Source organism: Lactuca serriola, chromosome 9 (assembly GCF_051521515.1).
Source record: "Lactuca serriola cultivar US96UC23 chromosome 9, Lser_US96UC23_V15, whole genome shotgun sequence".
Lineage (NCBI taxonomy): Eukaryota > Viridiplantae > Streptophyta > Magnoliopsida > Asterales > Asteraceae > Lactuca > Lactuca serriola.
The window spans coordinates 4,247,843-4,319,931 of record NC_136416.1 but is presented as its reverse complement, the minus strand read 5'-3'; the positions used below and the strand labels follow the sequence as shown (position 1 = coordinate 4,319,931).

Below are 72,089 nucleotides of genomic sequence, written 5' to 3'. Positions count from 1 at the left end.
ATCAATGTTGGTTGAAGTTGTTGCGTGTGTCTTGTGAATTTTTATGGAGATTGAAGGGGGAAATCTAGACGAAAGTGGATTATTATATATACTTTATTAGGCGAAAATGGACTAAGATCTAACCATGTGTGTAACAATCAATAACAGGTGTCAGAAGCTGCTATGATGAGGGAAAGCGTACTGCCGAAACACTGACCATGGATTATCACAGAGGTGCTGGCGTCGAGGTTTGTTTTTTTTTTTTTTTTTATCTGTATCATTCATGATTCATATCTTTTCGTCACAGAATTCAATCTATATCAATTTACATACATATTATAGGTTAGGATTGCGAGAATATTCAACACATATGGTCCTCGAATGTGCATTGACGATGGCCGAGTTGTGAGTAACTTCGTTGCTCAGGTGAGTTATCATTTACAAATCATATATCGGACTTGATTTGATTTATATAAATAATAACACGTGAAGTGACGTGATGCAGGCGCTTAGGAAAGAACCGATGACTGTTTATGGAGATGGAAAGCAAACAAGAAGTTTTCAATTCGTTTCCGATTTGGTTAGTAGTATCTTTTCGTTCTTTATGAAATTACTATTACATAAAAAGCTTGATCACCACTACTAATGACAGATTACTGTAAAATTACCTTTTCCCCTTCTGTCGGTAGTCATGGCAAAACCAGACCCCTTACCAATTAAAAGACTTAAGTAGTTAAAAAAAAAAAAAAAAAAAAGTCACCTTTTGTAATTTGGACGTACGCTTGTCTGCAAGGTGGCATGTGGGTTGTTTTCGAAGGTGTGGTGGCCTTGTGCCTCGTGCCATTGCCATGGAGTCATACATATGAATTATTGTACTTGCAGATCCAGTTAGTGTCGGATATCTTTTCCTGTAATTCTGGGTATTGTGTGACCACCCAGCACCACCCCTGTTTAGTCTTTATACATATTGACGAATTAATTTATTGTTATTGTTTTTAGGTGGAGGGTCTAATGCGTTTGATGGAAGGTGAACATGTAGGCCCGTTTAATCTTGGAAATCCCGGTGAATTCACCATGCTTGAACTTGCTCAGGTAAAATTAATTACCGTTTGCAAAAATGAATTCATTATTCTATTAAAGATAGACAAAATTACATAAATGGTCCTCATGGTTGACAAAATCGACCAATTATGGTCCTTATGACGAATTCTTTACACAGATGGTCCCTGTGGTTTTAAAATCTTGCAAAGACAGTCCTTTTGACTAACGGCGTTAACTTTTTCAGTTGAGTCCTATGTGAAATGACATATTTGCCCTTCATGCATAAGGACGCTTTATGTAATATGTTTCTACCACAGGGACCATTTATGTAATTTTCTCTATTATTTATTACTTTTTTATTTATTTTAATTATATATTTAAGGATTTAGATTTGTTTAAATTTATTGTTTAATATATATATATATATATATATATATATATATATATATATATATATATATATATATACATGCTAACATTTTTTAACGTTTTGCTCAAATTATTTTTTCTAATCTTTTTGACATTTTCTTCAAGTAAATTTATTAATGTTTTTTATGTTGACGTTTTATTCGAGTATTATTTATCTATTTTTTTGACAATATGTTCGAATACATTTTTCAACATATAGTATGTTTATATTTGTTAAAGGATTTCACGGCTATTGTAATTATAATTCGTAACTTAATTCACTTTTAATTATGTTTTCATTTTTTTTCTTTTATCAGGTTATATAATTATTATTTTTTAATTCAAATATTTAACTATATAAGGTTGTATAATTATTATTTTTGTAAACTAAATTATTAACATTTTTTTACAAAAAAGTGTAAAATGTTTGTTAAACGTGAATATGATTAATATAGATTAGGTAGACATAGGTTAAGCTGAGACCGCCTCACAACGTTGCCGAGAACGACCAAGTCATTTCACATTGGATTTAAATGTAATTGTTTTGATTGAATTTTTTTTTTGTTTTTAGCAGTGTTGTTAAAAATCACAACGCAAGGGCCTCTAATCGGTCAGGTAGCGCTTAGGGATTAAACTGAGATTAATCGGGACCTAATTGTGATTTTTTATAACACTGCTAAAAACAAAAAAAAAAGAAAAAAAAAACTCGAAATAATTACATTTAAATCCAATGTGAAATGACCTAGACATTCTTGGCAACATTTTGAGGCGGTTTCAGCGTAGCCTATGTCTACCTAATCTATATTAATCATATTCACGTTTAACAAACATTTTACACTTTTTTTATAAAAAATGTTAATAAATTATCTTACAAAAATAATAATTATATAACCTTATATAGTTAAATATTTGAATTAAAAAATAATAATTATATAACCTGATAAAAGAAAAAAAATGAAAACATAATTAAAAGTGAATTAAGTTACGAATTATAATTACAATAGTCGTGAAATCCTTTAACAAATATAAACATACTATATGTTGAAAAATGTATTCAAACATAACGTCAAAAAAATAAATAAATAAATAAATAATATTCGAATAAAACGTCAACATAAAAAACATTAATAAATTTATTTGAAGAAAATGTCAAAAAGATTAGAAAAAATAATTTGAGCAAAACGTTAAAAAATATTAGCATGTATATATATATATATATATATATATATATATATATATATATATACATATATATATATATATATATATATATATATATATATACATATTAAACAATAAATTTAAACAAATCTAAATCCTTAAATATATAATTAAAATAAATAAAAAAATAATAAATAATAGAGAAAATTACATAAATGGTCCCTGTGGTAGAAACATATTACATAAAGCGTCCTTATGCATGAAGGGCAAATATGTCATTTCACATAGGACTTAACTGAAAAAGTTAACGCCGTTAGTCAAAAGGATTGTCTTTGCAAGATTTTGAAACCACAAGGACCATCTGTGTAAAGAATTCGTCATAAGGACCATAATTGGTCGATTTTGTCAACCATGAGGACCATTTATGTAATTTTGTCTTAAAGATATGTTGATGAATATGTTTTGTTTAAACTTTAAACTTGGAATATGGGATGACATGGCATGACAGGTGGTCCAGGAGACGATCGACCCTGATGCAAAAATAGAGTTCAGGCCAAACACGGAGGACGACCCACACAAGAGGAAGCCAGACATCACGAAGGCGAAAGATCTTTTGGGATGGGAGCCAAAAGTGGCACTTCGGAAAGGATTGCCGATGATGGTGTCGGATTTTAGGCAGCGGATATTTGGTGACCATAATAAGGACCAGGCTGCTACTGCTTAAGGCTTAACTCTCAAGGAAGGTATAGACAGACAGACAGACACAGAGAGAAACTTTAATTGGTTCGCTCACAACAGTAGGATAGGTGAGGAACGAGCTCTCGTGAGTGCCCAATATTTGTATTCTTCAGATTTACGTGTATTTTATGTTTTATGGTTTTTCCATTTACTAATATTTTATCTAGACAACAGGGACAGCTTCCACGTTTCATTTATATATTTTCATACATAAAATTGTATTGTTTAGAATTTAACTTTGTATGAAATCTGTTATTGTGTTTTCTTAATAAATATAAATATTAACAGCTTTAAATTATTATATAACAATTCATTATAGGGAAATTAACTAAACTAATTGATAGTTCGATACAAAAAAAAAAAGATTATATTGACAAAACTAACCATTTTCTTTTAATTTTTGGCAAAATTACCAACTTGTCCGGAACTAGGCATTCTGGAGTTTAGTCTGGAATGTCTTTATATTCTTATGTTTTTTTTTTTTTTTGGTAATTTCAATTAATGGTCATTTCTATTATTGATCATTTATATATAATTTTAATGTGTATGTGTTCATGGTTTTATGGTCATTTCTAACTTTATAATCTTTATGATTATAAGATAAACCAACTTATATTTTCCACATTAAACTAAAATCTACTAAAAAAATAAATATTCACAATCTTTCATATATGTTTGTTTTGGTCAAAAATTAACAACCTAATTTTGTAACTAAAGTAACAAGTATGGTGATGTTAATTCTATGATGTTGAAAATTAGAATGCTAAAGGTTTAAAAATAAGTCAAAGATCTTGGTAGTGTCCAAGATCCCGAGAAAAGAAAATGACATTAAGAAAACTATCAAATATAATTGATTCGTTTTGAAGTATAAACACACGTATTTCAAGTAATTGGGACGAAAATAATGTTTAGATAATTTTCAAATGAGTTATATGTGAAAAAGTTTATTAAGTACTCAAAAGAATATCAAGATACCACACGATATCATGATATTTCAATGTGTAAATGTAATGACAATCAAATAAGTGTGCAAAAAGTGTTAAGATCGGTTAAACAATTATAAACAAGTAAAATCAAGATAAGAACACTATGATATACGAGCAAATCCTTTAATCCTTCTGGATCTTCGACATAAAACCTTGAGAGGTGATAAACTCACATGCCTTCAAGTTTATATTAAATCAATAAAAATAGTTACAAGTGCTAGCTGGGCTTAGAGAGAAATTATTTGTGATCAAGTGTCGAAAGAATCAGAGAAAGATGAAAAGTATGTATGTTCGTGTGCATGCAATCAACTAATCTTTTATACATAATGATAATAACTAAAATTCCGAGAATCTTGGGATTCTCCTTGATCTTCATTTGACCCGACTTTCCCGATGGTGTTTAACGTTCCTTTGGTATTGACCACGTGGTATTGACTTATGTTCTTTTTCGTTAGGTATTAAGTATGTGCATAATATTTCACAAGAGAAACGATGACAATCTAAGATACTAATCCAGAATTTTGGGCTTGCCCAAGATGTTAGTTCCAATTTAAGATATAAGAATAGTAAGTTGAAAATTCTACACATAACAATGTTCAAATAATAAAGTGTGCAAATGGAACTCTACTTTTGATGTGTACCCCATTTTATTAGTGTGAATTACCTTCGATATGTGTTCAACAACCCTCAATGCTCATTGATTGACCAATAATTAACCTCTATAGGAACCAAAATAAGAAAACTTCACAATCTCCTTTATTGCCTAACTATTGTGGTACGTCTACAACCTTCATAGGAGTGGTGTGAAACTCTCGAGGGGATTACATCAAAGGATTTGGAACCTAAGTACTTGACAGCCACCAGAAGTTAGTGGATATGAGGTCTAATATCCATCTCTCAGGTATTCCTTTCATGAGTTAATTACATCATTTTATGCGATGCCACGGCGTGGTAGCCATTTTGGGCCAAACCTTAATTTTCGGGATTGTTGCCCTATTTAAGGGCACTAACTTCTAGTATTGCCTCATTTAGCAGCCTCCATTCTTTTAAGAATGAACCCTCACCCAAACCCTAGCCTTTTGTGTGTGTTTTGAGTGTGTGAAGTCACTTTTGTGAAGGTTGAAGGAAGAATGAGTTCATCTTGGTGGTTGCATACTTGATTCCAGCTTGGATCTTACATCTTAACTTCATTTCTAATCCTGTGGAAGAATAAAGTCTTCACCTTCTCATCATATCATGCTAGATCTAGGTTTTTACCCACTTTTCTCTATGTTGGGTTGAGTTGAGTGCTTGAATTTCCATAAAGTTGGCAACTTTATGGATTATTGAGGTCCTTTGGTGGACATATGTTCCGGATCTGAAGTCTGTTGGTGTAATGAGCTCCAAACATAGGATCTTAGTGTTATTTCTCCATTTTGACCTAGTTTTAGTGCTAGATTTGCATTGGACGTGCATGTTTGAAAAGCATCGATTTTTATGTTGTGATATACCTTAGGAAGCTTTCTGAAAAGTTGGAATGAACTGGCTTAACGGATTGAGAACTTAATCTATTAGGTTGTGAGAGCCCAATTTCCACGTCATGGCAGTCTGCTCACCACAACATGGCGACTGGGGTTTGCTTAACTGTTTTGACGGGAAGCAACCACGACGTGGCTATGGATGGTCACAACGTGACGACCAGCTAGAATTGACTTTGACTTTTGACTTGGTTGAGTTTTGGTCAATTGCCTATCTTATAAGGTAGACAAGAGGTTTACCACGTCTTCTTTTTCAAAGGTTACTTACTATACTATGTAGGATGCTAGTTGTTTTTGTGATACTTGCATGGAAGACCATGGGGGTAGCCCATGGCACTTAGATATAAGACCTTAGGGGTAGCCCGTGACATTTCAAGTAAAGACCATGGAGGTAGCCTATGTCACTTAGATATAAGATCATGGTGGTAGCCCATGACATTTCAGGTAAGGACCATGGGGGTGGCTAATAACACTTAAATATAAAATCTTGGGGGTAGCCCATGTCATTTCAAATAAGGACCACCGGGGTAGCTCATAGCACTTAGATGTAAGACCATGGGGGTAGCGCATGACGAATGTATGTACGATATATAGTATTTTGAGGAATTCACTAAGCTTTGTGCTTACGGTTTATGTTTTAAATGTTTTCAGGTACTTCTAATTCTAAAGAGAATGATACGGCTTGACTGCGCTGCATTCCCCATAAGGCTTTTTCAACATTAATTATTACTATCTTACTATGATGTTTGAGAGATACATTTTACTATGATTGATTTTTAAACAAATTATTGTATGAATTTGATGGTTGAAAATGGACATTTTTACTAGTATTTTTGGGATGTTACATGAGGTCACATAGCTATAAACCAAGTTGCAAATTCGGAAAAAATATAGTTGTCACACCTTTAACACTCGTATATAGTAGTGGGCGTGAATGTCCATAAATCCAAATCCCCCAAGAACCAGTGGGCTTCCAATATATTAATGGGGATGTATAGTTGCATAGAATGTTGCAAATAACAAATCTTACATTTACATTTTCTTATAAGTGACTAATACTTAAGTAATGTAATTGAAACACAAATATACACTATTGGGTGTTGTTGTATGTACCCTTAATTCTTGAAATTTCTCCGTGTACATTTTTTTTTGTCTTTTTGTTGTCTTTAACCCATTTTGATTTGATATGTTTTGTTATTTTTGTTATGTTTTGTTTTGTTTTTTTGTTGTTTTCTATTGGTTATTATTATTATTATTATTTAAAAATAACTGATTTGATTTGATGTTTTTTTAACTTTAATTTTTTTCGTTCGGACTATCATTGTGATATTTTTTTTTTCGTTCGGTGTATCCTTGTGTTAAAATTTACAAACAATTATATGTATGTTTGTGTGTGAGTTTTATTTAACGGCTATGAAAATCACAACAAAATAATAACACTAGATAGTCCAAACAAAAAAAATAACATATGGATACTCTGAATGGTAAAAATAACACATAAATAATTCAAACGAAAAAATACAGTAATAATAATATGTATTTATTAAAAATATTAAAAACAAAAAATAACATAAAAACAAAACAAAAACAAAAAAACAGAAAACAGAAAACAAAAAACAAAAAAACAAAAAAACAAAAAACAAAAAATGCAAAAGGATGGTACTAAAGAGAATTAAGGGGTCTTTAAAAAAACTCTTTTATTTGATGTTTTTATGTTTTTCATGTTTCTTGTTTTGTTTTTATTATTATTATTATTATAATAATAGATTTAATTAATTATGTCATTTTTTTAATTAGTTGTGTTTTAGAATTTTTTTTATATATATAACTGTTTTTCGTTCCGAGTATTCATGTGTTATTTTTTTCGTTATAACTATCAATATGTTATTTTTTTGTCCGGACTATGAATGTGTTATTTTTCGTTCGTATTTTTTTTATACAGTCCTTGTATTGTTTTTTCGTTCAGACAAATTATGTGTTATTAACCATGTATGTTGTTGGATGAGAATTTTTGTATAGTGGTAGACTAAATATATACAATCAATCAAATAGACTACAAAATAATTGTGATATAGATGGTGTTATTGTACCAATTATTAAAAAAAAGGATCATTTTATATTATTTATTTATGAATCCTTTTTTAATATTTTTCATTATTAATTGTTAATTTTATTATATTAACGGATGAAAAGGTAATAAAACATAATCTAAAGTCTAACCCATTAGATCATTTACGTGCATCATATATTAGTGAACTAGTTGTGAGACTCGTATAATATACGGGTTGATTAAAACAAAATGTTAAGTACGAACGATTAAATAGAAATTTTATTTGAATTTGAATTTGAAATAAGTGAAAATTATGAGAAAAAAACATGCAAAGAATAAATTAATTAAAATTATGTGTTTAGTGTGTATTAAACGGGTTAATTATAACAAAATATTAAACATAAAAGTTTTAACTGTAAATTTATTTGGAATTGAATTTGAAATTTAAAATTTAAAATTTGATAGTCATTATGGTAGGTTTAATTTATGGAAAGTAATTAATGATATATTGAAAATGAAAATTAAAATAATGACAAGTGGAAAATAAATATATTTCAAATTATGACATAATAACATGTGGTTAATCTTATGAGAGAAGAACATGTGGCAAAGTCATTTTTATTTATTAGAGTAGATTTATTTATACGTCAATTTAATAACAGTGAATTTAATAACAAACCAACATTTACGCATGTCATAATCTAAACATCATATGTCAATTTTAATATAGAAACAAAAAATAAACAAAAAGTAAAAATCACACGTCAATTATAATATAAAAACAAAATATAAACAAAAAAAATATAAAATTGAATAAGACATATATAATCCGAACAAAATAGTCATAACGGACAAAAGAAAAGGAATAATAATATTAATATCCATAACAATAATATGTATTTAATAAAAATATTAAAAAGAAAAAATAACTTATATGACACGAAAATCACTACAAATAATAACACAAAGATAACATGAACGAAATAGTCTGAAAAGAACAAAAAAACTAGTTTTCATAATTTTAATAACCATATGTATTTAATAAAACTAGGAAAACAAAATTCACTACAAAGAATAACACGGAGACAATACGAATGAAATTGTCTGAAATAACAAAAAAACTATTTTTTTATAATATTAATAACCATGCGAATTTAATAAAATTATTAAAAAAACAAAGAAAACAAAATATCAAATTGGGGGTGGGGGGGGGGGGTGGGTTTGCACCAATGCAATTAGGGGGTATGCAAAGAGGTGCTACTATACGATCCCCTTCACTCACTTATATAAATAGTCAAATCATAGAAGATACATACATACTATTACACTCAGATTGATGAAGGTACACAAAACAATTTGGGGCGTTACGTATAGTAATCCTCATATGAAGAAAACTTGTAACTCTTTTATGAAAATGAATAGGAATTAGCCTTAATTTAATGGTCTTTCATGAAAAACAGTGAAAATTAATAGCCCTTAACGAAAATTAATGTTTGACATATGGACCAGGTTGTTTTGTTTTTAAAAAAAAAAAAAAAAATCAAAACCATTCAAGAAAATCAAAATTATTTATTAAGCCTAAGATTTTAAAATAAACTTTATTTTGATCTACGACCTAGAAAACCTATAATTTCTAAAAAAGTTAAAGTTTATTTTGATCAATGTATTGTAATCAATGTCATGAGAAATCTTTATTCTTAAAAATATTTTCTTATTATTGTATAAGCAATAAAAATGATATGGTTTCAGAGAGGTGAAAAGTGGATATCAAGGTTATTTTCATATACTGGATGGCTATGGAAGACTGAAGCTTCTTGCAGTTTCAGTTTGTTCCTTAAGATTCTTAATGTTTGATAAGGTCGGAGAAGACAACTTATTACGAGACTTCGCATGGGTTAACTCAGCCCCGTATCTCACGTACATGGATATAACTCCTCCGATATAATATCCCGTAAACAACTCCCGGGCAGGATCTCCGATCATGCATGTCCAAAAATACACAAATGACACGAAAAATCTCGCTTTTAAAGTCTGGAATGCGTCACGTCATAACCACATATGTGTCACATCATGATGATCAATTAGATATCGGTCTTGCCATGTGTCGCACTCTCTAACCACATGTCTCGGTGACTTGCCACCTGTCATGTTGTGATGACCTATTGGTCACGTCGTGATGACTCATTGTTCACGTCGTGATAGTCTATTGTTCACATCGTGGTTGTCAAAGGTTGACCGTTGACTTGACTTCTGTTGACTTTCTCGAAATAGTAACGTACTTTCGCTTCAACTTCAAACGGTCATAGTTTTCTCATACGAACTCCATTTTCGACAATCTTTATATCCACGTAATCGTCTCAACAATCTCTACAACATTACTCAATTATCTTTTGCTACATAACATTTCTCAATTTAAAGTAACTTTATACTCTATTTCTTGTATTCACCTCATATCACTTTATATCTTTTAAAATAATATTTGGTCATGAAAGACATGTATTACAGAATTACTATGGTTGGCTTTCTTTGACTTTTCACTTAACACAGTCGAGTCCAACCCAAGGTATAGGGTGACTAGATTGTGCAAATCACTCGAAATTCTCAGATTTTTAAAATTTCAACTTTTTTTTTTTTTTTTTTTTTTTTTTTTTTTTTTTTTGTTTCAGGTTCAATCTCCACGAAGGTTTAAAAACAACCTCTTAGTATCATCTAAAGTATGTTCCAACCTTTAAGCCACTTGAAAACCAACCAAAAGTAGGGATGCCAAACGGTTCGGTCGTATTGTGTTTGTATCAGGTTGAAATTTGATCGGATTGAAATTGTTTGCCTTAACCAATCTCATTTAATTATCGAGTTGTACCAGGTGTTGCCTCCCTCCTTGAGGTTGAGGGTTCAAGTCCCGTCTGGGACATAGTTAAACTTAGGAGTAATGTGTGAGTATGTTAGATTTGTCATTAAAAATATATGTGCAACCCATTTATTTTGGTGATACTCAAATGGTCAAACCCCTCCAGGGTTTAAGGCACATAAAACCTTTACGCCTTTTCTCGTTTCACTCCCCTTTACTATTCAACAGGTTGCAAAGTGCCCCCTACAGTCTACTCCGGCGTCCTAGCGCCGTTGAAAGAGGTACAACTTCGATCAAACCATGTAGTTTTTTTTTTAATATTTCGTTAGCAGTTTCTACTTTCTAAATATTGTTCCCTTCACACCCATTTTTGCAAATGGGTTTTATTTTTACACCCCTGAAACCTAGTTTGATTCTCTGATTTCAGATCCCCTATATTTCCCACACACAACTTTCCGCAAATTGAATATGAAGTAATGTAACCGTAAATTACCTACGAAATTGAGTTTAATTAGACGGTTAAAACACGATTATGTTTTATGGGTGTTATTGGCGGATTCCATTTTGTTGTTGCAGTCGAACAATGGAAGAAGATGGACACATAAGTTCTTTTTTATCGAGCAATTTAGGTTGATCAATTCTTTTGATCCTGTGGTTTTCTAAGCTATTTGATGTGCATAGCCAAAAAAATTTAACTTGAGGAGAAGTGCACAAATATGTACGTTCCCTACTCATTGCGTCATATTCTTGTAGGAACACATATTATGAAGTACAGTTGGTTTGACAAATATGAGGTGTACTCTGAAACTCTATATCTCATCAATACATACATGATAGTCTATACATATAGAAATCCATACATTTATGTGTCTACATATGTCTTCTACAAAATGTGCTGTTTTAATTATGCGATTATGACCGGTAAACTCTCTTATAACGCCTCTTGTCATCAAAATACCTGAGCATATTTAATATTTTCATCCAATTAAACGATGAAATCATGAAGGCGTATTGTTCCATTCAAAACAACAAAACAGGTAAAATGATCACATAATTTTTATGGGGTGTTTATTTGTTTTATCTAAACAAACCGTCAAATATTCATATTATTTACATCATTTTAAAGCTTTTATAAGTAACCTAATACAAACCATCAATAATCACAGAAATATCTACCATCTTTGTTTACTTTGTCTTTTTGTATAAAAATTGATCATTTATACTGGTTAATATAGTTAATATAGTGTAGAATTGACTTAGTTTACTTTATATCTATAATATAAATATCCGATTAAAAAGTATTCTATTAAGTTATACAATTCAAAAACCATATAAATTGAGGTGAATAATTAATATACTTTCTTTAAGATGAAGAAGCGGCATTAGTCATATACTTATATGAGCTGGATAACAACAATTTCTTAATTTTGAATTTAAGTAATAATTAATACTTAAAATATAATTCTAATTCTAAGAAATAGTATTAATCCATATGAATACACTTGTGTTTTGTTTCAACAATTTCTTAACTGGCTTATGGTCTATTTTTAGTGGGTTGTATCCTCACAAAGTTGGGCCCAATAGAAAACCCATGAACGATCCAACTCACATAATAACACCAACAACACAAAACCCTAAAGAGGTTCCCGTCGCCTTATAGCACCAATCTTCACATTCATAGGTTGCAGCTCGCCGTCTTCGAAGCACGCACAGCCAATCTTCTATCCTTCTCTGTATGTGATCCTCTTCAGACATCTGAATTGTTATTCAATCCTGTGATTTGTTGATTTTATTGTTGTTATTTGTAGAGGGAGATTTAGAAAAAGAAGCGAAGATGAGTCGAGCAGGAGGTGCCGGAGCAAAGGGGGGAAAGAAGAAGTCAGCGACTTTTGTGATTGATTGTGGGAAGCCTGTAGAGGATAAGATTATGGAGATTGCCTCACTCGAGAAGTTCCTTCAAGAAAGAATCAAAGTCGGTGGTAAAGCTGGTAATCTCGGTGATTCAGTTACGATTTCTCGTGAGAAGAACAAGATCTCCGTCACATCAGACAGCAACTTCTCCAAAAGGTACTCCGCATTCCTTAAACCGGTTCAGTTATTTCCATAGTTTGCTCATTGTTCGGTTGATTTGAGTTTCTAGCCAAGTTATCACAATCTTGTTGGTGTTTATGTTCGTTATAATGCTGATGTGTTTGCTTAGTTGTCTGATTTTATGCTTGTACATGATAATGTCTCTTTTGCTGCTCGGACTAACATAATTTTGTAAGATTATAGTAATAATCTCTGATGCGCGTTTGGAATTAGAGTCTCATATTTCATTATTTCAATTGGTTTTGTGTTTTTTCTTCTTCTTTCGGCAGTCTCTTTTCCTCATTGAATGTTATATAACCAAGCATGTTTCTTGTAATCATTTATTGCTTTGAATGAAATCAGAAGTTGTAACTAAAACAGCATATCTAATGTGAGATATCTGTACTAGGATACCAAGTACCTACACACCTATGATGATGTGGATGAATATAATTTCTCCGTAGGGATGGTTGTTAGAATTTGCAATTTCCTCTTTACATGGTATGTTAATAATCTAAAAGAACATTTACTTGCCCATTGTCATTATTGCTAAGAATTAAAGACCAATAATTTTGGTTCAAAAGGTTTCCTGATTGATAGTGGTGGATGAGTTTTTGATTTGTGATGAGTTTGTGTGGAAATAATATTTTATGAATGTTCAGGTACCTGAAATATTTGACGAAGAAATACTTGAAGAAGCACAATGTGAGGGACTGGCTCCGTGTGATTGCTTCCAACAAGGACCGTAACGTATATGAGCTAAGATACTTCAACATTGCTGAGAACGAGGGTGAGGAGGAAGACTGAGATTGCTTTGTTTTATTTTTTTGGGCATGGATTTTGGTTTTGGCTTCTTAGACTTATTATTATTATTATTATCATCTCAGTTTCTATTTTCTTTGGATTTTGAAATATTAATCTGCATTAGAAGCTATGTGCTTTTGCTATTTACACTCTCTGTGTTAATCTGATTTTGTGTTATTTGATCAGTGTTGATTGTTTTTGGACTGGAAAGTCTACTATTGAAAAGCCAATGATGACATTTTGATTTTGTATTTTTTTTTTCCATTTTCAATCACTAAACTTTTTTTAAGCTGTGAAAAGTCATTGAGTTTTTTAATTTTTTTTAAGTGGTTCTTTTATGAACGGCACTAAAATTGTTTAGTAAACGTCTTTTTTTTTTAAACTTAAGCAACGTTTAGTGATTTGATGAGTACAAAAATTCAGTACTTATTAATTAAAATATAATAATATTCCGTTACTAGATGAACAACACATAACCTCCTTCTAAGTTCCTTCCTGCACTCCAATAGATCCATGTACCTGAAAACATACATGAAAATCATGTTTCAGCTCCTATGCACTTACCTAACTACAACTGATTGTTTAAAGTTCACCGATTATCTTTATTCACGAATGGTACAACATTAATCCACGGACATATGCATAGTCACTCAAGTGCGATGATGCTAATATAGTGAATGACTTTAGTGTGATGACCACTAGTTTCCTGAAACTGGATTGAAGGGAGAATGATCACTCTGAGACTTGTAAAGAAGAAAATGATGCATAAGACGATTCCTCCCAATGAAGACAATCAATCTATCCCCTTCAGAGTTACTCTCGATGAAAATGATGTATGCAATTACATCTGTTAGGTCGCTTGCATTGCATGTCTGTCTACATTAGGTAGATGAAGATGCTTAAAATTGTAATTGTGGATGAGTGAAAAGTGGCACCAGCAAAAGCAACTTGAGTAGCGAAATTAAAGCGCAAACCAACAGCGATTGTTGGTCTTAGCACTTTGGATGGTGGTTATTATTTGGTTGACCTCTTTGACCATTGTATCATAGAGATTATTAAACATATTAATTCCCATTTGGTTTACAACAGCACATTTCCACATTTCTTTTACAAAAATTTCAATCTATATTTTTGTATTAATCATTTTACATCGAAACCGAAACTGGAGAAGGGATATTCAGAAATCTTGGGTTATTTAATCAGTTGTAACTATGTTTGACAAGACAGAGACAGAGAATAGATTGGTGATATACCACCAATAACTGTCCTTTCATTTTCAAGACAAAACCAAAAAAAAAAAAAAACTATTAAAGATACATAAAATGTACTACTGATTGTTTATCTTTTGATCAAATAACCCAAATTTTTGGGAGTTCAATGACCAAACAAAAATAAAAAATCGTACATGTAATGACACCCTCCACCTACACGGTGACTGTCACTGGAGCAATTTTCTGTTGTTTCGACGAACTGTATTTCCTGGTAATGAATCTGCAGTTCAAACAAAAACCAAAAAAAAAAAAATGTGTTGGTGTTACTTAACTTATTATATATGACAAAACAAAAACCAAAAAAAGTATATAACCTAAGCGGGTCGGGTCGGTTTAGGTCCTTTATATACTTAACTTATTATATCATATGAGTTCAAAGTCTCCATACCTAAGTAAGTATATTGAAATCCTTACAACCTTCTAAATCATTTAGTTCAACTAATCATACTGACATTTTGCCACCTCTAGAATTAGAATTTAGAAAGCCAAACAAACCCGAATATTGAATAATAGTTAGTTAACACTTAACAAGGCTTGCTTAATTCAGTTGACAGGAACTAACCTGAAAAAGTCCCTCCATAGGAGCTCATACATCAACCAATTCATCCCACCATCACCATTTGAGCCAGAAGAAACCCTTGTAAATTGAACTTTTTTTCTGTTAGTAATGCAGGTTAAAAAACAGCAAGAACATGCAAAGTATACTATAGTCACATACCTGGAACTGGAAGCAGACTTCTTCAACTCATCAAACATGGAACGAGGAGAAACACATCCCATTGCAAGCCATGGGGAGATTTTGCAGGAGAAATTTGCACCATATATGCTGCTGCTGCTATCATTACTTCCATCTTTTGTTTCTTTTGGAGGCTGTGCTTCACATTCCGCTGCAAACTGTTTAAGCCTCTTCATTGCTTCAGTCTCACCTCCAACAACAGGAGCATTTACAACAGGTTTCACCTAACAACAACAGTAGATCATATTATCACATCTTTTCAATTTTTAACAAATACAGTATCAAGTTTTAAATTGTTCATACCTGACTCATAGTAGCGGTAGGATTCATACCCAAATCAACCAGAGATGGAATCTCACCAGCCTCGACATCACCACCAGATGGCAATCCTTTCAGTTGATCAACAGCCTCAATGGTCTTCCTTACCTTTATACCCTTCACTTTATCCCTAAATCCACCATAATTTGTTGGCATTTCTTCCAATTTAAATGGTAAATCTTCGATATGATACAATGTGCTCCCCCAAAAGTACTTAATCTCCACCCCTTCATCTTTCAATGCAGTCTCAATCTTTGATTCACCTTTAACGTCATCATTAGACACTTCCCTATGAGCATACACTGCCTCTGCCCCAATTTCCTTCACCAATTCCGCTAAAATAGTTTCGGGCTTTCCAATTCGGACTATAAGATCCGACCCTCTTGCCTGAAGATTCTTTCTTAAATCAGAAACTGATTCGATCAAGAAAGATGCACGATGAGGTCCAGTTTTATCGAACCCAGATGAGGATTTCCCGAAATCTCTAGGATCAAAACAGTAGACTGGTAGAACGGAAATGGATTCATTGTTGGCGGAAGTCAAAGATTCATTATCATGAACACGGAGATCGTTACGGAACCAGACAATGGAGGCACGGCGGAGACCAGCGGCGTTCGATGGGTCAGAGGGGCGGTGTGGGTTTAAAGCTAACGGGTTTTGAAGAGGGTTTGCAGAGACGGTTGATTTCAATATGGATTTGGTAGGGGGGAGGGGAGTAGAGGTAAGAGAAAGGTTGAAAAGGGAAGAGATTTGAGTAGGAATTTTGACGGTGGCAGGGATTTTGAGATTTTTGGGTGGAGAGATGAAGTGGGTGGGAAGGAGTTTAGGGAGAGAAAGTGTAATGGATGTGAAAGGAAGAATGGGAAGGTGAGATTGATGGTCTGACGGTGTTTGTGCATCTGGGTTTTCTGAATCTTGTTGTTTAGGATCCATTTTTGATTGACTGAAAATGATGAACAGGGAGGTTGAAGATGAAGATGACGAAAGCTTTGTTTTGAAGGATTCTTCAAACTTCAAAGGCTTCTCTTGTCTGAAGTCTGCTATGTTTTTACTTTTCAGTGTGTTCGGTACGAGAGAGGAAGGGGGAGGAGGAGTTAGGTGGCAATATAATATTAAGATGAAAACAATGTAATGAAAAGGGCAATTTAGTCAATTTGCGGAGGCTATCGTACATCAAGGTCATTACCTAACATTTTTGGTCCATAGTCTTCTTTTTGGAGGTTGGTAGGGAGGAAGAGATCTAGTAGTTTTTTTTTGTCAAAGTTTATGTAGAGATGCATTTTGAATGTGTTATATAATGTACTTACATATAACATGGTTATATAAGCACATTTAATACTTTTTAGCATGATATGTGATTGTACTCTTCTCTCTCTCTCTCTCTCTCTCTCTCTCTATATATATATATATATATATATATATATATATATATATATATATATATATATATATATATATATAGAGAGAGAGAGAGAGAGAGAGAGAGAGAGAGAGAGAGATAGGTTCAAATGTTTTCACTATCTATTGTGTGCCCGTATGATTGATTCTGGACCAATCATTTTAGTTATTTTAAGAAAGTAATTAATGCATATTAAATGCTGAAGATGTAATTAATACCTATTATATCTTCAACATGTAATATGCATTAATTACTTTCTTAAAATAACTAAAATGATTGGTCCAGAATCAATCATACAAGCACACAATAGATAGTGAAAACAAAATAACCTAACCATATATATATATATATATATATATATATATATATATATATATATATATATATATATATATATATATATATATATATATATATATATTGAATGAGATATGATTTGAAATTTAACTATTTAAGGAATAATTACAAAATCTGAAATGTGAGATTATATCTTTATAACAAACTTTTAAGCTATTAACAAAAATGATCATTTTTAAAATAAGTCTATTTTGAACTAGAATTTGTTACATCATACATACTTTTCTAACAAAAAAGAGAAAAAAAGGATTTCGAATTTTAGACTAAGCATTTCACATAAACAAGAAAAACAATTACTCCGAACTTTCAAAAACACGTCATAAATCCAAAAAATAAGTCTCTAATTTTGAGAAAATGGTTAATGTATAAGGGGTAAAATGTATTAGTTGTGAAAGTAAATTGACCACTCAATATATATTGAGTGGTCAAAATAAAAAAACAAAAAAAAAACTATCTACTCCAATGGTAATAAGTGGTCAAAGACAAAAAGTATATAATAATAAGTTATAAAAAAGCTCTCATTTGAGATGTTCTAAAGAGTTACTTAAATTTTGGTGCATCACTCAATATATTATTATACTATTTATGAAGCAGTCGTCCTGTATGCACGAATCTTTTCGTGTATCACACTGAAATTAGTAAATTAATAGTATAATTTTCTTAACACCATCATCAGGACAGGACAAAGTCAGAATTTTAGGATAAAGGGCTTGTATATATTGAAGACAAAATTGCAAGAATGGTCTCTGTGGTATGTCAAAACTAGCAATTTTGGTCCAAAATAGGTTTGGCTCACAAGGATGGTCCAATAGTTTCGTTTTGTTGCGAGTTTAATCCAATTTCCTATGAATTTTTTTATAATGACGGATTTGCCCCTTATTATTTTATTTTCTATTTTTCTTTTATTACAACAACTAAAAATAAAACAAAAATAAAATCTCTCTCTCTCTCTCTCTCTCTCTCTCTCAAGAACTTAGGATTCTTGGATGAACCAGATGAAGATATATTCTTCGTTCATCTTCTAGAAACAAAAATTCAAGGTTTAGTTTTAAAAGACACACACAAAACCAATCTCTCTCTACTCTCCCATTGATGTTCAAGCTTTTGAAGAGCATAATTTTGAGCTTTAAAACACTGATGAAAAGGCAGATCCTGAATATAAACATGATGAAGATGATCGAAGATTTTTTGATTTTCTGGATGTTCTTGTCTAAACATGAAGATGAACAAAATTAAAAAACTGATGAATAAACAAATCTTCTGTTTTAAACAAATTGAGACTCAAACTCGATTTCAGGAACTCAGTGAAGAATTTGAAGAACTCAAGAACGATCTTCAAGCAACAAAAATCATGTTCAAATTTTCTAGAAACTGTAAACCATAGAAACATAGAAAACATTAAATCGAAACCCATGGAACTCGAAAACCTTAAATCAAAACACCAAAAGTCGAAACTCTGAACTTGAAAAACTTAAATCATAACACTAAAACATGTGAATATGCAAAGGCATATATTTACAAATCTGGGTTTTTATTGATTTGGGTTCTCTCTGGATATCCAGATATTGTTCATCTACCATTGACGATTTGCAAAGCTTTACAAATATGGTCCATTTGCTCTTAAGCATTGTAAAAATCAAAGTCGAATTTTTTTTCTCTTCTTTAAATCGATATCAAATGTCGACTACAGGACTTGAGACTAAAACCTCAGATTTCATCCAAGAGCTCGAGATTTTCACCATTGTTACAATGCCAAGCTCTAATACCAAAAAAAATTCAAGCAACATGTTTTGAACTGATGCCACCCATTTAGATTCACCCTCAAAACCTATTAAAGAATTGGCATATTTTGGGTAGATACATATAGATTGAGGGAAATATGGAGAGGGATATATAGGGTCGTGGTTTAGATGGAGAGGGATATACAGGTTCGTGGTTTTTTAAACCTAAAGAAAACGAAGGGTTCATTGGATTTGGGAATCATGTCGATGAGCGGGAGTCGCATCTTCGGAGGTTCACCAGAATAAGCTTGGCATGAGATCTGGGTTTTGTTGGAAAAAGCTTGAAATGAGATCTGGTGTTTTTCTAGTTCTTATGGTAGATTCTTGTATCTAATTTGATGTTCTTGATGAATTTTTGGGTAAGAAACGATTAAAGAGCTTTTGTTAAGGAAAAGTAATGTGGAAGGAATGGGCATTAATGACAGAGAGAGAGGGGGGGGGGGGGAGAGTTTATTTTTGTTTTATTTTTAATTGTTGTAAAAAATGAAAAATGGAAAATAAAATAATAAGGGGCAAATCCGTCATTATTAAAAAGTTCATAGGAAATTGGACTAAACTTGCAACAAAACGAAACTATTAGACCATCCTTGCGAGCCAGACCCATTTTGGACCAAAGTTGCTAGTTTTGACATACAATAGGGACCATTCTTGCAATTTTGTCTATATTGAAATTAAATCTTTACTGTGACATCCCCAAAATCTCGGCCAGAAAAGACCGATTTTCATTTATGCTTTTAAAATAATTTCAGAGTAAATCCTTTTGATTTGAAAGAGTTGCGAAATTTGTTCCCAAAAACAAAACATGATAAAATAATATTTACCAAAGCATTTCATAAAGAAATGTATTTTCATTATATAATTAAAACTCGGGATGTCATGTTCCGATATAGACCATAAAGCATAAACGATAACATTACAAGTCGTTCAACAAATATATACATATACAGACTTGTAAACAAAACAACTTGATGACTCGTCCATCTTATGCCCTTGCGCCATTTCCTGTAATACAAATAAACTGAGTGGGTCAGGCTTGGGAGCCTGGTGAGCATATAAGGTTTTCAACCCACAATAAATAATTATATTTAATTTCCACCAACCAACAATAACCCAATTACTCATTCCCGTTATTCTCACTTTACGTCCCTAAGACAAATAACATAAGGGACCTAGTCTAAGAATATTTCATCGGGGCGACAACACATGCTTTGGGGGTTCCTCAGCAATATAAGTCAAATAAGGCAACCATGAGGGGGATGGAGTACAACAAATGAACACCCAAGTTCATTAACACCTACAGGTGGCGAGCCTGCTAGCGTTCCACAGGACTATCTAGAAAAGCCTGTGGTCATCATCTAAACTCCGCTAGACGACTGAATCAAAAACAACATCGAGGCCTCTCATCTGTTTATCACACGTCAACTATCTACCCATGTTCTACCCAACATATTAGTAGATATTAATATATATTTTTATACATAGTTTAAAACCTGTATAGCATTCTCATTCAATACATATTCCACATAACAGATGAGACACACCCACATAACACGTATTTCATAGAGAATAAATCAGATCTATGAGATAGAAGAAAGTGAATATACATTCACACATATAACAACAAAATATACACATAACACGTATTTTATATAAAATACTTCATAATTATGCGTTAGAAGAAAGTAACCACACACTCACTTGATCAGAAGATGATCGGACAACACTACGGCTTGTAGAAGTAGTATTCTTCGGCAGATCTGGAAAATCTTCACAAAAACCGGACTCCTCGCGGGCAGAGCTTCGGCTCGGGAATCTTACTTCTCGGGTTCTTCGGGACCTCGGGACTTGCTTCGGGGCTCGGGAATGATACCGGGGCTTCGGGATAATTCTTGCACGAAAAATGATGCAAAAACGCGAGAGAAAGGGAAGAAATGAGCAAAGAACTCGGCTACCCTCGACACCCTTTTATAGGGGCTGGAACTTCGAATTACGCTGGGCGTAATCTGAAATTACGTTGGGCGTAACGTGGATCAGCTCGCTGACTCCCCCCATTGGATAATATCGGACAATTTAAATTTAAATTAAATATTGAAAATATTTAATAAACTTAAAAAATTCATATCTTCCTCATACGAACTCCGTTTTCGACGTTCTTTATATCCACGCGTATGTGAGACTACGCTCTATAACTTTCGCTTAGACTCCGTCGGCTAATTTTGAATTTATTTTTATTTTTTATTTTTAGTAGGCCCGGACAGGAAAACTTCGTTATAAATTCATAACTTTTTCATCCGACGTCCGTTTTCGCCTATCTTTTCATCGTTTCACTAAAATTAACAAGATCTTCAATTCTCGTTTAGATTGTTTCGGCTAAAAACCGCTCGATCTCAAATCGAGTATTCGGGCTGCATACTGCTAAGTCGAAACTTCGAAAAATCATAACTTCCTCATACGAAATCAGATTTGGGCGTTCTTTTTATGCATGCTCTCGGTTTAACGAACTCTACAACTTTCGTTTAGATCACTAAGGCTAAATATTGCTCTAACGTAAATTTCACTTTTTACGTCATTCAACATTGTCGGTTCTGTCGCGAAACTTCGACAGATCATAACTTCTTCGTTATAACTCGGATTTCGGCATTCTTTATATCTTCGGAATCCTTGTTTCAACCACTACATCTTTATTCAAAGATATCGGGCTTATCTCACACTTTAATTTTGACACTTAGTTTTATCATTTATTAATTATATCTTTATAATTAAGTAATAAGCACACAAATACACATAATTCACATAATACTCAAATATTTCATCATTAATACTTCAAAAAGAGTTACAAGGGTTAACCTAGACTATTACATCGACGAAAATGTCTAGCCTGGAAACGCAGGCGTTACATTTACACTAGGACTAGAAGTATACTTTCATTTTTGAAGTTGGCATGGTCCAAATTCAATTATAATCATCTATTATCATCACCTTGGTGACTTGGATAGCTTTAGATCGAAGTGGTACTCGGTGATCACGAATCAAAGAATCTAAGTTTACCTTTCTTAAATTTGAAATATCATTTTTTTTTTCAAATTGAACGTTAATTGGCTCTTTCATATTACTATTCCTTTTAGATTATGGGCATTTATTAGGAACATCTACCCTAATATTATCACTAACAAGATGTGGTTGTAAGTTGTGAACATTTTGTTTTTCGTTGGAAAAAAAAATCGACGATTCTTTTCTTGCTCATGTTTACCTTATGATTATAAGAATTAAAAACTCAATCATAATATTAACATCAAATACAAATTATTTTGTTCAAATAAGGTTTTTTTACCACAAATTACACAACACTTAAATATATATTAATTAGCTACTAAGAATTTGAAATTACATTTTCTGGAAGTTGATGTTGGTAAAAGACAGTGCCGATGAATGTAATTGCATTCGCTCTTTTACCAATGATTTGTAATTGCCAATTTTGTAGTAGCCAACTTACATTAGGTATGTGTTGCTTATTATGTGCATGTAATTCTTTATTGTCCAATAGAAAGTTAAAGAAATTGGGCTATAGAGGGGGCTAGTGGGCTTAGGATGATATTTTATGTTGAGCTTAAAAGTTAAAACAATTAAATGAGATTTATTACTAATACTATAGGAGAATAATAAACTATATAAGTAAAATAATCCAAATAGGAGAATGTTGGGGGGCAGCACACCTGCTAGTCCCCTTACTCCCTCCGCCCCTGACCATCCTATGATTAGGTTGGTGGGTGTGGGAAGAAGAATGGCTCGACAAGAGTGAGGCGGAGGGTGACCTGGAGCTCGACAACTCGGGTGAACACCGCTGTTAGGTGCATTTTGTGCACCTTTTTGCACACCTTTAGTCCCATTTCATGCATCTTTTTAGCATAGTTGTTCTTCCTTTTTCTTGCATTTCATCATGTTCATGTTAGTCTCTAGAACAACTTTATTTGCACATTTTCATGTCTTTTTCAGGTAAACCGGAGGTTGGAACGCACTTTGAGAAGTGTCGAGAAGCATTGGTGAAGATTTCGGGATGATCGGGCGAAGAACGAAAAAGTTGAAAAAAATCAAGTTGGGAGTCGGAGTCAGAAGGGTACACGGGCCGTGTTGGATTTACACTGCAAAATCAACACGGGCCGTGTTGACCAGAAATGAAAGTTGTTGACCAAGCTGAACACGGGTCATGTTCGGCCCAAGAAAACTAACTTTTGGCAGTTTTTCTATTTTTCATATTACGGAAAATTGGGTCATTTTGGGGGGGGGGGGGACACAACATATCAGAGCACCATTGGAGAGGAGAATTTGAAGGTTTTTGCAACGGTTTGTCCGTTAATCATTTGGAAACATTAATTCTCATTTTTGTAAGTTGTAATTACACTTAATTTCATCTTTTAGACTTGTGATCTTGTTCTAGCCATGTGTGGCTAGAACCCTAACTTCTCCAATTTCATGTTTTGACTTTTTGGTTGTGAATCAAATCATATGACCTGATGTTTGTTTTTAATTTCTATCTAGTGAAATTGATTTTACTTCAATCGAATGTTTGATTCTAATAATGATTCTTATTGGCCATTTGAATTAGGGTTAGGTCATTCAAGTTATTCATTTTGCAAAATCCGTAATTGTTTGGTGAATTGAACCAAGTAACAAGCATTAAATTGATTTCTTATGAATGAATTTAGTGTAAATTTTTTCACACATTCTTACGCTCCCGAGCTTGTGAGGAGTATTGGGTGTTGTTGGGAACATTCACAATACGCTTAATGCAATCTTTTAATCTACTTCTAAGAGCTTGTTTAGATTAGGTTAGTAAGGTTAGGATTAATGAAAGAGCTTGTTTTGATTGATTAATGTGGTGAATGGAAAGTGTTAGAGCTTGTTAACACTTTCAAGTACCAACTTAGATAGAATGAAACAAATGTCTTGTCATCTTTGATTCACATTGCTGGATTGTCATACATGGAGTTGGAGTCCTTACAAAATCTGAACTTAATTCATTATTTTAGTTGTTTACTCGTGTTTTATATTGGTTTGCTACATCATTACACTCAACCCCCCCCCCCCCCCCCCCTTATTTAATCTTTTGTGAACAAATACCTTACGCAAAGAGGTATATACTAATTATCCCGTGTCTCTGTGGATCGACCCTACTTGCCTTGTACTACCTTTCTAGTGCAATAGAGTAGTGTACTTGGAGTCATTTGTACCCCTTTATTTGTTGGGTTTGACACACCAAACAACCGCCCTCTCATCTCGGCATGCCGAGGTTTTTTGTGGAACTTGACGACTCTTCACCGAGTCTCTCTCTTTGCCAACCGAAGAAAATGACGTGGAAGGGGGTGGTGGCCTCGGCAGTCTCGACACCACTCCGAGAAGCCTTATGTGTGCCCGATGCATATCAAATCAAACTTATTTATTTTCATTTTGGAGTTTTGGACCAAACAAGTGTTTTTTAAAATTTTATTTAATAAATAGGTGTAGTTTAAGAATATTTACCAAATAGGTATAGTTTTTAAAATTTTAGTTCTTTCTAAATTTTTTAGCTTTTATTCTATTTTTATTGTTTTCTAAATATATTTTTTTGATTTGTTTAACTTTTTTGCTATTAATGTCTATCAAATTTGTTTACAAACATCATATGTCTCATTTCATTAGAAAAGGATAAAATTTCAATTCAAATTAATGCTTTTGATCTGTTGATAGGAACAACAGGAGCACAATAGGTTTGGGACATAGGCAACTCTTGATATTCTTTATCTTTTCACTAGTGTTATATACTTCTACTACATCAGATTCAGAAAACAAGACTAACAAACATAGGCTATTTACTGCTCCATTAAAGGACACCATAGGAAGTGTTATAGATGGAAACAATTTATGTGAAGTGTTTAACACCATTAACAAAGAGAATGATAGAAAAAAGTGGAGACAACATTGTTTCAATGACTATTGTTGCTTTGTTTACATTAGCCATGGATGTAGCTACTAGTTTGGGTGCCTTGTCTTTCATCTTTGGTGAATTGGCAGGAATATGTAATGGATTGGCTATAGTAGTTATGTTAGCATCAAGTTTGATTTGATACAAGAAGGGAGGAGTAAAATGTTGCTTAATATGAACAATCTCCAAGCTCTCTTCCAATGTTGTGTATAGAAACCATAAAACAAAAGCGTAACAAGCCATAAACATAAATAATAACATGAAGTAATTTTTAATAATGACATAGCTTGTTTATGGTGATATTCATAAGCAAAAGATACTTGCTTACCTAGCAAACGGATACAAATATTCAAGGTATGTCTTGTAAAGAGTATTTCTCATAATCTCAATGTTCATATCACCCAAATCCTCTTAACGAAATGCACTCTCTGAAAAGAGTATTTCTCGAAGCAATTCTCAAGTAACTTATCCATTCTCCATTCAATTTGTATTTGATTAACCTAATTAAGTCAGAAACTGAAGATGAAAGTTCAAAAATCGAACCTGAAATCATGGAAAAATCGAACCGTAATCAAGTAGAAATCAAACCTTGCGGACGGATGTGGAGTCCAGGCGTTTGATTGTGGTCGGAATCAAGAAGGCAGCGTGATGTCAGGGCAGATGGTAGATGACGTGTTCGGGGTTGTTTTATTTTCTTTTGCTTTTGCTTTTAAATTTGATTTGGTATAGATTTCAACTCTAAATGGTAAATATTTTAAAAACAAACCTATTTGGTAAGTATTTGATTTAATATTTGATAACCTAAGTTTGTTTGACAATTTGTTAGATATAAACAGACGTATATTTTTAAGGTAAACTCACTATAATAGTATGATAAAAACCCCGGTAATGAAAGTTCTAAATGAACCGAATGAACACGAATACAAATTTGACCAAATAAATGAACGAACACGACAGAATTGATAAACATTTTATTTGTTTATAACTCTACTTATAACTTTTCTTCCACTTTAGAGAAAAAAATATTGTTGTATTATATAAAAACCATTATCCATTTTCCTAATTAGTTGTTAAACAAATTATATAATTTATCATCCCTAGTTTTTTAATAAAGAAAAAAATTAATTGTGTCCTATTATTTGGTGTGTTTTTGATTCACTTTCCTATTATACTCATTAATTGTTTCCTATTATTTGGTGTGCTTTTGATTCTCTCTTTCCTACTATTCTTTGATTCTTGGTTCGGTTCTGTTTGCGTCCGGACCGATTCTCATCCCTCGGTCGACTAGTTTCACTCGTTATATAGGCAAAAGTTAATTGTTAGACGCCTTCTAGTCGGCCGAGTACAATCTAAAAACTAATCACATACTAGTCGGAAGTTTTACAATACTGAATAATGCATTAGTTTGAAAATAATTATATTTCAAATATTAGAAATGTATATGTAGTTGAAGATGCTCATTATGTGAACGTTAATTTAAAAATATGATGTCTACTATTTTGCCACTTTTGCATTACTATAAATCATTAAGTTTACAAATATCATGTCTACTATTTTGCCACTTTTGCATTACTATAAATCATCAAGTTTGATGGAAAATTGTTTATGTTGCTCGACAGAATTTCTATATTCTTCTATTTCATATAGTAATTATAATAATTCTACAGTTGAATTATCTGATAATTAATAACTATGTATAGTTTGTAAGATCTTTATAAATAAAACAAATTTTTGGTGTGGCATAGAATACAATATCTGTGTTATATTGATAAGTCACTCGGGTCCTCACTTTTATATATATATATATACATATACATATATATATATATATATATATATATATATATATATATATATATATATATATATATATATATATAGTCAAGATCAAATAAGAAGGAAATTTTTGGTAGGAAGGTAAGAAGTTTTTTTTCTACATATTTTTTTTGCGAACAAACAAAATGAATCATTAGATGATTCATTTGTAAGATGATTCACAAGAAAAAATTCTCAAAAAAACATCTCGATGATACATTTATACAATGATTTTGTTGTTATTCACTAAAATTGTCATAAAAGTGAATTTTTTTCTTAATTTACTTAAAAATGAATCATAAAAATGTTTTTTTGGAAATTTTTTCATCTTACAAATGAATCATCTAGTGATTCATTTATTTTGTTCGTCAAAAAATTATGTAGAAAAAAGACTTCTTACCTTCCTACCAAAAAAAAATTCTTACCGGATATATATATATATATATATATATATATATATATATATATATATATATATATATATTAAGCTTTAAAAAATATAAGGTTTTATTGGAAAATTAATATGAATATAAGGGTATTTAATGTAAATTAAAAAGTAACATTTTCATTGCACATTTAATTTAATAGATTAAAAATAGTTAAATTTGACACATATCCACTCAATCAATTCTTCCTGCATTTGGAATACAATTCGTACATTTAGAAATACCCTTTATGAATATCAAATATAATGTTAAATGCACATTTGGTTGGCAGGAAAGGAATCAAATTCGAGGGAAAGAATTCCAATTCCCTCGTATCCATGAGTTTGGTTGGATTTGGAGGGATGGAAAAAATTCCTAAATGAAACAAACTTTCCACCATATGGAGGAAAGTGAATTCCTTCCAAAGTTGGATGGAAAACATTCATTCTCATCAAGGAAAGTGGCAGATTACAGAAATACCTCTTGTACTTAACAAGAAACCCACTACCACTTCTACTTTCACCACCACCACCAATACCGACCACCATCACCGCCGCCACCATCGCTACCAACATCACCGCCATCACCACCATCATCGTTACCGCTGCCGCCACCGACCACTCACCACTACCAACACCGCCATTACCGACCACCACCAACACTGCCACCACCACCCACCACTATCACAACCGTCGCCGCACCACTACCACTACCATCAGTCACCACCACCACCTTCGCCACCACCCACCACCACTACCAACGTCGTCGCCACTATCACCGCCACCACCATTACTACCAACACTATTACCACCACCACACCTATAACCATCACCACCACCACTACCACCACCACCACTACGATCACCCACCACCATTACCACAACCGCCAACGCCACCACCACCGATGTCGCCACTACCATCAACCACGACTACCACAGACGTTGCCACCACCACCTTCGCTACTACCACCGCCACCAGATGCCACTGCCACTACCAACACCATCACCGTTGTCGTCACCGTCACCAGCCGTCATTTCTACCATCACCACCACCGTCGCCACCACAATCAACGCCACCGCCACCATCACCACCACCGTAACCGTCACCCACCATTGTCTCCTCCACCATCATCACCACCCACCAATGTCGTCGTCGCCATCATTGTCACCTCCACCGCCCCCACCACCATTGCCACTACCTCTGAAATTTTCTGTTTTTATAATTTATGTAATGTATATTTACATATAAGTTACAAAAACAAAGTAAAATTAAGCAAAACAGACAAAAAAGAGTAATTCTATCATTTTACATGAACTTTAATTCCATTTCTTGCGAATAAAACAAAATCTAGAATTAATTCCAATTTCGTTTCCTACCAACCAAACAATATATGAAACTGGATTTAAATTCCTGACATATTCATTTTTCAATTCCAATTCAAATTCTTCCCGCAACATTCTGCGAACCAAAGAACACCTAAATTTCACTAATATAATCTATCACGTCAACTTTGAAATTATTTATTTTATTTCACTATTTGTATGATAATAGTCTGTATTTTATATATTTTTTAATATTATACTATAAATTATATTGATACTAACATAATATCATGTATAACAAATTTAGATTTATGTTTCAAGCTTATTTTAAAATTTAATAGTTTTTACTTTTTAATAAGGGAGGAATGACACAAATGCCCTACGGACTTTCTAGGGTTGGCCATTTTAGTGTCTAAACTATTTTGGTGGTTTTATGAGGGAACCAACTCCTGGACAACCTGTCTTTTTAGTCCTTCTAACTTAGAATAACCGGTTTTATATGACACATTAGCAATTTAAGATGATGTGGACGATAAAGTTCATAATTTCATTTTCTAGTTAAAATTGAGATAATAAAGTCGACATCTCGTGTAGAAAGGAACACATAAACATAAATACACCTACTTTCTTCACCACCACCCACTCCCCGTCATAATGTTCAACTGTTTTTATAAAGTTGACAACCCTTGAACGCAACCACTGTCACTCTCATAGGGCTTTCATAAGATTCAACTAAGATATTACAAAATTGATGAGAGCGAGTTCGTTGGCGAGTTTCCCCAACTTAGTTACAATGACAAGTCAATATTTCCGACCCATCGAAGAACCAACATAAGGTTTTGGATTTCATGAAAGTGTTGGGCTACAAAAGTGGCGAAATGAGTTCTTCTATATGTTACAACTTCATCTCGATTGCCATTTTAAAGAATTTCCAAGAATTGTAAACAATGAAGCTTTAATTTGATGTCGGGTCCGGTTTTTTGAAGCTTGTCGTGCTTAATTATGACCCACATCAGAATGAGAGTTAGGTCACACGACTGGATTTAAGATTTGGGTTTTTTTGTTGATGGTGGTTTCTTCTTTGTGAGCTTCGTTTATGAAACAATCGTAGATTCCAAACATGCTTTCACAATATAAATGACTAGTGATTATATGGTTGATTGTGTAGGAATTGAAGCCGACAAAACTATAAGGTTTTCATCTGTCTTGATATAATTTTTTCTCGAGAAGTTTAGTGTATTTGTTCATGGCGATGTTGAGTCCCTTTTGTGTAGCTTCTAGGTGATTAAGTGGAGCGATTTATTTCAATTTCGCTTTTAGTTCAACAGGGATTAAATTGGGTTTAGAGGAAGGCTTATTAATGGCAGATTATATTCTTGATAATGTTTGTTGAATTTCTTGAGTCAAACAATAGAATTTCGTGGGAGATTTTTAAAGGACCTGTGACATTTCATTAAGGAGGTGGCAAAAATGTCACCCGCTTAGCCCTTCTAATCTTCCAAAAGGACTTAATAGACCCGAAAAAAATGATTTTATTCCCTCATAAAGTCACGAAAATAGTTTAGTGACTAAAAAGAACAACGCTAGAAAGTTCGTAGGACATTTGTGTCACTAGGGTGCAGCAAGGCGACCCCTTGGGCCCTCTTCTTTTTTCCCTCATTTTGCACCCGCTTGTGCACAAGATTAGAGACAATTCCAAGCTCCTTCTCCATGCTTGGTATCTGGATGATGGGACTATAATTGGGGATTTAGAGGAGATGGCTAGAGTGTTGAACATTATTCGGTTGAATGGTCCAGGCTTTGGTCTTGAGTTGCACGTCAAGAAAATGGAGATTTTTTGGCCCTCCTGTGATGGTACAAAGCTTCGTGCCGATTTATTCCCAACGAATATAAGGGGCTGTTAACTGAGACGCAAGGTTTATTAGCGGGCTGGCCATGAAGAGAGCGGTCAATGCTGTTGATTTGATGGGTCTTTTTCCATAACTATGTGACCCACAGAGTGAGCTCCTTTTGCTTCGATCAAATATGGGCATCGCAAAACTTTTCTTTGGTTTAAGGACATGCCAGCCGGTGCACATAAAAGAGGAAATTTTTTTCTTTGACAAAGGATTGCGCAGGTCTATCGAGGATATGTTGGTATGTGGAGGCCCCTTCTTTGCAGACATTCAGTGGCATTTGGCTTCCTTCCCTATTCGTTTCGGTGGTTTGGGTTTGTACTCGGCATACGGGGTTTCCTCTTACGTGTTTCTCAAGACAACATCTTACGTGACAGTGACATATGTGATATGAATTCTGATTACCTATGTGCTATGAATCGTCTTCACGATACGATTCCGGGATTTGACTGTAGCGGTTTCACTAATAAAGACCCCCCCTAAATCCCAAAAAGCATTGGCGTGTGCCCTTTTTAGCAAAATTGTCAAAGATATGGAAGTCGACTTCGACATGACTGTTAGACAGAAAGCAAATTTTGAGTGTCTGCGGGAACCTCATGCTCAGAATTTTCTCCTAACTATCCCTATTGATGGCCTTGGCCAGCATATGTCTCCTGTGGAGTACTGAACTATCCTTCGTTACCACCTCATGATTCCTCTACTCCCAATTGACGAGATATGCCCAGTTTGACGCAAGGCATGTTTGGATACCTTTGGGGAACATGTGGTTCATTGTAGAGAGCTCCCTGGTTTCAAGTACCGACATGATGTGGTTAGGGATGTTCTCTTTGATGCTTGTCGGCATGCTGATATTTCTGCGAAGAAAGAAGCGCCAATAAACTTTTTGACGGACCTACAGGATACAAGATCCATACTTAGACCGGCTGACATTTTAGTCTTTGGATAGGTAGGAGGGAAGCACGCGTGTGTGGATCTTACTGGGTCTCTCCTCTCATCGGTTTGAGGAGCGGGGGTTTCACAACAGGGCATGCCGCTTTGAAAGTCGTTGTGTGCAAAGTGACAAAGCACGAGAATGCATGTATAGAAAATCAACATGTGTTTGTACCTTTTGCATTTGATACATTTGGTTTTCTCGCACCAGAGGCGGTGGAGCTACTCAACAGAGTCCAACGGGTCATGAACTCTAATGTCATATCTCCTAGATCCACAGACGTTGCTTTCAAAGAATTAGTTTTGTCATCCAGAAACGGCTAGCGGCCCAGCTTGTTTCCCGTTTACCTTCCCATTGATATATATTGAACTATATTAAGCGCATAATACTAAACGAATAATTTAGATTTTTTTTTTAATTGTCTAATAATATAATTCAAAAGTTGTTTCAATAAAAGTATATGAGTCTAACTTTGCAAAACGCTTTAAGAATTTTTTTGAAAAACTATAAAAAAAATTTAAAAAAATATACCTAGCATGTTCTTTTAGTGTTAAAATAGTAATGGGTTGGAGAAAATTTGGTGTTGCCTTATGTTCTGTATCAATTTGTTGTAAAATAACAGCTTTACGGGTTGAAGATTGTCTTGTATTAAACACGATCTACATAATAAATTATAAATTAATTAAGTTTAAAACAAAATCTATTATTATTATCATATCATGTTAGACTTTTAGTTGAAGAAAGAGGACAGAAAGGCCTCCACAGTGCCATGTCCGTGCTAGTTAGGTTCCACTCTGAACTCTGTGTTTAGAGTAAATTACAATGTTGCTCTTCAGAATTATTATATAGATTTAGCTTTTGAAAAAGGGTTTTTGACATAAAAATCCCAAATTTTACACAAAATATTTGGATATGTCCTAAGTCAGTTTTTTGGTGCGTTAAAGCCCTAACATACCGGAAAATTGATTCGGTTTTGCCCCTTACCCGGCTACAGCCGGTGACACAGCATAGGAGGCGCTGACGAGGAGAATTTTTGCATATGTGGAACCACGTCAGCGCTGACGCTGTTTTGTAAAAATCTCGAAGAAGTAAGAAGCACATTGGGGATATAGAGATTCAAACTCGGGATATAATTGTTTGTTAGCTTACCTAACAAATTATATTTAACATCTAAAAAATATTATTATTATTACTATTATTTTTATCATTATTATAATAATTACTATTATATATATATATATATATATATATATATATATATATATATATATATATATATATATAGAGAGAGAGAGAGAGAGAGAGAGAGAGAGAGAGAGAGACTCATACGAAAATGCAAATATTTTGCGAAAATGCGAGAACCAATTACAATTAAATTATTAAACATTTTCATTAAATTAAAAGGCTACATCCGTAAATTTAAAAGACAACTGCATACCCACTTTCATAGTTGGTTTCTACTATTATAAATCGTTTGAAAACTTCCTCATACATAAAAATTTTAATTGAAAACTTCCTCATACATTTGAATCTTTTCAAAGTAATACTATCTTCGTCCCAAATTGATAGTCCACTTTTGAGTTTTTAAGTCTTTTTTCTTCAACTTTGATCTTAAATATTTTTGTTTTTGATAGATAATATTTGATGCAAAATATATGAATGGATTGTATTTTAAATGTTTTTTCATTGTTATAAGTTTTATCAAGTAATATATAACACAAATAAAAATATTTAAGGTCAAAGTTAAAGAAAAAAGACTTAAAAAGTCAAAAGTGGACTATCAATTTGGGACGGAGGGAGTATAAGAATACTTCGTATCCTTTTCTTTAACTTATATTCTACAAATTTGAATCTTTTTAATAGTATTTATACACAAATATCGCACTTTTGGATTAAGATACTTTCCATAAAATCAACATGTAACATCTCAAAACACGGGCTAAAAATTTCATTTTTAATTAAGTGATTTGCAAAACGTTTGTAATAAAATATCATACGATCAAATCATTTAATAAAACATGTCTCGTGACTGTAAACCAAAACGTAAAACATAATAATGTCAGAGTACAAATCCCAGAATGTCTCATAGCGCGGAAAACAAAGGGCGTGTGTGTGATGCGCCGCTACTGCGCCAACTCCTTCCCCTTGACTGAAGAGGTACCTGAAACAACAACTAAAAACCGTAAGCACGAAGCTTAATGAGTTCCCCCACTGTACCATATACCATACCACATAACTTACACATATTGTCAGGCATATCTGGGTGCCTGACCTATCCCTTCGGTCCTCTCAACCGGTATCGACTAGCATATTTGGGTGCTGGTCTCCCCTTCGGTCCTCTCGACCGGATGCTGGCTAGCATATCTGGGTGCTGGTCTCCCCTTCGGTCCTCTCGGCCGGATGCTAGCTAGCATATCTGGGTGCTGGTCACCCCTTCGGTCCTCTCGACCGGATGCTGGGGACTATTTCACCCCCTACTACTACCACATACCACATATCACATAATCTATCTAGCATGGCTGTGCATAACTGCCCCTTCGGCCCTATTGACCGGTAATTTGGGGACTGTCTCCCCTACTGTCACTAGCACATAGCATCATATCATACTAGCACATAAACATATCACAGGTAGTAGCAACCCTAGATGAATATCACAGAGACAATCATCTAATCATACAACTCCTACTGGTGGGCCGGCATTGTGGCCATAGACCCACCGCTACTGGAAGGTAACTCACCTCGAAAAGTAGCTGCTGAAAGTCTGCTCGCTAAGCGCCTGACTGCTGAACCGGTAATCCTCCAGCTATACATCATAAACATAGATTAGCTACTCATTAAAACCCTTAGGTCAATTGACTGACCCAACCCTGGTCCAAGGTCAAGTCCTTGGTCAAAGTCAACTTCTAGTTGACTGGACTCGCCGAGTCATGGCACAAACTCGCCGAGTCCTTCTCCTACTAACCCGGTCCTACTCGACAAGTCCCTATTCCCACTCACCGAGTCACCCTTAACTCACTACTTGGGACTATAGAATCGACTTGCGATCCGACTCGCCGAGTCCAAGAACAACTCGCTGAGTCCCCACGAGTAGATCTCCTACTCGCTTCCAAATCCTCACCAGAGCATCCTTTATTTGGATTTGGGTTTCTAGGACTATTGCTACATGTTAAATTGCTAATTCCGCGTGCAGATATGAAGGGTTGGACCTTCAACACTTAAACCCCTCTTACTCAGTGACAGTTCATATGACTCGCCGAGTTTGAAGAACAACTCGTCGAGTTCCAGGCAATCTTCATAGGACTCGCCGAGTCTAAGGCCATCTTCATAGAACTCGCCGAGTTCCACTTTGGGACTCGCCGAGTCCCTTTGACCCATTTCCCATATAGACCAAATCTGAGACATGCAACACTTCCAAACCATAGATCTATGTTCCTAGGGCATGCTTATCACGTAAAGTTGCAAACTTTAGGTGCATGCATGGCCCTACAAGCTCAAGAAGGCAATTCCAAGCTCTTTAAGAGGTCATACACTCATTAGGGACCTCGATAACTCCAAGCACAGAGACTTTATACTTCTAATACGTCCATAAGGTCTAGATCTGAAGTCCTTTCGGATCATATAGCACAAACACATGGAGTTTGGTGTTTTAGGGCTTGAAAACCACCAATTAGGGACAAAAAGGGGATCTAATGAACTAGTGATCAAGGTAGGGACTTTTCTACCTGAATGGAAGCCTCTTGTAGGGTAGATGTCGGATCTACTTCCCCTCCTTGCACTCTTCCACCTCCTTCTTCTTGTCTTAAGCTTCAAACTTCCTTCACAAGGCCAAAATCACTCACAAAGACAAAAAAGGGGCTAGGGTTTCGCTCTACAGCTCTCTGGAAGTGTTAGGGACAAGGGAGGCCGAGTTAGAGTGCTAAAATAGGGTGCAAACACCCAGGTTAGGGTTTTTGCCTAAGCAGGGCCTACTCGCCGAGCCCGGGAACTGACTCGCCGAGTCCATAGCTTAGACCCCGCGTCTCATCTCGCTTCTACTCGGCGATTTAGTCCTTCAACTCGCCGAGTCCAAGGAAAAATGCATAATTTAAGAAATATTAATTACAAGGAATACGTACCAGGAACCAGGTGCTACACAACATCCCATGCATATTTCCAAATTTACCTTTCCATGTAAACTATAAAGTTAACTTAATATAACAATTATTTTTAATCCAAAGTACATATGTAAACCTCAGTGATTTAAATTAAGATAAATGCCAATCTGTGTATTTTCCAAAACTGAATCTTTGCTCAAGTAAAAATAAAACCAATATATAAATCTTAAATCAAACATAAAAATCACTACGAATATAATCCTTTAATCGATAATAAAAATCAACACTGATATCATCCATATGAAAAAAGTAACAATCAACAATGTAGACTTCAACCATCTGCTTTTTTTTGGCATCTTCAAACTTTTTTCAATGTGGATGATGGTGGTGATTTTATCACCAAATATATTTTAGTGTAATGGACTTAACAAGTGTTTCAAGAATAATGTTTTAGTTATAATACAAGTTAGGAGGTGTGGGAGTGCACACTTGTATTTACTAAAATATTGTTAGTACCGAACACTATTCTGTCATTCTTGAAAAATGTAAATATAAGGACTAATATGTCTTTTTTTGAAAGACACAAACTATTTTCAGTTATCCGTTGATTGGATAAATCAAAGAAAACGGCGCCAATTGAAACACAGAAAACCGGGAAATGCTTTCTTCTTCATCTTCTTCTAAAATTGATTCTGATTTTGTGCTTAAAATCAGAATTGTTGCGTCAGGAATTATCCTAAGTTTGGATTTCGTGATACCCAAGGCATATAGGGTCGAAATATCAAACAAGGAAAGTGATTACATGATTCCTGTTTTGTTATTCACATTTCCATAACCCTATTTCGATTTTCCTAACAAATGAGAATGCAGTCACTTCATCAACGCAACATCACCAGCGTCGCTTAAAACAAACTTCAGTCATTGAGGTTGTCATTATGTGCTGATATGCTAGAGCTCTCAAATCTGCATGAAGGAAAATCAAGCAAATGAGTTACAATATAAGTATTAAATAATTGAATGAAGTAATAAGTTTCAATCCAGTACATACTAGCAAGATTTACTCCATGAACTTGCAAACTTAATGAAAATAGTGAAACTTGCGAACTGAAGTTAGCATACAAAATAGTTGAGATTTTCTTTACCCACACCAACAACATTTTTTTTAATTTAACTTGATTTATGGTGAAACTAAACACTTGACAACCCCAAACTTTTTCTCATGAAATAGCACTGAACTTTCGGAAATCAGATCAACCCGTGATAGCAACAATTTTTTGCACTTAAACAACAATCCACTATATGGAAAAATGCATCAGGTGAATAACAATCCACATTACATCTATGAGGTTTGTTGTATTGATAAAAAACCAGCTCCTTGAAACAGTTGAACTGACATTTATACCCTTGAAAAAGTGTTTAATATATTCCAGTGAATCTTGTCTTAATATACTTTGCACCACCTGATAGTAGCCTAACAGAAACACAGGACAAACATGATGTACAATTCGACATGTAAATGTTGTTGCCCCTCTGGTTAAATCTGAATTGTTGTTGTTGCAAGTGTTGTTACACCATGCTCTATATAAAAAACAAAATTAGACAAACCTACTTTGGGGCTCTATAGCCTAGACAGATATCATAAAACCCAAAAAACAATACATACGAACTAGTCGTGGATACGTATGAATTCTTAATTGTGAATTTAAATAAGTTTTAAACTAAACCTGTTTAAAACATTTAAATTTCTTATTTTTTATGTATTCCATATAATCTACATATTTATTAAATATTCAACATAATAAGAAATCTTGATTATTATCATGCCCAATTAAGAATTCCATATCTAGTTTCACTAGATAACTTAATTTATTAAATATTCAACTTAATAAGAAATCTTGATTATTATCATGCCCATTTACGAATTTAATATCCAGTTTCACTAGATAACTTGCTTATATGTGGTTTAAAACTCAAACTAAAACCCCAAACTCGCTACCAACTTCTCTAAATCCCTACTCGAGTGGCTTATTCTGGAGCACCTTGATTGGAATGTTAAAGCTCTCCATACCTGCAATGCCATTACTCATAGAATTGATATGTTTCTATATTGGCATAAGCTCACTCAGATTGCCAACCTGCATTTTAAATAAATAAAAAATCAGATGAAAAAATGAAGATATAGATATAGAGATTACAAGAACCAAAAAGCTTCAATTTATAAAAACGAAGTGGTGATAGAAAAACATAACCATAAACTTCTTATAAGGCATAATTTAAATTGAAACCAATAGCTCATGTATGCATACAAACTCAAAATAAGAAATAAGAATCAAGGAAGAGTCATCATGCCATGAGAACCATAAATACCAACCTACCCAATTCTGAAGAGTAATTCGATATAGTTGCAGGAGCGATCCATATGTAAAGAGGGCAGAAGCAGGTAACTAGGGCACCAAATGATTCGAAATAAAGGAGATTTCGATGAAAGAACGTTAATAAGCACTTGCAATAAAAGGAAATTTTGGGGAAAAGATAAGGAGATGATTAACCTTAGTTGATCACCAAGAGGAATAAAGAAGGGTGCACTTTGAAAAAGAAAGAAAGAAACCTGTAAAGTATACATAAAGTATACACCCAGGAGGAAAAACAACATCCGAGCCAACCTTCTCATAGCTCGTACAAAACTAAAAAATTGGAGTATTATGGCGCCCTAACCAAAATACAGGCAAGTTTCTGACATCCCACATCAACAGAATCCCAATTCTTTGCCGAAATCGCATCAAGATTTATACATACACTCTCAGTCGACGAAAAGCAGAGGGCTTGTATCTGATCAGAGGGATCGATTCCTAGCTGAGAGACTAGCAATCGAAAACCCTAAATCGTTGAGAGACGATCAATTGAAGAAGCATTTGATTTCATGGGAGTTAAAGGACACACATCGGGAGTCCGGATGTGTTCTTGAAGGGTAGGGCAAGAAGGCAGTTGTCAGCGGAGAATCGTAGGTGCTTCTTTAAGATATGGATGAGAAACGGTCGACGAGGGTGGTGGATGTGGGACTGGGCCACTGGGGAACCGCCTAAAACCATCTATATGCCTTAATTACAATAATACCCTTCCGTGTAAACTTATTATATTTAATATATTATTAATAAATTTGATCTAATAATAACAACATGTGTACACTTCTTATTTGACAATATGTGTTTTCGCATTTTCGCAACTCATTTGTGTTTTCGAATGAACCTATATATATATATATATATATATATATATATATATATATATATATATATATATATATATATGTGTGTGTGTGTGTGTGTTTGTGTGTGTGTATTAGAAATGCTTTTATATGTTTTTAAAAGGTATTTATTTATTTAAACTCGTATTTATGCCTCTAAAATCATATTATTATGATATTATAAATTTATACATATGTTTTTAATTTATTTTAATATGTATATCTTTATACATATAAAATGTTATATCTTTAAAAATGTATAAAGACGTTATATACGTAGTTATACATATAAAATCATATAAAAATCGAATTTATATATTTTATGAATTTATACATAAATATTTATATGTATAGAAAACATACATAACTATACATATGTTTTAAAAAAGTATTTATACATTTTAAAAAAATGTTTATACATTTTAAAAACATATTTATGCATAAAAATAATATTTTTTTTACGTATAAAGACATATTTATATAAGCGACCTAATAATAATAATAATAATAATAATAATAATACAACATGTTAGATAGTAAAATATAATATTATACACGTAATTACGTTCTTATACCTACTAAATATAAAAATTAATAATAATAATAATAATAATAATAATAATAATAATAATAATGGTTTATGTATAAAATATAGCGTTATATACCTACTAAAATGTTATTTATACATATAAAATATTATTTATACATGAAAAAACCTTTTTTATACATATAAAAGCATATTATTTATATCAATAAAAATGTTTTTTACATATAAAAACATATTATTTATATGTATAAAGAATTATACATGTATATGAGGTTTTATACATTTTTTGTATGTATAAATCATATTTTTATATTTATTTAAACATGTAAAAACATTTTTAATATGCATTAATATGTATATAAGTGTATGTATAAATTCACAAAATAATAATAATAATAATAACAATAATAATAATAATTAGGGAAGGACCCCCGCTTTGGGGGTTACAAAGTGTTCAGTTGTAAAACATACAGTTACAGATACAGGTTACAAACATAATTTCTTGTTTCCACTACTATACATTTCAAGAAAGTAAATAATATACATAAGCAAAAGGATCATTTTAAGATATTAATGTAAGGATAAAACAAATGAAGCATTATGTTATACACTGTTTTCTTTTGTTGGTTATTCAGCAACAACAACAGCGCCAAAAATGACATCTATCCGAACCACATAACTCGGGGAAATCCACAAAACTTCAATCACAGCCTTCAAGCATTCCACAATGACACCATCTTTTCAGATTTCAAGCATGTACAATGTTTGCAGCCTTAATACAGATGGTATTTCACATACGTTAACCAACACACAAATCAATTTAAACTCAAAGAAAAAGTTTATCATTTTAGTAAATTCCATAAAACTTCATGTTAATCTCAACTTTTGCAGGATGTAAGCAAAGTCGAAATTGTAATTAATGAAAAACAAAAGTAATTAATTACCTTATAACATAGTTTGTTTTATTGCTGAAAAGGACTTGGCAATAGGATTGCATACTTTTCTGCAAATAGATTAAACTATCAGAAGGAACTAAACCTCTTAAATTTGGATGAAACCTTTAAACCATCAAACCATTTCCTTCTTACCATGCACATCCTTTAACCTTGCTTTTAGTTCCCTGTAAAATTTAACCACAAAAAAAAAAATTAACTTTCATAGATTAAATTATAAATAAAATTATCGTTCCAAAAGTTATATAAAAGGGTAAAAATGGAAATGAAAATACCAAGAACCGAAAAGCAAATTATGAACCCAACTGAGATTTACACAACTCTTCAATTGCCTAAACGGGTGACATGTAGCAGACCCCCGTTCACCCTGTGATGCACAAACCATTAATTTTTTTTTAGTGTTTTAGAAGGAAAATAAATAAATAAATTCAGCTATATAAGTTTAACAATAATAGAACAACAATTCAACATATTTCTCAAGTAATTCTTCAATAACAGAAGAAAGTAAACTGCATATCATAGTATATTATAAACCATGAAGATTTATGAGTGTGAACAAAAACTTTATTTTTCTAACTTGTATGTAGCACTAAAAACAATTTTTTTTTTATGTTAAGCCTTTATTAATAGATAGCTCTATAAAATTTATTTTTATGAACAAAAGAATACGAAAAGAGAGATGGGGTTCATTTGTAAATCGAACATACATGGCTATCGCTTGCACCTGGCAGCTACAACACATTTCAATTCTGCATTACCCCTGAAAAGAAGTGCTATTCGGTCCTTCAACACGAAACTTTTTTGTAACATAAACAAACCATACCAAAACTAATTAAGATATTTGCAAACAAAAATTACAGAATTGTCCTCGTTGTCTATTAAAAAGAAATCCCCATATACATAACCTGCCAACACAAAATTAAGATACAAATATCACTTCACAATTGAGATGAATAGGTTGGACTATAGACTAATATGGAGTTTTTTTTGTCCCACCATGAAAAAGTAGCATGCATATTTAGGAGCAACAACCTGCTTTTTCTTTATACTTCTTATTCACATCTCGAACTACCTATAAATATAGATACTTTAAATGTTTAGCTCTATATATAAAATCATATAAATGGTGGGTTTTTTTTTAATTTTTAAAAATTGCGAAAAAAAATGAATAAAAAGTTGATGCCGTTACCAGAAGCTATTAATGGACATGTGTAAAACGTGAAGATCACCAGTATTTTAGGTGCCACCAGATTCCCCGACCCAAGAGGATGCAAACACTCATTACCTACAATGGACTTCACATCCAAAAAATTATAAAAGAAAATAAAAATAACAAATCCTTTGCAGATATGAAATCTGAAAAGTAATCATAAGTGCCCCAATTTCCAGACCGTTTTCAGACTTAAAAAAATATCATACATCAGGTTTTGGTTAAACAAACAAAGAACAAAGAAAAAAAAAAGCCTTATTTTATTACCTATATTGCAGGAATATTCCTTCCAGTTTGGAGAGTTGGAATTAAAAAAAATATATACAGGTAGTATGTTGTAAGTTTCAAACATGAACAAAAAACTTTAGGAAATGTATCTTTTTCCTATCCCTTTTTATTAAAAAAGGAGCAAAGAGAACCTGTTTCACCCATTTGAAAAATGAGAAAATAGTTAATCTAAGCCAGTGAAAAATTGGTATGGAATAGGAGATACCGGTGCAATTGAAGAGTTGGTGGACCCGAAAATATTTGTTTCCAAAGTTCCAGTGCAACTGAGTCAACGATCAATCAAAAATGTTTAACCAAAACACACATACGCACACACACACACAGAAAAATTTAAGAAGGAATCATGATATGAAGCAAATACAGAAAGTTTTGGCCAAAAGGGTTTTTTTGTCATAGTTGTTGATTTTTCTGCTGAAAGAGGAGAGGAAGTTGCATCACTTTGACTTCAAAAATCCAATTGTATGTGTCTGTTTCCATTGAGGACCTGTCAATTACTATATATCTTTTGACTTCAAAAATCCAATTGTATCTGTCAGTTTGGAACAAAGTTGTACCTAGGATTCAAACACAAAAACCATTGTTTCATTCTTTGATTAGTTTGTTTGAGTAAATCTCATAAACCAATAGATAATAAGTTTCGGTTAGAGACGACATAAAAAATATGAATTCAGTAAAAACTTTTAACAAACAGTTGGTGGACAAATGTTTCAACACGTAATAAAAGTTAGCATACCATTTCAAATTGTTCCAATACCTGTATCGCCCTATCAACCAACTGCAATCCTAAGCTCGGTGACCTTCAAACGAAGTCATTTACAGTCTGAGATACAAACAACCCAAAAAAAATCGACATAAGAACAAATATGGTGTCATAAGAGCAATAATTGACTCACTTTGAACACCACCAACACTATAGAGGATAAGAATTGCTCTATGAAGAACACAAAGATTTCGGTCCTGATGGAGAAGACAGAAAACGATTTTGATTTTGGGAGAGATAAGAAAGAAGTCCCAATCGACTACAAACCTGCAAAACCCCGCGATGATCGGTGACAACTGCTTTACAGAAGTTATGAATTAGGAGATTGATCGGTGTGTGTGATTGCTGATGTCGCCGATGTTGCTTCTTCGCTCGTGTCTGATATGAACGCTTAAGCGGATGAAATCCGTCTACGTTTCGATTAAGTCGAAGTTAATGAAGGAGTCGGTGGTCCGAGGGGTATGGTGGAATAATGTTATTGGGGAATAGAAACGGTGGATGACACCGTGTTGGGAGTAAGAAGTCGGTGGAAGAAGAGAAGAGCACGTGGAAAGGTTGGAAAGATAAATTAGTAGTTGCAGAGAAATAGAACACACAGTTATGGCAAAAAAGAAAATTTAAAACCCAAAGAAAAAAAGTTTGGTCCTGTTGAAATTTATCACAAGTTTAATATATATATATATATATATATATATATATATATATATATATATATATATATATATATATATATATAGAAGTGGGTTCGTGTAAAAATGAGTGTAAGATGTGAAAAAGGTAAGAACCAATAAGAAAAAACCATGTGTATAAGAGTAGTTGTCGTTTTTATTTCACACGTAATCGTTTGTTTTTTATATTTTTTTTAATTAAAAGGTTATAAATGTAATTTATATATGTAGGTTTTTTTTTTGAGTGTAACCGTCATTGAGAAGTGAGTTGTCGGTTTTTCAAATTGATGTAACCGTTTATGCGTAATTGTTTGATGGTCTACGTTTCTGTTGTTTGAAATTTTATTCTCAGGGTTTTCTTTTAATTTTATCTATAGTAGATTATGTATTTCAACATTATTCAACATAATGTTTGCGTTTAAAGCTTTGTTAGATGCGAAGGTGAACAGGAATAGGCAAAGTTCGAATTCGAAACTCATGAAGAAATTTACAATTGCATCACAACGAATGGTTTCCAGGAAGAAGGATTATTTAAATGAGAATTTGGTGAAAGTTGATTGCATGGTTAATTCTCGTGATAATCCTATAGAAATAGATGATGATGAAGTATCAGAAGGGAAAAATTTTCTATCTGTTGAAGTTAAGAAGGAGAGTAAGTTATGATGTGTTGTTATTAATGTTTTTCAAATTGACTTATTTTATCATTATTTTCGGGTTGATTTTGTTATGACTTCATGTGTAGATGATGAGAGTCTAATTGAGATTTATTCCAGTAATTCTATGAAGAAGACAATTGACATTTCATCTAGTAATTCTTGGAAAAAGAAAAAGCCAAGGAATAATGTTTGTCAGTCTGATTATAGTTCGATGAAAAAGAGAAAACATGGTTTGTTTGGTCGATTAAATTCAAAATCATCTGATTCAGAAGGTTAGTGTTTATAATGTGGTTATTTTTTAAGTTTATTATTAATGTAGATTATAATTTTTTTTTTGTTGGACATAATTTAGATTATGTAAGTGATTCTGATTTTGAAGTTCGGAGCATTACAAGGAGCAGGAAAGTTGGTTAACAGAAGTGTTAGAAAAGTTAGTAAAACATTTGTCTCCGAACAAGGTAAAGTTAAATATAATGTTACTTATTTATTGTGTAATGTATTTATTGATTATGTTTTATTAATGTTTTTATATTATTTTACATCGTTTGTATGTTGATATTTTTGTTGTAGAGTTTTCTAGTGATTCTGATTTTGAGGATGGTTCCAGTAGTAGTGTGAAGAGGGTGGATAAGATAGCTGATAAGAAAGTTAAAAAGAAAATGGAGTTGCATTGTGCTAAAATAAAGTCATTGTATTCTCGTGTTTCTCTTCATTCTATATATGGTGTTGTGAATTCAATGAATCATAAGCAAAAAGAATGTGTGAGGAGTTTGGGGTTTGGATCATTGATAGACATGAAGACTCAAAGTATTCCAGCAAAATTATGTTATTTTGTTGTTGATTCGTTTGATCCTTTAGAGATGGTTATTAAAACTGAGGTTTCTAATATTTTGGTTACAAGGGAAGATGTTAATAGGGTGTTAGGGCTGCCTATGGGGGTTGATCAGTTAAATAGTGTTGATTTAAGAGATAATGAGGAATGGTATGAAATATGGAAAGATCAATTCAAGAAGCCGTTGTCTTTAATTACTCCAAATGATGTTGTGTACAAGATAATAGAACGATGTGAAGCATATATGGTGTTTGTTGCAAACTTTATTATTCTTGTATGTACATGTTTTGGATCATGTAACAAACAAGGTGCATGCAATTTGAAGCTTCTACCGTATTTGTCTGAAAGAGTTATGTTCTGCATATAAAGCTTTTCGTCATAGTAATTATAAATGCGAATATGCTTTTCAGTCATCTGGAAAAAGCAGTAGTTATGATGATAAGTCTAATGAATTTCGAGATGTTGGGCAGTCTATTAACAACAACGTTGGTGGTAATAAATATGGATCGGAAAATTCGTTTGGCAAATCCGGATTTGTTGAAACTAAGTTGCATGTGGATTGCGAGGGTGGTCATAAGGAAAAGTGTGTAGATGAGGGTATTCCTTCTTTTAATTTAGGAATTGAGGATGATATGCATACTCCTCCAAAAGTGAGTCCAGGTATTGTTGTTAATAAATATGGATCGGCAAATTCGTTTGGGAAATCTGGATTTGTTGAAACTAAGTTGCCTATGGATTGCGAGGGTGGTCATAAGGAAAAGTGTGTAGTTGAGGGTATTCCTTCTTTTAATTTAGGAATTGAGGATGATATGTATACTCCTCCAAAAGTGAATCCAGGTATTGATAGTTATGTTAGTAAGAATTATGTTTCTGTTGGAATAAGTTCCGATTCAGTCAAAGGGAATGAACCTAAGTCTCGCGATGAAACTGAAAATGTTAAAATTCTTGAGAAAGATATGATTTCATCGAGACCAAAGAGAAGTTAAACGTTACCTCCAGTGCTTAGGTCTCAATTTGTTGTACGAGCTGTTGAGATTCATAGTAATTTTTAAGCCAATTAGGGTTTTGGCTAGGCCCATTAGGGTTTTGCTTGTGGGGCACCACCCACCACCACCTCAGGTTGTGGTGGTCAACGGCGGCACACTGTGGCGGCCACCACCTTACAGTGGTGGTTACTATTATTTTTATTATTCGTTGTTAATTACAGTTACAAATCTTTAATCCAAAATTACACACACACTAACTAACACACACAGCCATACCATGGTGGCCGGCGGTGGCTCATGGCAGCAGCCACCACCTCACGGTGGTGACGACGACTTTCTTGATCTTTCCGGCCAACAAACTCAATCGTACATCACTGAAATAACACACACTCACTACTATGCTCGGAATAGTATCACAACCACCACCTGGTAGCGCTTGACGACGGCAGAACCCTAAAGAGGTGGCGACAACGACTGTTTCACGATGGCGGCCACCACCTCACGGTGGTGGCGGTGGTTTCTTTTGGATTTCGATCAAGAAACACCCAAGGAAAACAACTTCAACTAAAATTAGCACACACATAGCACCATTACACACCCACAACCACCACTCACGGTGGCTGGTGGCGATAGAAGGAGTTTGGACATCGACAACCACCATGGTTGGCTGCCATGGTGGCCCTCTTGCTCTCCGACCAACATCACACGACAACCACTAAAACATGGACACATTCACGAGCTGAAACTGAAACCAACGACAATGAAACAGTGGCAACGGTGGCGTCGACAACATGATCTGAGGCGCAGAACAGAATAACGGGGAAGAGGAGGGAGGTTGCGACCCTGCATGGCGAACGGCGGCAGCGACATGTCATGTTCTTCTACTTCGCCCATTGCCCTAACGACCAAGGCAACCTTCGTCTTCAACCATCTTGGTGTCGCTCGGAACTCGTCTGGTCGGAATACAAAAGGGGCTCGGGTGGCTTGCGACTTCGATAATGGCTAAGAAGCGGCGGCGGAGACCGGCTGGAGCGGCTGTAGGTGGAGGCCAGTGGTTAGGGGTTATAAGGTGGCGGCTAGATAAAATTTAGGGTTAGGGTTTCTTGATGCTATATATATTCAAACAGGGAAAAGAAGGAACGGGCTGAAGTCCCATGTTTCCTTTTAAACTTAACTCATTTTTATACACTTTGGCCCCTCCTCCATAAAGATTTTCCATTATAAGTCCATAAATTACCCTTTTAAACTCTGCCTTCAATATTCTTTTCAAATTGAGTCTGAAATTTACTGTAAAGCCCCGTTTATTTATTAAATAAATTAATTAATTAATGAATGGCTCGTAGCCCCAAAACAAATAATTATATATGCAGGGTGTAGGTTTCGAGAAGTTAATTGCCACATTTTAGAAGTTTGGGGTTAAAAGTGTAAGATCTGGATTTAATTTTAAAAGGATTTCAGAAGTTAGGGGGCGTTTGGTAATTTATGGACTTAAATTGAAGAAATTTAAGGGCTTAGGGGCTGGTTGGTAATTTTAGGACTTATTATGAAAGGAAATTATGGGAGAAAGGTCTAAAGGGTAAATATTGGATTAAGATTGAAAGAAAAGGGGAAGGAAGGGGCCAAACTTGTTATTATGGAGGTGAGTTTAGGGGATCGGGGTATATAACCCGTCACCCCTCCCGCTTCAAACCCTAAACCTAATCGTTCTTCACCAGCCGCCATCCTTGTGACCCCTTAGCCGGCGCCGCTACACCTCCCGTCGACCGAATGGTGTGCCACCAGAGATGTTTCCCCCCTGACGAGTATCGACGAACCCGAAGCATGCCAAAGACCGATCGAATGCCTTGTAGCCATGGTCGGAGTCGCGAGCCAACGGCCAAGCAGCCTCAACTGTCGCCGCCGGTGGGTGTAATGATCGACGAGGTCGTAATCTCGTTTTCCTCTGATGCCACCGTCGTTGATGAGGTTACCAATCAACCGCCACAGCCATTGTAAATATTCTAAATCGCTGCTATTGTTCTTCTTCTTCTATTCATCTTGTCGTCGGCCGCCTTGTGGGTGGAGGGACTCATGGCGTTTCCTGTTATCACCGGTGAGTGATGGTTTAGTTCAAGGCTCGTGTGCGACGTGGGTGCGCTGTGGGGGAAGCCCTGTCGAGTTGGGTCATGGAGAACCACCATGGCAGTCGGCCATGGTGGCTATCATCGTAATACGCCGCCGTACGCCGCTAGATCGATGGAAGGATCAGTTTTCAAGAAATTATGGGTGTGTGGGTGTTTGATTTTTGTTGTGGTGTGTTGTGTGTGTAGTTGTTTGGCTGGAAAATCTAAGAACCGCCACCACCACCACCGTGAGGTGGTGGCTGCCACCATACACTGCCACGTATGTGTGTTTACATTAGTTAGGGTGTGTGTGTGAGCTTTGGTATTTCATTGTAAATTGTAAAAGAAAATGCAATAATGAGAAAGAAACCATAACCACCACCGTGAGGTGGTGGCTGCCGCCACCGGCCGCCTTGTCGGGTGGCGGTGTGCTTTGATGGTGTTTGGACTTGTTTGGATGATTGGACAAAGGACTAAAACCCTAATGGGCCCAATGAAGCTTAATGGACTCTATTGGACCCAATAAGACTTAATGGGCTTAATAAAACCTTAATAAAACCCTAATAAAATCTTAATGGGCTTAATGACATTCTAGTGGGCCTAGTAGGCCCAATAAAGCCCTAATTGATCTAGAAGCCCAACAAGTTAATAAATGGGTTAGTCTTTGGGTTGGAAAACACTAATGCCAATTAAACTCTAATTTTTTTAGAATTAATCGGGAAGCACACGAGAATTGTTTAATAACTTGAGATATTAAATAATAAACTTTGGCAAAGATTAATCTAAGCGATAATGGACTTAATGGATTAAGTCCTTAATGGGTTAAGTAGGAAACTTAACCCTGATCATCATTTTATGTGAAACCCTAATTTCATTTGGGTTTATGGTTGGGCCTTTCTATTGGGCCTAAATGATTGAGATAATAATGGACCATCCAAGACCAAGCAATTGAACTAGAATAATTTAATGGGCTTAGGGTAAGGCCCATGTAAGGGGTTGGGCCCAATTTGGAAAGTTGGGCTATAGTTTGGGCCTTTATGATTTTGTGATATTGGGCCTTATGGTAAGACCTTGTAAAGGTTTGGGCCCAATTTAGAAAATTGGGCCATATGTTGGGCTTTGTTTCCTAGTTGGCTTTGGGCTTATGGATTGGGCCTTGTTAGGCTTAAATAAGCCAATCCTGGGGTAATGTAGTAATTATCCAAGTATGTATTATGGTTATGTGTTGGGACCCAATTATTAATTGGATGTTATTTTGGTGTTGACAGTTCGGGAATCTGTCAGCTAGCAGCTGGGGCCGAGTTTGCAGGACTTCAGCAAGTGTGGGATTGTGTCTTCGGGACTTCAGCAGTGTGAGGCGAGTTACCTTCCAGTAGCGGTGGGTCTAAGGCCATAATGCCGACCCACTAGTAGGAGACGTATGATAGATGATTGTCTTCGTGATATCATCTAGGTTTGCTACTACCTGATATGTTATATGCTAGCATGATATGTTGTATGTGATAGTAGTCGAGTTCGGTTGTTAGGACCGAAGGGTAGTCAGACACCCCAGATACGTCTGACAGTATGTGATGATATGTTTGCATGCTGGCTTGTTATGTTATATGCGATAGAGGTAGTATGAGGGGACCAGTCCCCGTGTTCGGTTGTTAGGACCGAAGAGTAGTTCAGGCACCCCATATATGTTTGATAGTATGTTTATGTTATGATATATGTGATAGTAGCAGTAGGGGGTGGAATAGTCCCCGAGGGTCGGTTGTTAGGACCGACGGGTAGGTCAGCACCCCAGAATGGCTTGACATGGGTTGGTCAGCACCCCAGAATGGCTTGACACGGGTAGGTCAACACCCCAGAATGGCTTGACACGGGTAGGTCGGGCACCCCAGAATTGCCCGACAGTATGTATGCTATGTGATTGTATGGTATATGGTATGATGGGGGAACTCACTAAGCTTTGTGCTTACGGTTTTCAGTTTTGGTTTCAGGTACTTCGTGTTTAAAGGAAAGGAGCCGGCTCGATCGCAGCGCATCACACTATGGTTTTCCGCATATGAGATCTTTGGGATTACACTCTGATATTATTTTATGATAACATATTTGGTTATTTCTACTTTGGTTTTGACATGACATGATATTACGGATGTTTTATTACATTGTTGGTTTATAATGACGTATTTAAAAATGAAAATTTTGGCCTGTATTTTTGGGATGTTACAAGTTTTTACCAGAGCCTTGGTTTGAGGGATTCGGACATACTCTCGGGTGTGTCTGAACTCAAACTAAGGGCTTGGTATGAAAGTTTTCAAAAGTAAAACCATTTTATAAAAAGGAGTTGAAAAGAATCTGAAAAGAGAAAAGAACCTTGAGAAGAACAAAGTGTGTGATGCGTGCAATCAGTCGAGCTCAAGTAAGTTTTCCCCAAGATACCCATACATGTTATGATATGATATGATATGATTATTAGAACTGAATGCTAGATTAGGGCTAAGGATCTAGGAGGATGCCTTATATGCCTATTGTATGTGCTTGTAGACTTGCATGCTAGTACATATCAGTCAGTGATAGGATAGCCTGTTTAGGTTATGCCTGATTGTATGAGCCTATGAATTGCATGTACAAATTCCTGATTATAGGATAGAATGATTTGATTGGAATATGATGGTTAGAGTTTCCACTGTCTGAATGCTGCTTGCTTTGTGCTTTGTGGGACTTTTAGTAATGTGAGCTAACTATTAAATGAATATGCTAAGTCACATGTGGCACAGACTGGATAATCTTAGAGTGATAGATTTGACCCTATTGCGCAGCTCTTGTCTGAGTCCAACCGTTATAGGGATGAGTCTGTTACTTGAAGGATTATCTGATCTCTGTTGCCTGTGGCTATATTCATGAGGTAGCTAGTTGACATTACTGGGAATCTTTCGGCAGCTGAGGACCGGGTGAGTTCGGGAACCTAGGGAAGCCTAGGATGTATTTCAGTGAGTTAGTAGTGAGACTCAGTTAGACTTGGGTGTACTGGTTGAGGAAGTGACTTGGAGGATCCGGGAGGATTGCTGAGGAAAGTATGGATAGGTGTGGAAGGTAGTATTGGGCTCGTACTACTGAAAGCACAGGATCCATACTCGAATCAGTGAGTCTTGGAGAATCTAAGAAGCGTCAGGGAAGAGTTTGTGACCCAGTTTGGGGACAGAGGATGTACCAGTTGTTGTAGCTTAGCCATTGGCAAGCGAGATAGCGAGCGTGACAGGGTGTCAGACCCTGAAGGATATGATTTCCAAGAGGTTGTAGATGCAAGATCGATTTGGAGCACCCTAGAAAGAGAGGTGCGTGTCAGGTGTGTATAGTAGAGGGTCCAGGGAAAAGACCCATGACTTCTGATCATCGGGCGAAAGGCCGGCAGGGCCTGAGTCAGTGCAGTGCATACGAGAAAGCATACGAGGGAGTTTGTCACTCCAAGGGTTCAGGCTGCTACAGGGTAGCAGGATTGGTAATGTTAGCAGAAGGGGATCAATATTCCTCCAGATGTTGCGGGCATGTCATCTTATTAAATGGATATTAGGAATACGTATCGCTTTGGGATTGCGAGTGAGTTTGGATAAGTCGGATCTCGAGTTAGTTTTCTGCTAGTGTTCGGTTATCAAGGACCGTATATGCCATCTTGCATGCCGGAAGGTCCTTGATGAACCTACAGAGAGACGTATCTTGCGGAGTGGGTTCCACGCGCACCGTTATCATTTCGGATCCTTGTCGGGGTCTATGCAGGAGTATTATTTAGAGAATACTCGATCAGGGCTGGAGTGATAGTTTCCCAATGAAGTCAGCGTTCAGGGGCTCTATCATTGTTCAGGCGTGGTCGGAAATTGTTTATGGATGAACTTTGGAGTTCAAGGCACTACCGTTGCTAGGACGGAACTGGTGACAGGAAGAGGGTAGTGTCAGTCGCGGATATTAGATGCATAAGTGGTTGGTCACTGGATGATCAAGAGAATTGGATTTTCGCGTGAGTTGTGTTCGGTTAGAGTTCAGTCGTACTGCAAGATTGGAAATGAGAACGAGGATTCATCAGCCAGAGTGAAGATTAAGGTCTTCAGTGGTCAGCCTGGGAGATGAATTGAGGTGTCAGAATGGAACAGATTTCAAGAGTACTCTTCAAGATTTCAGAGGATGGGCAATCTTAAGGTTTAATCGGTGATTAAACGCTAGCATTGGTAAGCACATTTTGTCATCAGTGGGATATTAGAAAGCGAGACGGATTGGGAATCTTTCAATTCTCGCAAGCTGTGAAGACCTAGTCGAATCTAAGTGGGGGAGAGACTTTCTATAAGGTTCTCCAAATGTGAGTTCTGGTTGCGCGGGGTGCAATCTCTTAGCCACCTCGTCAACCAGAAGGGTATTCTAGTTGATCCGGCCAAGATAGAGGTCGTGATGCAGTGAGAGATTCTGAGGTCTCCATCTGAGATTCGGAGTCCGCTAGGTCTAGCGAGTTATTATCGGAGATTTATATGGGATTTCTACGAGATTGCGGTTCCTTTGACCCGACTGACCAAGAAGTCGGTGACCTTTCGTTGGGGGCCTGAGCAGCAGGCAGCCTTCGAAACTCTCAGACAACAGTTATGCGAGGCACCGATTCTCACCCTGCAAGAGGGTGTAGAGGATTTCATGGTTTATCGTGACGCTTTGATCGGGCATGGGTACGGTACTGATACAACGGGGTCACATGATAGCAGGTCTTGGGAACCAGATTTGAGTTCCGGTGAGGACTCAAGTTCAGTTGTGTGTTAGGTCGAGTGCATGTTCGACCCCGTATGGAAAGTGTTATAAGACTACGGGGGTAGCCGTAGCATTCACTAGCAGTCAAATAGTTTGGAAAGTGTTATAAGACTACGTGGTAGCCGTAGCATTCACTAGCATTCAGATAGTTGGGAAGTGTTGTAAGACTACGGGGGTAGCCGTAGCATTCACTAGGAGCCAGATAGTTTGGGAAGTGTTGTAAGACTACGGGGGTAGCCGTAGCATTCACTAGCGGTCAGATAATGATAGAGTGTTGTGAGACTGCGGATGTAGCCGTGACATTCACTAGGTTGGTGGATGGCATGAGCGTATTGTTAGAACGCGAAAGGAACAGTAGTACCCACCAGTTCGGGTGTGGCAGTGAGGATATGGAAATCCCCTTATTGGATTTCGGTATTACCCAAATGGATTAGATCTGGTTGAGCTAGTGATAAGGTTGTAGGAACGCCACTACAGTTGTGAGATCAGGGATGTAATGGACTGTGTAAGGGCGTTGGTGATGTAAGGCTACCATTGGTTAGGTAGCGATCACTTTTGTTCTTGGATTGGATGATGACAGGATGCGATGCATGGACCCGATCGGTTAGATCAGAAAGTCATTGGAGTCACAGTGGCCTGATAACTAGTGGCAACTAGTTCCAGAGAAGGATTTCGTTCAGAAGTCGTGTGAGACGACTGAGTAGGAAGTCCTTTGGCTCCGCAGTCAGGTGGAAACCCAGTATTTCAGAGGATTGGCAAGCGAGTTAAGACCCAGGAGGTCTTGGTAGCTTTTGGTAAGCAGCTATGTAGCAGCGTATGCTACTTCAGGCAGTTCAGTGTTCGGGCAGTTTCAGTGTTTGGGCAGTCTTAGCATTTTTGTTTTAGGATTGCGAGTACGGACGAAATAGTAAGTTGACTGGGAAGTGACAAGCCCCTCCCAGTGCGATTAGTAGAGCCTTGACCAAGAATAAGTGAACTGCAGGGATGATAAGGTCTATGAACCTGTTTTATAGTGGGAACCATGAACTATCAGAAGTCGAGTAGACAATTGAGGGACAAACAGACTGGACTCGTCGATAATGATTCAGTATGAGTGGTCTGTCAGGGAATCAGACCACCTCGAGATAGTAGATTCAGACGAAATAGATGTGATCCTGTTACGAGGAATTCGTCCATATAAGGATATTAGGGCTTTACGAGGATTGGTCATGGCTACCCTGGGAAGGCTAGGGTGTGCCCAGGAAGATGACTATGTTACTAGAATGGCTTGGTATGTAAGGATTGGTAAAGAATGATTTCGAGGACGAAATCTAATTTAAGTGGGGGAGAGTTGTAAAGCCCCGTTTATTTATTAAATAAATAAATTAATTAATGAATGGCTCGTAGCCCCAAAACAAATAATTATATATGCAGGGTGTAGGTTTCGAGAAGTTAATTGCCACATTTTAGAAGTTTGGGGTTAAAAGTGTAAGATCTGGATTTAATTTTAAAAGGATTTCAGAAGTTAGGGGGCGTTTGGTAATTTATGGACTTAAATTGAAGAGATTTAAGGGCTTAGGGGCTGGTTGGTAATTTTAGGACTTATTATGAAAGGAAATTATGGGAGCAAGGTCTAAAGGGTAAATATTGGATTAAGATTGAAAGAAAAGGGGAAGGAAGGGGCCAAACTTGTTATTATGGAGGTGAGTTTAGGGGATCGGGGTATATAACCCGTCACCCCTCCCGCTTCAAACCCTAAACCTAATCGTTCTTCACCAGCCGCCATCCTTGTGACCCCTTAGCCGGCGCCACTACACCTCCCGTCGACCGAATGGTGTGCCACCAGAGATGTTTCCCCCCTGACGAGTATCGACGAACCCGAAGCATGCCAAAGACCGATCGAATGCCTTGTAGCCATGGTTGGAGTCGCGAGCCAACTGCCAAGCAGCCTCAACTGTCGCCGCCGGTGGGTGTAATGATCGACGAGGTCGTAATCTCGTTTTCCTCCGATGCCACCGTCGTTGATGAGGTTACCAATCAACCGCCACAGCCATTGTAAATATTCTAAATCGCTGCTATTGTTCTTCTTCTTCTTCTATTCATCTTGTTGCCGGTTGCCTTTGTTGGAATAGTGTCTAAGGCTGTAACTATATCCGGTTGTGCATGGTCCTTTTGGGTTGCCTTCACCATAGCAACTTGATAGGATGATTTAAGAGAGAATATATATTATGGGAATAATATAATGAATAATATATTTGTTATTTGATTAATATAAGTCATAGAATTAATTAGAATTAATTTGGTGACTTAAAGAGATTAATTAAATAAAGGGGTATAAACTGTCAATTGTTTGATAGTTAAGCTTTAAACTGTAAATCCATTTGGATATACTATGGACGAATTCTAAGAGGATTAGGATAGCTAAAATCGTCCATTAGAGTTATCTAGGAATGGATTTGGATAGCCTTAAGAGAAGATTATCTGATAGGGACTTATCTGTAATCCTTAAGGAGTCTACAAGTATAAATAGACCCCATGGCTGATGGAATTCGACACTTGACCTAAAGTAAGGAACCTCTGGTCGAAATTCCTTCCCTCTCCTCTCTCCCAAATCATCCTCCTTGCTTTGGTGTTTGTAAGCCATTAGAGGAGTGACACTTGTGACTCTAGAAGCTCCAAGACCTCAAGATCAACAAGGAACTCAAAGGTATGATTCTAGATCTGTTTCAATGTTGTTATTTAACCTAATTAGTCATTAGAAGTCTTGGATTCAAAAGCATGTTTAGTAGAAAGCCTAGATCCAAGCATTAGGGTTTTGCATGCGCACATAGGAAAGTTCTTATGGCTAAAACCCATCAGTGGTATCAGAGCCTAGCTTGGTTTTCTGTAAATTGTTGCTTGATTAACTGGAACAAACCTGCAAAAAAATTCGAATTTTTGGTTTCTGAGTCATGGACTCGGCGAGTCTCAAAGTGGACTCGGCGAGTAGGCCTGACTCGGCGAGTCCCTTTGTGCACTCGGCGAGTCCAGGCGTCAGGAATGGCCAGATTCGGGATTTCTTTGTGTTTATCTTATCTTAACTTACCATAAACTAATTAGATCAATATTAATTCGTTTTTCTGATAAATATAACTATTATCTTGATCTAGTTAAAGGTAATTATCAACTAATTAAATATTTAATTTCCTTATATGATAATTAATTAATTATTTTGATTATTTTGGTAATTATCTTAAAAAGAAATCTTGAATAAATCAAATATAGATAATTAGGATATTAATTGTTAATTGGAATTATTTGTTATTTGATCCTCCATGTTTTAAATGTTTAAAACCTACCCTCATGTTTTGAAAATTACTTTTGTGATTAAAAGCTTTAATTTAGACAACTTAAATTTCAAGCCCTAGATTTTAAAAGTTTTAAAATACAACCCTATACTAATATGATATTACTAGAATAATATATATATATATGTATAACTAAATGCTAGTCTTACCGTTAGTAGGCCTCATTCACGAAGCCGATCTATAAGGTGGGTATAAGGTTGCGGCCTATAAAATGGCGCTTAATGGGTGTACACTCACACCTACCGCTTGCTTGATTGGTGGAGGGTCGTTAGCCGAACGGGTAGGATAGGGCAGCCTCATCCTCTCATTAAAAGTATAATAAGAAATATAAAGTAACTACACATATTTTAAAATTTCCCAATCCTAGTTACTTTAGGAAAAGTGAATTGATGCAATCCCATGAAATTACACTTTGCACCTTGCTAAGATGTTAGTGGAGCGTGTGTGGTTTACCGGCACACTAATTGGTTCTAAGCGAAGGTGGCAAAGGGTGATTCGTTGTTTATCATAGTTCAATGGAGCGTGTGTGGTTTACCGGCACATCGAATAGGTGATTGTTACAATGAAGGCGCCATGTGAATTTGCATGGTAATTCACACCCGCTTTGTGATCCTCGGCATCCCAGTCACAAACAAGAGGGGCATATCGAGATTTAAACATGCCATTGAATAGTTTCAATGAATCTCATCCGAACCTAGGAATTCTCAAAAACACTTAGGACTAATAGTTTAAGTTTCGTGATGGAGAATTAGTGAATCGTCATTCACTTACCTTCAATTTATTTGCATGTTAGATTACGTCATCCCTTTTCTAGTATGTAAATGTTATTGTTGGATCCTAGCCCTAATTTTCTTATTGGGTGATAATTAGGGATTCTTATTCTAATCTATCTTTGTCCTTTTCTAATTGTAGATGACAAACGCAAACAACGCTGCTGCTAGTTCTTTCACATTGATGAGCCTTTGCCAAAAGGTCACCTTCGATGGAACGAACTTTAGCGAATGGATAAGATACATTCGCACCATTGCTCGCTATGAGGACAAAGAGTATGTCCTTGATGAGAAGCTCGAGAAAATCAACACCGAAATCGCTACTCCAGCCGAAATCACCGCCTTTGAAACTCATGAGCGAGATGCAACGAAGGTACATTGCATCATGATCGCCACCATGAACTCCGAATTCCAAAAGTCCTACGAGGACATGTACCCGTACGAGATGCACCAAGACTTATTGGAAAGGTACCACCAAAACGCGAGACAAGAGAGGTACGAGATTTTCACTAACATGATTTCCGCGAAGATGGGTCATGGAGAATCTCTTACCGTGCACTTGCAAAAGATGCAAAGGTATGTCGACCGCCTTCGCAAGTTAAATGTTGACTTCGGTGAGGATTTGGCGATCGACATGGTGCTTCACTCTTTTCCTCCGATGTACAATCAATTTAGGATGACCTACCACATGAACAAAGAAGAGGTCACCCTAAGCAAGCTCCAAGGTCTCTTGAGGGTTGCTGAGAGCAACTTTAAAGACAAGTCTGTTGCACCTACTCCCAATCCGCCCGCTGCTCCTGTCTTGGCTATTGGACAAGGGAAGGGAAAGAAGAGGAAAGCTTCATCGAAGAACTATCGCAAGGTGAAAGCCCGAGATGGTGCCTCTTCTAGTGGGACCAAAGTTGATCCCGCCAAGCCCTGCTCTAACCCGAAGGAGGCAGAGTGCCACCACTGCCACAAGATAGGACATTGGAAGAGAAGCTGCCCGGATTACCTGCAAGCAATCAAAGAAGGAAAGATCAAGCCATCTTTCGCAGGTATATATACAATCAAATCTAACGATTCTAATCATGCTATTTCTTGGGTTCTTGATACCGGTTGTGGTTATCACATTTGTTCTAATGTGCAGGGACTAAGAAGAAGTAGGGATGTGGAGCAAGGAAGGATCAATCTAATCATGGGGAACAGAAGATCGTCGCCTGTGACCAAGATTGGAGTGTATTCCTTAGTGCTTAGGAATAGTTTAGTTTTAGATTTGAACAATTGTTGCTATTCGCCAGAAATGGCAAGAAACATCATTTCATTTCATGGTTTATTTAGACAAGGATTTAGATTTTCTTTTAATAATGAGAATGGTTCTATTTTGGCTTATCTAAATGGTGTCTTTTACTTTGAAGCTATACCATGTAATGGAATATATGAAACTGTTATGATTGTTGATGACTTTGGAAATGATGTTTTGAATATTGATTCTTCCACTAGTATGGATAAAGCTTCCTTGTGGCATTGTCGTCTTGGACATGTCAACAAGAAACGCATAGCCCAACTCCAAAAGGATGGAGTGTTGGAGTCATTCGACCTTAGGGAAGATGACACATGCGAGTCTTGTTTGCTTGGAAAGATGACTAAGTCGCCCTTCACAAGTACTTGTGAAAGGGGCGAGGGTCTATTGGACCTAATACATACCGATGTATGTGGACCGTTTAGATCAACCACGAAGGATGGGAACCGCTTCTATGTGACTTTTACCGATGACTATAGTAGATATGGGTATATCTACTTAATGAAGCAAAAGTCAGACACCTTTGAAAAGTTCAAAGAGTTCAAGAATGAAGTGGAGAATCAATTGGGCAGGAAAATCAAGATGCTTCGATCCGATCGAGGAGGAGAGTACCTAAGTCTTGAATTCCACGATTATCTCAAGGAGTGTGGAATAGTTTCGCAATTGACGCCTCCTAGGACACCGCAGTTAAATGGTGTGGCAGAAAGGCGTAATCGAACCTTATTGGATATGGTTCGCTCTATGATGAGTCGTGCTTCACTACCAATCTCTTTTTGGGGGTATGCCTTAGAGACTGCCGCCCATATCCTTAACCGAATCCCTACTAAGAAGGTTGCCAAAACACCTCACGAGATGTGGACAGGGAAAGCTCCCTCGTTGGCACATATCAAGGTTTGGGGTTGCGAGGCTTTCGTAAGACGAGATACTCACGACAAGCTTGAACCTCGAAGTGAGCGATGTATTTTCATCGGCTACCCACAAACATCCTTTGGATATCTCTTCTATAGACCGAAGGACAATGTTGTCTTCGTTGCGAGGAGAGGAGTTTTCCGAGAGCGAGAACTCATAAGCCAAGGAGACAGTGGGAGGCAAATCGAACTTGAAGAGATTCAAGAGTCGATGGATGAAGGAACCTCTACCGCTGGCACTCAACCCGAGGAGGAAACTCCGATTGAACCAATTGACGAATCCTTACCTCTTAGACGTTCCGATAGAATTAGAGTTCATCCCCAGTTCTATGGCTTTCATATTACTACCGAAGGGGACACGTATATTAGTGATGGTACACTAGTAAATCTTGATGAACCTAATAGCTACAAGGAAGCCATGGCAGGCCCGGAGTCTGTAAAGTGGAAAGAGGCAATGGATAGCGAGATCCAATCCATGTATGATAACCAAGTTTGGAATTTGGTTGATTACGTGCCCGGACGTAAGACCGTTGGGTGCAAATGGATCTTCAAGAAGAAGACCGACGTGGATGGGAACATACACACATATAAAGCGCGATTGGTCGCGAAGGGCTTTACTCAAACTCCCGGAGTTGACTATGATGAGACCTTCTCACCAGTTGCGAAGATTAAATCTATTAGAGTGATGTTAGCAATTGCCGCATTTCATGATTATGAGATTTGGCAAATGGATGTCAAGACCGCTTTCCTAAACGGAAAGTTGGCTGAGGATGTTTTCATGGCTCAGCCAGAGGGGTTTGTGGATCCAAAGCATCCGGATAGAGTGTGTAAGCTTGAGAAGTCCATTTATGGACTTAAGCAAGCATCTCGCAGATGGAATCTTTGTTTCGATGAGAAAGTCAAAGAGTTTGGATTTGTACGAAGCGAAGACGAATCTTGTGTATATGTCAAAGCCAGTGGGAGTATAGTAAGCTTCCTCGTTCTATATGTCGATGACATATTACTCATAGGAAACGACATCCCGACTCTGCAGGAGGTAAAGTCCTGGCTCGGGAAGTGTTTCGCTATGAAGGACCTCGGAGAGGCCTCTTACATTTTGGGAATAAGGATAATAAGAGAAAGAAGTAAGAGACTAATTGGACTTAGTCAGAATACTTACTTAGAGAAGGTACTAAAACGTTTTAGTATGGAAAACTCAAAGAAGGGAGAACTACCGATACAAAGTAATGCCAAATTGAGTAAGACTCAAAGTCCGAGTACCGAAGCTGAGATAGCAGAAATGAGCCAAGTACCATACGCTTCCGCAGTTGGCTCAATCATGTACGCTATGACTTGTACTCGCCCTGATGTAGCCTTCGCTTTGAGCATGGTTAGCAGATATCAAGGGAATCCTGGCAAAGCCCATTGGATAGCGGTGAAGAATATCCTTAAGTACCTTCGGAGGACGAAGGAATGGTTCTTAGTCCTCGGAGGAAGTGATGACTTGAAGGTGCGAGGGTATAGTGACGCCAGTTTTCAAACCGACAGGGACAACTACCGTTCGCAGTCGGGCTGGGTCTTTACCCTAAATGGAGGAGCAGTGACATGGAAGAGTTCCAAGCAGGAAACCGTAGCTGATTCAACGTGCGAATCAGAGTACATTGCAGCGAGCGAAGCGTCGAAGGAGGCAATATGGCTAAAGAACTTCATCGGTGATCTTGGAGTCGTACCTGCCATAAAGGAGCCAATGGAGATTTTCTGTGATAACGAAGGTGCGGTTGCCTTAACCAAGGAACCGAGGGATCATGGTAGATCAAGACATATCGACAGAAAGTATCACTTCATTAGACATCGTGTAGAAGAAGGACAACTCGTAGTTAAGAGGATATCATCAGAAGATAACCCAGCAGATCCGCTTACGAAGGGACTGAGTAGGGTTAAGCACTTGCAGCATGCTAGGAGTATTGGGCTGAAGGATGATATTAGCATAGATTAGATAGTATTAGAAACGTGTAATAGATAAATGTAATTGACATTTGATGATTAAATAAAGGAGTTTTATTTATGAGTAATGTTACTATCTTATGTTAATTGTTTAGCTATTGTTTCACTTTGCATGTTTTGACTTCCAGAATAATTGAGGTTATTAGGAATAATCGAATTATTCAAATGGTCCACAATCGTTCATATGTTGGAAGTAGATATGAAAGAAGATTGTCGTGAATTGGTGTGTAGAATGTCTAAATGATGTTAGACATAGCAAAGGATTGCTGCAACGTTCATGAGTGCTTATGAACTAGTTTTGAGCATTGGAATAAACCCGCGCTTGCTGGAATCACCTTATGGAATAAGATATAAAAGGTGATCGCAAGACGATAATATCATATAGTCTTAAAACCTAGATATATGGTTTATTATTTGTTAATTGATTGTACATTGATAATACGAAAACGCATCAGTAACTTGGTGTTATAAAACGTATTGTTGTGTATAGTTGGTAAATGAATAAGTAAATGCATATAAGTCGAAGTTTATCTGTAACTTTTATCTAAGAAGGTAAAAGCGATATCTCGGCCGCTCGATGATTTGATTTGACTTATGTGCCGGGCCCGGTCAGAACTGAATTGATGTGTTCGATTAAGTTCTATGTCAAATAAATCAGAGATCGAGAAACCTAAATGCTTGACTAACCATTCCATAGGATTGTCAGCATGATATCTAACAGAGGACTGTACGTTCCCTTATCTAAAGGACAAGATTGATTAGATCAGAGTTGACAGCGTCTTTGAGAGCTACGATTGCAAACCAAATTGTACTTGTATAGTTACTAGACTTATCCAAGTGGGAGACTGTTGGAATAGTGTCTAAGGCTGTAACTATATCCGGTTGTGCATGGTCCTTTTGGGTTGCCTTCACCATAGCAACTTGATAGGATGATTTAAGAGAGAATATATATTATGGGAATAATATAATGAATAATATATTTGTTATTTGATTAATATAAGTCATAGAATTAATTAGAATTAATTTGGTGACTTAAAGAGATTAATTAAATAAAGGGGTATAAACTGTCAATTGTTTGATAGTTAAGCTTTAAACTGTAAATCCATTTGGATATACTATGGACGAATTCTAAGAGGATTAGGATAGCTAAAATCGTCCATTAGAGTTATCTAGGAATGGATTTGGATAGCCTTAAGAGAAGATTATCTGATAGGGACTTATCTGTAATCCTTAAGGAGTCTACAAGTATAAATAGACCCCATGGCTGATGGAATTCGACACTTGACCTAAAGTAAGGAACCTCTGGTCGAAATTCCTTCCCTCTCCTCTCTCCCAAATCATCCTCCTTGCTTTGGTGTTTGTAAGCCATTAGAGGAGTGACACTTGTGACTCTAGAAGCTCCAAGACCTCAAGATCAACAAGGAACTCAAAGGTATGATTCTAGATCTGTTTCAATGTTGTTATTTAACCTAATTAGTCATTAGAAGTCTTGGATTCAAAAGCATGTTTAGTAGAAAGCCTAGATCCAAGCATTAGGGTTTTGCATGCGCACATAGGAAAGTTCTTATGGCTAAAACCCATCAGCCTTGTGGGTGGAGGGACTCATGGCGTTTCCTGTTATCACCGGTGAGTGATGGTTTAGTTCAAGGCTCGTGTGCAACGTGGGTGCGCTGTGGGGGAAGCCCTGTCGAGTTGGGTCATGGAGAACCACCATGGCAGCCGGCCATGGTGGCTGTCATCGTAATACGCCGCCGTACGCTGCTAGATCGATGGAAGGATCAGTTTTCAAGAAATTATAGGTGTGTGGGTGTTTGATTTTTGTTGTGGTGTGTTGTGTGTGTAGTTGTTTGGCTGGAAAATCTAAGAACCGCCACCACCACCACCATGAGTTGGTGGCTGCCACCATACACCGCCACGTATGTGTGTTTACATTAGTTAGGGTGTGTGTGTGAGCTTTGGTATTTCATTGTAAATTGTAAAAGAAAATGGAATAATGAGAAAGAAACCATAACCACCACCGGCCGCCTTGTCGGGTGGCGGTGTGCTTTGATGGTGTTTGGACTTGTTTGGATGATTGGACAAAGGACTAAAACCCTAATGGGCCCAATGAAGCTTAATGGACTCTATTGGACCCAATAAGACTTAATGGGCTTAATAAAACCCTAATAAAACCTTAATGGGCTTAATGACATTCTAGTGGGCCTAGTAGGCCCAATAAAGCCCTAATTGATCTAGAAGCCCAACAAGTTAATAAATGGGTTAGTCTTTGGGTTGGAAAACACTAATGCCAATTAAACTCTAATTTTTTTAGAATTAATCGGGAAGCACACGAGAATTATTTAATAACTTGAGATATTAAATAATAAACTTTGGCAAAGATTAATCTAAGCGATAATGGACTTAATGGATTAAGTCCTTAATGGGTTAAGTAGGAAACTTAACCCTGATCATCATTTTATGTGAAACCCTAATTTCATTTGGGTTTATGGTTGGGCCTTTCTATTGGGCCTAAATGATTGAGATAATAATGGACCATCCAAGAGCAAGCAATTGAACTAGAATAATTTAATGGGCTTAGGGTAAGGCCCATGTAAGGAGTTGGGCCCAATTTGGAAAGTTGGGCCATAGTTTGGGCCTTTATGATTTTGTGATATTGGGCCTTATGGTAAGACCTTGTAAGGGTTTGGGCCCAATTTAGAAAATTGGGCCATATGTTGGGCTTTGTTTCCTAGTTGGCTTTGGGCTTATGGATTGGGCCTTGTTGGGCTTAAATAAGCCAATCCTGGGGTAATGTAGTAATTATCCAAGAATTTATTATGGTTATGTGTTGGGACCCAATTATTAATTGGGTGTTATTTTGGTGTTGACAGTTTGGGAATCTGTCAGCCAGCAGCTGGGGCTGAGTTTGCGGGACTTCAGCAAGTGTGGGATTGTGTCTTCGGGACTTCAGCAGTGTGAGGTGAGTTACCTTCCAGTAGCGGTGGGTCTAAGGCCATAATGCCGACCCACCAGTAGGAGACGTATGATAGATGATTGTCTTCGTGATATCATCTAGGTTTGCTACTACCTGATATGTTATATGCTAGCATGATATGTTGTATGTGATAGTAGTCGAGTTCGGTTGTTAGGACCGAAGGGTAGTCAGACACCCCAGATACGTCTGACAGTATGTGATGATATGTTTGCATGCTGGCTTGTTATGTTATATGCGATAGAGGTAGTATGAGGGGACCAGTCCCCGTGTTCGGTTGTTAGGACCGAAGGGTAGTTCAGGCACCCCAGATATGTCTGATAGTATGTTTATGTTATGATATATGTGATAGTAGTAGTAGGGGGTGGAATAGTCCCCGAGGGTCGGTTGTTAGGACCGACGGGTAGGTCAGCACCCCAGAATGGCTTGACATGGGTAGGTCAGCACCCCAAAATGGCTTGACACGGGTAGGTCAGCACCCCAGAATGGCTTGACACGGGTAGGTCAGCACCCCATAATGGCTTGACACGAGTAGGTCGGGCACCCCAGAATTGTCCGACAGTATGTATGCTATGTGATTGTATGGTATATGGTATGATGGGGAACTCACTAAGCTTTGTGCTTACGGTTTTCAGTTTTGGTTTCAGGTACTTCGTGTTTAAAGGAAAGGAGCCGGCTCGATCGCAGCGCATCACACTATGGTTTTCCGCATATGAGATCTTTGGGATTACACTCTGATATTATTTTATGATAACATATTTGGTTATTTCTACTTTGGTTTTGACATGACATGATATTACGGATGTTTTATTACATTGTTGGTTTATAATGACGTATTTAAAAATGAAATTTTTGGCCTGTATTTTTGGGATGTTACATTTACCATTTAACCATTGCTTCCCAAAATCTATCCATCTTAAGTCCCAATACTTACCAACCATCCCCTGTCTTCTAAAAATCTTTAAAAATTAAATCCCTAAATTACACTTTAGCCCCCGAAACTCTAATATCGTAACAATTAACTCCTCGAGACCAACTCTTATTATAAAATTATTGATTTTAGGGCTACTATCCATTCATTAACTTTATCTATTTATTCATTTAATAAACGGGGTGTTACATAGTGGGTGGTGATGGCGAGTGGTGCTGGTTGGGTGGTGATGATGGTGGGTGGTGATGGTGGTTGCGGGTAGTGGTTGTTGTTGTAGGGTGGGTGGTGGTGGTGGCGGGTGGTAGTGGGTGATGGGTGGTGGGTGGTGGGTGGTGGGTAGTGATGGATGGTGGTTGGTGGTGGTGGGTGGTGGTTGTGGTGAGGGGTGGTGGGTGGTGGTGGGTGGTGATGAGTGGTGGGTAGTGATGGGTGGTTATGGCGGGTGGTGGTGGTTGGGTGGTGATGGTGGTGGTGGTGGGTGGTGGTTGGTGGTGGTGGGTAGTGATGGGTGGTGGTGGTGATGGGTGGTAGGTAGTGGTTGTGGGTAGTGGTGGCAGGCGGTGGTGATGGGTGGTGGTGGTAGGATGTGGTGGTTAGGTGACTGGTGGTGGTGGTGGGTGGTGGTGGTGGTAGTGGGTGGTGGTGGTTGGTGGTGGTGGTGGTGGGTGGTGGTAGTTGGTGGTGGGTAGTATTAGGTGGTAGTTGGTGGTGATGGTGGTGGTTGGTGGTGGGTGGTAGGTAGTGATGCGTGATAGTGGTGGCGGGTGGTGGGTGGTGGTGGTGGGTAGTGATGGGTGGTGGTGGCGGGTGGTGGTGGTGGTGGGTGGTGGTGGTGGCGGGTGGTGATGGGTGGTAGGTAGTGGTTGTTAGTGGTGGTGGCGAGCGATGGTGATGGGTGGTGGAGGTGGATGGTGGTGACGGGTGGTGGTGGTTGGGTGGTGATGGTGGTGGTGGGTGGGCAGTGATGGGTAGTGGGTGCTGGTTGGTGATGGTGGTTAGTAATGGGTGGTGGTGGCGGGTGGTGGTAGGTAGGGGTTGTGAGTGGTGGTGGTTGGGTAATGATGGTGGTGGTAGTTGGTGTTGGTGGTTAGTGATGGGTGGTGGTGGTGGTGGGTGGTGAGTGATGTTGGTTAGTGAGTTTTTTAATTGTTTGTAACTATTTTTTGATTTATATGAATATTATTTTATAATTTTAATCAAAAAAATTGTGTTGTCCAAATTTAATCTCAAATGTTTTCGCGATAAGAAATGTTATCGATTGAATGCTCATATATATATATATATATATATATATATATATATATATATATATAAGAAAATTATAAACAAAAAGATTTATTGTAGAAATAATAATAATAATAATAATAATAATAATAATAATAATAATAAGTAAATTACCAACCGAAATGGCACTATAAGGCCAACTTTAGCACTTGACTGCCGAGGTGGTAGACACATCAATTCATTGACTCTCTTTAAAATCACCTTTTGCTATAAGAAAATAATATTTTATGGCGTTTAAATGCCCATTTAGACCGGCACGAAAAACCACAAGTTGAAAGTTTGGATGGAAATTGTAAAATGTTAGATGCTTACTGACTATGTAAAGACTGTTAGTGTATGGATTTCGTTTTTCTGCTTTCAAGATTCCTGTAAGAAAAAGATTAGTATTTCTGCTTTCAAGATTCCTGTAAGAAAAAGATTAGTAGCAAACGAGGTGGCTGAGGCTTGAGTTGGACTTGATGATCTTAAATAGATTTGCGGTCTTCATTAACAGTATGTGTCAAATAAGATTAGTTGAAACGTACCAAAATTGTCAATTTAGCAAAAACGAGGGTAGGGCGACCCCGAGTTTTTGGAGTTGCATTTGTGTCCGTAGGTCGCGCCCATGCACAAGTTCGGTGTTTTTGGTCTACGAAATCTAAGATTTGCACCCCTCTGCGCATGTAGGAAATATAATAAAACCATAGACACAAGCTTGTAAGGCTTTAATGCATTCAAACTTATAAACCTTGTTGAGTTTGGTCTTTCTACCAATGTCTACCAATGTGAGACTCAATCCCACATTCATCTCTTTTGCTAAATTCATTCTCAAATACCCACCTTTGAGTATCGATATCTCATTCACATATACTTCATTTTGGACATATAATATATTGTTTCGAAGTTCTCACGGAGTAGAACACAAACTCATTTAGAGTTAATTATATATTCAACATATGTATATATTTATATACGTCCAAAGTTAGTATAAATATAGATATTTATACTAAATTTTCCAATAAAGACAAATAAAAACATGCCACATGTCCACCTGCCAAAGATAACTGGTTGCAATAGCTCTGATTGAACCAATGGCCTCTTCAAATGATCGTTTGTGGAACTTAGATGACTCCTGTCAAAATACAATGTACAACTTTAGCTGGATTTTTTTTTTCATAAGGATGAATAAACACATGTAAATTTTTGAGCATCAAATCAATCTTACCAGGCTCTAGCTGATTGTGGCAGTAGTTCATCTCCTACTGTTGTATTCAAAGAGTGTTCCTTCTTTAAAGATTTTTTAAATGTTTGTGGGTATGTTGTCTGATGAGACAACACATCCACATACCGGAATGAGGAACTTGGATGACTAAGAACCCTAATTGCTTTTCCAGAAAAATAATGGATTTTGCTATACACCGGTAACATCTCCTGAACAAAAAAATGTAGGAAATTAACAAATTCTTTTGAGTGTAAGATTCAATTTTAAATATAAAATACAAAGTATGGCATACCAATGAGATTTGTGTGCCATCTTTTGTAGTTTGTCGGTATGAGACGATTCATGCTCCAGATTTTTTGTTTTTGCCTAAAAACACTAAAACCAACATCCTCTTTTATAAATCCGCCTACTGTAGCACATTGCTCCATAGCTATGTGAGAAAATTGCTTACCTGCTGATGAAAAATTCTCCATATTGTTCATGAAGAATCCCATATACTACCTAATATGTAAATATGCAAGTTGGTTGTACATGACTAGATGTCCATGCATACGAAGCCTATATGTACAACATAAATAAAAAAAATAAAAAAGTAGATTGTACATAACCTGAAAGAAAAAGTTAATATGACAATATGTAATAGATATCATACCGTTGAACACATGTTTGAAGCTCTCGGACCCCACAATGGCATCGTTTATGTAGAAGGTTAAAAAGTTTCCCTCTATAGATACCATCACACTCTAGAATCAACACATAATGAGGCGGAAAGAAAAAAAGAAACTATCATAACCATCCATTAATGAGAGTTCAAAGATCATAAAATGCAAAAAAGGAACTAAACTAAACCTTATTGAGGCCTGGAGTAACTGTAGCTAAGATGGGTAGATAATGAGACAATAATTTTTGCTCAACATGCAAAACAACAGATCTGTAAATTGAAAGAAATTCGGCTATGCCATTTGCAATAGCCCTCCTATAAACAATCTGATTGTCGCTACTTTCTTTTGATAACTCAGAAGTGCGTGATAAAGGAGAGACCTTTTCAGACCTTACCCAACTTAAATTCTAAGATTTTGTGACAAATTGATCGAGTTTACCGTAGTAAAACCCAAAAGTGATTATCTTCTCAACGGTATCCCTTCATTTCAATAGCAACCACTCGTTACAACAATAATAAAAATTCGGTAATTATAGATTTCATACGATTATGGGTTTGAACACACGTGTAAACACATTGTTCCATTGTATACAAAAGGATAGCATCCAATTTTAGGCGGGTTGTAAATCTCTTCTTTTTTCCTTCCATTCGGGAATTCTTCACAACGTTGCACCGGGATGTAAGGGAGACGAAAATAACTATGCAGTTCCCACTCTTCTCACTCAAAGGATTAGATCAATCATCTTAATGAGCTCATAGTTCTAATTCTTAAAAGTTGATCAATATGAGGTATAAATTATAATAACCTAGCGGTCGAAAAAAAAAGGGAGAGCATCAGAGTATAAGAAATACCTCTCTTCGGGTTCAATAAAGGAGATGTGAGGAGCAAGCTTGAACGCACATTTATTGGAAAGGGAGTTGTCTGGTGACAAACCAACGGATTCTTGGCGTTCTCTCTCATCAATAATTAGGTTTTTATTGTACCCTAACACCCTAACAGGGCCGGTAGGAGTTCGTGTAGCATCTCAAACCATCAGTTTCTCAAATTGAGATACTAAATTTGCTTAGAACGTTGGAAAATTGAAGACGATCGACGCCGACTAACTGAATTTCGAAAATGAAGGTATTTTTTCGAATATTGTGGCTCGTAAAGCAAAAACGGGCACATACCAACTATTAAAGGGACTTATTTTTCGGGCCTTTGAGATTTACCATTACCAACTTAGCACGTTTTGAAGATTTTTTTTAAGGTAATGTCTAATTCTAAAACGGCAACAATATGCAATTCACGTAAGATCTTATACAAGAGAAGGTAAATAGACCAAAAATTTAAAACAACTAATGTAATTAAAATGCTTTACAAATTATAATAACATATTCATTAGTTAGTATCTAATTTTAAAACGGCAACAATATGCAATTCACGTAAGATCTTATACAAGAGAAGGTAAATAGACCAAAAATTTAAAACAACTAATGTAATTAAAATGCTTTACAAATTATAATAACATATTCATTAGTTAGTATCTAATTTTAAAACGGCAACAATATGCAATTCGCATAAGATCTTATACAAGAGAAGGTAAATAGACCAAAATTTTAAAACAACTAATATAATTAAAATGCTTTACAAATTATAATAACAGAATAAGCCTATACAATGTTGAGGATTAACACAAAATATTCACCCGACAATCGACATATTGTAAGAAAGAAAACTGTAAAAATGTTATTTTCTTATTTAATAAGCTATGTGTTCATGTATTCCAATCTTATTGATAATAATTTAAAAGATTCAGGTATGTTGAATGAATATTTGTTAATTACTAGGTGTGAGCCCCATGTATTACATGAGTGTATTTAAAACAATTAAATATGTATAAAATTTGAGAAATTTGAATTTATAAGAAAAATAAGAAACATATTGAATTACTAAAATTAAAGTGTTTTTTTCTCTTTTAAATTTAAACAAATCATTTAGATAAAATAATCAAAGCAAATTAATGAGATTTTATTTTAAAATTTTGAAATTATAAGGAAAGTCAATTAATGAAATTAATATGCATTTATTATTAAATTTAAATATCATATGAAATTTAATAAAATAGGAAAACCACAAAATTACATATGGAATAAAAATTAATTCAAAATAACCACAAAATGACATATGGCAAAATGAATGAGAGTGTGACAAGTGGCAAAAAAAAACCTTTATTTATTAGAGAAGATTAAGTTTACCATCAAACTTATTATTTTGTGATGTAACATGATAATGTTATCATACTTATTGATGGATACATGAGTTTGAGAAAGTTAAAAATATGGTACTATATGTAAACCACTTTTGCTATTTAAAAATTCAACTTTTGTATAGTCGTTATTAATCAACCTTTTAATATTTGTTATAATAATAAATCTATTTTTTTATGTTTTTAAAAAGTTCAATGTATATTTGATAAATAATAAGTTTTTTCTTTCATTAAGTAGGACATTCCATACAATTCCGATTCACTAGCCTCTCAAATCCCATTTTTGAATCGGGGTGAATTCTAAGGTTCCTTATTCCGGTTGTAAAGCGGAAGAAGGAGAAGGGGCACAGCCCCACCAGCAGCCCACGTTTCCGACCCGAAAGGAATTGCAAATGAAAGAAGAATCTGTGTGCACTATCCATGGAGTGGAGTGACTCTTCTGAATCTCCTCTTCTCTATCTCTCCCTTTTTTTTTTTGCCTTCGGTAGAACGTCGCCGCCCCTGGAATAAGAAAACAAGTGCTAAGCTGTCTTTGAAGTCAAGTACTTAGCCGGAAAGGCAAGTCCATCGCGGGCACTACCCGACTTATTTCGGTATTGCATATACTACTATGGGAGAGAGTGCAGGTGGTGGTATCCTGAGAAAGAGTTCAAGTCAAATTTTTTATTTTTTCCTTCTCTTCATTCTATCACAATGGTACTAACATGATGGCTGAGACTAGAGCTCTTAGAGATGGGTTCAAACTATGTTCTGATAAGGGCATCCAAGGAAAGGAGAGATAAAAAAAGGGAAGGTTCTGCTGAGACTCAAGTTCCTCACTGCTCACCACATACCCGAAATACTCTAACCTTGCCTGACCGAAAGAGCATTTCGATTTCTTCACAAACAACTTTAGCCCTGTTGAAAATACCCGATACCCGAATTACCCGCCCAATTTTTTCGGGTAATCGGGTTACCCGATTTTTTTTCGGGTCGGGTAAAGGGTACATTTTTTGGGTTTCAGGTATACCCGAATTACCCAAATTATTTAAAAAATTCATTTTTTTTTTGTAGAGCTTGTACTATATAGCAGATATTTGATCACGCTTAAACTAACTATCATTATTGTAAAACATAAATATATTTATTATGACAATACGACACTAACAATATTAAAAGTAATTTTATATATCATCATGTTCTTTAAAACTTAACTGTTTTCTAGATTATAGTTTTTATTGCAACTAACGAACTCATTATCTTGACGAAACTTCAGAACATGACAAAACTTATGGCTACATTTAGCTTAAACATTTTAAACTTTTAAATTAAGATCTTTAGGTATTTGTTTTTTTTTTTTAACATCTTATTAAATTAGATTAAGTTGTTAAAAAATTACTTGATATCTTATGTATTATTGACTAAAAAATCTCAATGTTCAAAGCTTGAGTAACTTCGTTTATGTCTCGCTTGTTTATATAAACAAGACTAATAAAGCACGACGTATTTATTTTATTAAATTTATTTTCAGGTGAAATTCAAAAAAAAAATTATATATTTCGGGTAATACCCGAATTATCCAAACCCGACCCGATACTCGAATTACCCAAACCCGAATTACCC

At 35.9% G+C, this 72,089-nt stretch overlaps 4 protein-coding genes and 2 long non-coding RNA genes across 31 annotated transcripts in view; 2 read left to right on the top strand and 4 right to left on the bottom strand.

Moving 5' to 3' along the window:
* AUD1 (NAD(P)-binding Rossmann-fold superfamily protein) overlaps window positions 1-3,558 on the top strand; it is a 4,461-nt gene extending 903 nt beyond the window's left edge. Inside the window, exons 3-7 of the mRNA XM_079018575.1 lie at window positions 148-227; window positions 322-405; window positions 485-559; window positions 979-1,071; window positions 3,098-3,558. Of these exons, the coding sequence (XP_078874701.1) occupies window positions 148-227; window positions 322-405; window positions 485-559; window positions 979-1,071; window positions 3,098-3,313 (548 nt within the window). The 3' untranslated portion in view covers window positions 3,314-3,558. The remainder of the gene's footprint in view (window positions 1-147; window positions 228-321; window positions 406-484; window positions 560-978; window positions 1,072-3,097) is intronic.
* An 8,763-nt stretch (window positions 3,559-12,321) lies between these two features.
* Window positions 12,322-13,749, top strand: LOC145074965 (large ribosomal subunit protein eL22z-like). The gene is made up of 3 exons (XM_079021274.1): window positions 12,322-12,461; window positions 12,537-12,795; window positions 13,461-13,749. The coding sequence occupies exons 2-3, from the start codon at window positions 12,563-12,565 to the stop codon at window positions 13,603-13,605; spliced, it is 378 nt and encodes a 125-aa protein (XP_078877400.1). The 5' UTR covers window positions 12,322-12,461; window positions 12,537-12,562; the 3' UTR covers window positions 13,606-13,749.
* A 1,029-nt stretch (window positions 13,750-14,778) lies between these two features.
* LOC145074964 (blue-light photoreceptor PHR2-like) lies at window positions 14,779-17,023 on the bottom strand. The gene is made up of 4 exons (XM_079021273.1): window positions 15,913-17,023; window positions 15,592-15,833; window positions 15,436-15,510; window positions 14,779-15,093 (listed from the first exon to the last, which is right to left on the bottom strand). Exons 1-4 carry the CDS (start codon window positions 16,858-16,860, stop codon window positions 15,027-15,029), a joined length of 1,332 nt encoding a protein of 443 aa, XP_078877399.1. The 5' UTR covers window positions 16,861-17,023; the 3' UTR covers window positions 14,779-15,026.
* Window positions 17,024-29,905: 12,882 nt separating this feature from the next.
* LOC145075282 (uncharacterized) lies at window positions 29,906-30,284 on the bottom strand (the record flags this gene model as incomplete). The annotated part of the gene is made up of 2 exons (XM_079021579.1): window positions 29,906-29,980; window positions 30,201-30,284. Coding segments are annotated over 2 exons (159 nt in total), but the record flags the coding sequence as incomplete, so codon positions are not given.
* Window positions 30,285-40,080: 9,796 nt separating this feature from the next.
* LOC145072837 (uncharacterized) lies at window positions 40,081-43,532 on the bottom strand. Of its 24 annotated transcripts, none has more exons than XR_013691175.1 (10): window positions 43,175-43,531; window positions 43,041-43,104; window positions 42,902-42,967; window positions 41,839-42,701; window positions 41,646-41,721; window positions 41,357-41,554; window positions 40,925-41,016; window positions 40,785-40,816; window positions 40,641-40,699; window positions 40,081-40,468 (listed from the first exon to the last, which is right to left on the bottom strand). It is a non-coding gene; the product is annotated as an uncharacterized LOC145072837 (long non-coding RNA). The 24 variants fall into 24 exon arrangements; XR_013691180.1 differs by having other exon boundaries at window positions 42,881-42,944; XR_013691177.1 differs by having other exon boundaries at window positions 42,902-42,944.
* Window positions 43,533-67,180: 23,648 nt separating this feature from the next.
* On the bottom strand, window positions 67,181-69,482 carry LOC145075264 (uncharacterized). Of its 3 annotated transcripts, none has more exons than XR_013692396.1 (6): window positions 68,427-69,482; window positions 68,230-68,320; window positions 68,029-68,135; window positions 67,870-67,952; window positions 67,581-67,786; window positions 67,181-67,487 (listed from the first exon to the last, which is right to left on the bottom strand). It is a non-coding gene; the product is annotated as an uncharacterized LOC145075264 (long non-coding RNA). The 3 variants fall into 3 exon arrangements; XR_013692397.1 differs by having other exon boundaries at window positions 69,091-69,482; XR_013692395.1 differs by having other exon boundaries at window positions 68,230-69,477.
* Between the last annotated feature and the right edge of the window lie 2,607 nt (window positions 69,483-72,089).

Bases quoted from the DNA above. Each gene is read 5' to 3' on its own strand.
- LOC145074965 (XM_079021274.1), top strand. From the start codon at position 12,563: ATGAGTCGAGCAGGAGGTGCCGGAGCAAAGGGGGGAAAGAAGAAGTCA. The intron at 12,796-13,460 runs GTACTCCGCATT...ATGAATGTTCAG, and splicing joins GACAGCAACTTCTCCAAAAG to GTACCTGAAATATTTGACGA.
- LOC145074964 (XM_079021273.1), bottom strand. From the start codon at position 16,860: ATGGATCCTAAACAACAAGATTCAGAAAACCCAGATGCACAAACACCG. The intron at 15,511-15,591 runs GTATGTGACTAT...TCAATTTACAAG, and splicing joins AAGTCTGCTTCCAGTTCCAG to GGTTTCTTCTGGCTCAAATG. The intron at 15,094-15,435 runs GTTAGTTCCTGT...TTTGAACTGCAG, and splicing joins CTATGGAGGGACTTTTTCAG to ATTCATTACCAGGAAATACA.